The 68,920-nt window shown below is 40.6% G+C and overlaps 7 protein-coding genes and 1 non-coding gene across 10 annotated transcripts; 3 read left to right on the top strand and 5 right to left on the bottom strand.

The window, feature by feature from the left end:
• Positions 1-648: 648 nt before the first annotated feature.
• On the bottom strand, positions 649-6,913 carry pcyox1 (prenylcysteine oxidase 1). Its single transcript, XM_040000197.1, has 7 exons — positions 6,675-6,913; positions 6,320-6,464; positions 3,084-3,290; positions 2,835-3,009; positions 2,538-2,749; positions 2,295-2,447; positions 649-2,196 (listed from the first exon to the last, which is right to left on the bottom strand). The coding sequence occupies exons 2-7, from the start codon at positions 6,438-6,440 to the stop codon at positions 1,526-1,528; spliced, it is 1,539 nt and encodes a 512-aa protein (XP_039856131.1). The 5' UTR covers positions 6,441-6,464; positions 6,675-6,913; the 3' UTR covers positions 649-1,525.
• Positions 6,914-7,242: 329 nt separating this feature from the next.
• On the top strand, positions 7,243-9,219 carry fam136a (family with sequence similarity 136 member A). Its single transcript, XM_040000200.1, has 3 exons — positions 7,243-7,609; positions 7,687-7,827; positions 8,920-9,219. Exons 1-3 carry the CDS (start codon positions 7,523-7,525, stop codon positions 9,106-9,108), a joined length of 417 nt encoding a protein of 138 aa, XP_039856134.1. The 5' UTR covers positions 7,243-7,522; the 3' UTR covers positions 9,109-9,219.
• Positions 9,220-9,586: 367 nt separating this feature from the next.
• gmcl1 (germ cell-less, spermatogenesis associated) lies at positions 9,587-18,707 on the bottom strand. 2 transcript variants are annotated; one of them, XM_040000199.1, is made up of 15 exons: positions 18,345-18,707; positions 16,995-17,177; positions 16,765-16,888; positions 16,581-16,677; positions 16,400-16,497; positions 16,190-16,302; positions 16,018-16,083; positions 15,052-15,136; positions 14,874-14,964; positions 14,430-14,570; positions 14,252-14,321; positions 14,047-14,122; positions 13,821-13,966; positions 11,996-12,083; positions 9,587-11,914 (listed from the first exon to the last, which is right to left on the bottom strand). In XM_040000199.1, the coding sequence occupies exons 2-15, from the start codon at positions 17,168-17,170 to the stop codon at positions 11,774-11,776; spliced, it is 1,512 nt and encodes a 503-aa protein (XP_039856133.1). In that variant the 5' UTR covers positions 17,171-17,177; positions 18,345-18,707; the 3' UTR covers positions 9,587-11,773. The 2 variants fall into 2 exon arrangements, with proteins under 2 accessions (XP_039856133.1, XP_039856132.1); XM_040000198.1 differs by having other exon boundaries at positions 16,995-17,172.
• Positions 18,708-23,294: 4,587 nt separating this feature from the next.
• ggcx (gamma-glutamyl carboxylase) lies at positions 23,295-30,225 on the top strand. The gene is made up of 15 exons (XM_039999959.1): positions 23,295-23,495; positions 23,720-23,923; positions 24,009-24,167; positions 25,671-25,836; positions 25,912-25,990; positions 26,080-26,186; positions 26,264-26,427; positions 26,502-26,803; positions 27,055-27,186; positions 27,480-27,631; positions 27,713-27,882; positions 27,968-28,098; positions 28,180-28,327; positions 29,148-29,352; positions 29,447-30,225. The coding sequence occupies exons 1-15, from the start codon at positions 23,471-23,473 to the stop codon at positions 29,604-29,606; spliced, it is 2,304 nt and encodes a 767-aa protein (XP_039855893.1). The 5' UTR covers positions 23,295-23,470; the 3' UTR covers positions 29,607-30,225.
• A 768-nt stretch (positions 30,226-30,993) lies between these two features.
• Positions 30,994-39,159, bottom strand: snx24 (sorting nexin 24). Its single transcript, XM_039999962.1, has 7 exons — positions 38,937-39,159; positions 36,979-37,062; positions 32,828-32,932; positions 32,596-32,690; positions 32,453-32,482; positions 32,242-32,306; positions 30,994-32,136 (listed from the first exon to the last, which is right to left on the bottom strand). Exons 1-7 carry the CDS (start codon positions 39,003-39,005, stop codon positions 32,066-32,068), a joined length of 519 nt encoding a protein of 172 aa, XP_039855896.1. The 5' UTR covers positions 39,006-39,159; the 3' UTR covers positions 30,994-32,065.
• A 1,930-nt stretch (positions 39,160-41,089) lies between these two features.
• loxa (lysyl oxidase a) lies at positions 41,090-61,942 on the bottom strand. 2 transcript variants are annotated; one of them, XM_039999961.1, is made up of 8 exons: positions 61,395-61,942; positions 47,841-48,216; positions 47,428-47,536; positions 46,836-46,967; positions 45,220-45,376; positions 41,999-42,094; positions 41,779-41,894; positions 41,090-41,661 (listed from the first exon to the last, which is right to left on the bottom strand). In XM_039999961.1, the coding sequence occupies exons 1-8, from the start codon at positions 61,452-61,454 to the stop codon at positions 41,655-41,657; spliced, it is 1,053 nt and encodes a 350-aa protein (XP_039855895.1). In that variant the 5' UTR covers positions 61,455-61,942; the 3' UTR covers positions 41,090-41,654. The 2 variants fall into 2 exon arrangements, with proteins under 2 accessions (XP_039855895.1, XP_039855894.1); XM_039999960.1 differs by lacking the exon at positions 61,395-61,942 and having other exon boundaries at positions 47,841-48,727.
• On the top strand, positions 52,982-53,053 carry trnad-guc. Its single transcript has one exon. It is a non-coding gene; the product is annotated as a tRNA-Asp (tRNA).
• A 123-nt stretch (positions 61,943-62,065) lies between the features above and the next one.
• Positions 62,066-67,418, bottom strand: mpx (myeloid-specific peroxidase). Its single transcript, XM_039999958.1, has 16 exons — positions 67,290-67,418; positions 67,082-67,147; positions 66,895-66,982; positions 66,547-66,722; positions 66,239-66,371; positions 65,699-65,828; positions 65,394-65,600; positions 64,941-65,298; positions 64,607-64,767; positions 64,266-64,524; positions 64,006-64,176; positions 63,671-63,908; positions 63,244-63,455; positions 63,087-63,115; positions 62,502-62,624; positions 62,066-62,173 (listed from the first exon to the last, which is right to left on the bottom strand). Exons 2-16 carry the CDS (start codon positions 67,143-67,145, stop codon positions 62,165-62,167), a joined length of 2,358 nt encoding a protein of 785 aa, XP_039855892.1. The 5' UTR covers positions 67,146-67,147; positions 67,290-67,418; the 3' UTR covers positions 62,066-62,164.
• Positions 67,419-68,920: the final 1,502 nt, after the last annotated feature.

Below are 68,920 nucleotides of genomic sequence, written 5' to 3'. Positions count from 1 at the left end.
AAGTATACATAACATAATTGTAACAGTTTCCTGGATTTTGCATTTCAAGGGCCACGGGTCAAACTTGAACCTGGACCGCTGCTCTCCAGCCATGTTGCATGTAGTTTACCAGCCTGTGGTTGCCTGCTCACCCACTGAACTAAAGAGGCAAACCCCTAGATTTTGCTTTTTTGTCCTTCTACCTGCCCCACAGAGCTACCGTTCTTCCTTTTTTATAAACTAATTTGAAAACCAAATGAGAACTCTATGACCGCCTGTAAATAGAACATCTTTGTTATACCATACCAACCTACAATTATCTGAAGTAGTTACATCATCCATGTACAATAAGTGATTAAAATAATGATAGAATTGTGATGTAGGTAAACTGCTGGCTTGTTTAACTCCATGTTTATTGTCAGATTTTGTTAGACAATGTTACCTGCAACTAAAGATTATATTCAATATTTTAGAAAATTATTTCAAAATTACTTAAGAAATTGGTCTGTGGGTTCATAACAAGCATGTTAGACTGTAACACCACATTTGCAGAATTATCCAAATCATAAGCAGGAAAATGTTACTTTCTAGAGTCTGGAACCGCCAGTGTCCTTAGATGCATGTGGAAATTTAAACACATTAGTCCAGTACTGAAATAACTTTTTTCTTCAATAGATCATAATGCTTTCAGTGGTTTGGTCTCCCAGTACGTGTCTGACTTCTTCAGTGTGTATAACCCAGTCAGAACTCTCAGGTCACCAGTGGTGGATCTTTTAACTGAATTAGATCCAAGAGTGCTGGGGGTGCTTCCAACCTCAGCACAGCATTCACAGCTGCCTGCTGACCTGAGGTCAACTACAACTGTGTCTATACTCAAAAACTCAAAACCTTTTTACTCTCACAGACTTACACTTAATGACTGTGTGTCAACTTGTATTTTATTTCTTTGTAAAGTTTGTTTTGTTGGGGGTTTTTGCTTTAAGGCACTGTAGACTTGAACTGCTTTTTATTTTTTTTTTTTCATCTTAAAACGCATTGAATTGTGTAATAAAATGTCCTTTATGAATGAAATTGCCATTGCCAATATTAACCAATTGCTACTGGTATCTCGCTATAAATGAAGGACTCTCTGTATGTATGTGTGCTTCATCTATCTTGTCCACTGTTTATCCATTGGTAGGTGTATGTCTGGGGTTTGGAGCAACTGCAGTGCCAAACTTTACTGTGTCTGAATCTTTTTTGGGGATCCCATGCATAAAATATAGCCAAAATATAAACATTAATTAAAAAAAAAAAAGACTGGCATAATCAAATGCCCCATTTGTCCACACACACAGGTATAAAAGTTTTCAATAATGTAAGACAAATATTTCCCAAACTAGAAAAGCTGAAACCACTGATCAACTAAAGTTGCGGCTCTAGTGTCACCATGCTCCCACAGATCAGCATTTCCTGTGGCGACTACGATGTTATCAAACATATAAAAATGGGCTTGATTGATCTTATTTTATTGCTTCTGATTCTACTCTCAAGTAGTTCTCACTTTTCAGAGTTCTCCTCTCAGGCGCGTGTGCAGGTCTTCCTGGTCGATCTTGCTTTTTTGTTCGTGCCAGTGGTGGTGTGCCAGCAGGGCCACGTTCCTGGCAGCGATGGCGCTCATCTCCATGGCACTTGCTGCCCACTCCACAGCATTGAGGTAGTACAGCCGGTTGTGCAGGATAAAAGGAGGGGTCTTGCGGTGCGGCGGATGGTACGCGGGGTATGCCAGCCATTTGGTCTCAGACACCGAATCATAGGAGAGGAACATGTTCTCCAGCTGCTCCTGGGACAGCGGCTTTTTGGAGAACACCTTCCAGACATTAGCTTGGCTAGCAGGGGGGCGCTTGTAACCTTTGGGGATGTGCACAGGATCCAGAGAGCTCAGGCTGTTGATGATGGAACCGTTTGAGTCTGTGGTGAGGACATCAGACACGGTGAACTCTGAGGCAGCTTCTGTGGTCCCCAGGTAAGACACGTTGAGCAAGCCGTGGACAAGAGTGGCGACCGTCTGGTGGTAGTGCCCGGGATAGTGAGAAGGGATTGGAGGGGAAAAGCCTGAAAATGTGATGTCAGATTTCTCCCGGTGAAGAGGCGTTGCTACTATCACAATATCATAAAGGGAATGTGCAGCTCCTGATTGGTCAACATAGCTAATCTCGTATAAACTGACAGGGGTGCCTGAAAGTGGGACATGAAGGGATATCAGGATGAAATATGAAGAATCAAGAAAGAGAAAAAGGCCGGATCTATATGACAGGAAGGAATGTTAATAGTACCTCTCTTGGATGGTCGAACTTTCACTGAAATGGAAGTGACTCTAGCAGGGATGAGCTCACTTTTGCTGTTGTAAAGAAGTCCAGAGCAAACTTTCTTATTGCCTCCATCCACTGCCCACAGGCCTGAATCTGCCCCTGCTAATGACACCGCCCCTAAAAACAAGACATGCCCACTCCATTTCATCAACCAACAACCAAAAAAAACAGTGAGATCTGTGCGAAATCACACGTTTTGTAACATACCCACAAAACCATTGATGCGGACACTCTGCCCATAGTTGACACGAGTGATCGGTGCAACAATGTCATTGATGAAGACCTGAGAAAATCCTTCTCCCATCATGGCTTCCTCCAGGGTCTGATTCATCAGAGTGAGGAAACTATCACCTCCCATGGCATGCAACAGCCTCTCTACGGTGGAGAATGAGTAGCCAAACTGCTGGTACTGGTAGATTCTGTTCAGAAAAGGATTTAAAGATAATTAGGGCAACCTAACAGCAGTGAAATTTAGAAGCCACAAAAAGAAAACAGCATCCTTACCTCATAAATTTATCCAGAACAGTCTCCACCCACATCTGCATTCGAAGAAAGTTCAACCCATATCGCCAGAGCATGCGGAAGAAATTTACTATGAACCAGTCGCTCTCTTCGAACAGGATGTGCTTTCCATCAAAGATCGCCATTTTAGAGGGGACGTCTTTTCTCTGAGGAATACCTGTGAAAACATAAAGCTACAATTTACGCACTTCTTATCTTTAATCCAGGCGGTTTAGGGGATGTTAAATTTACCTAATTTATCAACAAAGTGCTTCATATGTAGGTTCAGAGGATGGATCACTGAGCCTCCCGTTTCGTATTCATAATCTCCGATCTTCACCGTCGCAAGTCGCCCGCCAACACTGCCGTCTTCGAACACGTCGATCTTGACCCCAGGTCCAAACTCTTGCCTCAGGTAATATGCTGTCGCTGCGCCGCCAATTCCTGCTCCAACCACAGCTTTAAAAGAGAAGTGACAGGAACGTGAGCTAACATGAATTAACCTGCACATCTTTCAGAATGAGGGCCCGAGCACAATCAGAAAGTTTATTCTTCCTCCCGTTCTACTAGCGATGGAAGAGATGAGAAGTACAACAGCTAAAAAGAGTGGAGATAATCCACGTTCTGACTGTCTGTAGTGGAAAAAGTGTCATAACAAATGTAGGCTGAGTATACAATGTAAGTAATAATAACAACTTTAAGTAAGTATAACAGCATAACTAAGTCATACTTCAGGGTCACCTGATTCAGGCCTAACTACAAGCTTTACCAAAAAAAAAAAAAAAAAAAAGAGAAGTTTGAAGCCTCGTCTCAAATGTAGACGAGGAGAGAGTGACAGATAAGGGTGCAATGTATTTAACAAGAAAGTGCACGTACACTAACACTAGTGCAGTGAATCATTATGCTGTCATCATTAAGAGTCACCTTTCAGTCTCACTCAGTTCTTCCCAAAACTGGAAGATAGAAAAAAAAAAAAAAAAAAAAAAGATCTTTGCAATATTTATTTTGTTCAATCAATGTATAGTAAAACATATAATGATTAGTCTTCTGTTGATTAGAATGCAATGTTAAAAAACAAAAACAAGTCAACAAGTTTAAAATACAGGGAGTGCAGAATTATTAGGCAAATGAGTATTTTGTCCACATCATCCTCTTCATGCATGTTGTCTTACTCCAAGCTGTATAGGCTTGAAAGCCTACTACCAATTAAGCATATTAGGTGATGTGCATCTCTGTAATGAGAAGGGGTGTGGTCTAATGACATCAACACCCTATATCAGGCTTGCATAATTATTAGGCAACGTCCTTTCCTTTGGCAAAATGGGTCAAAAGAAGGACTTGACAGGCTCAGAAAAGTCAAAAATAGTGAGATATCTTGCAGAGGGATGCAGCAGTCTCAAAATTGCAAAGCTTCTGAAGCGTGATCATCGAACAATCAAGCGTTTCATTCAAAATAGTCAACAGGGTCGCAAGAAGCGTGTGGAAAAACCAAGGCGCAAAATAACTGCCCATGAACTGAGAAAAGTCAAGCGTGCAGCTGCCAAGATGCCACTTGCCACCAGTTTGGCCATATTTCAGAGCTGCAACATCACTGGAGTGCCCAAAAGCACAAGGTGTGCAATACTCAGAGACATGGCCAAGGTAAGAAAGGCTGAAAGACGACCACCACTGAACAAGACACACAAGCTGAAACGTCAAGACTGGGCCAAGAAATATCTCAAGACTGGTTTTTCTAAGGTTTTATGGACTGATGAAATGAGAGTGAGTCTTGATGGGCCAGATGGATGGGCCCGTGGCTGGATTGGTAAAGGGCAGAGAGCTCCAGTCCGACTCAGACGCCAGCAAGGTGGAGGTGGAGTACTGGTTTGGGCTGGTATCATCAAAGATGAGCTTGTGGGGCCTTTTCGGGTTGAGGATGGAGTCAAGTTCAACTCCCAGTCCTACTGCCAGTTTCTGGAAGACACCTTCTTCAAGCAGTGGTGCAGGAAGAAGTCTGCATCCTTCAAGAAAAACATGATTTTCATGCAGGACAATGCTCCATCACACGCGTCCAAGTACTCCACAGCGTGGCTGGCAAGAAAGGGTATAAAAGAAGAAAAACTAATGACATGGCCACCTTGTTCACCTGATCTGAACCCCATTGAGAACCTGTGGTCCATCATCAAATGTGAGATTTACAAGGAGGGAAAACAGTACACCTCTCTGAACAGTTTCTGGGAGGCTGTGGTTGCTGCTGCACGCAATGTTGATGGTGAACAGATCAAAACACTGACAGAATCCATGGATGGCAGGCTTTTGAGTGTCCTTGCAAAGAAAGGTGGCTATATTGGTCGCTGATTTGTTTTTGTTTTGTTTTTGAATGTCAGAAATGTATATTTGTGAATGTGGAGATGTTATATTGGTGTCACTGGTAAAAATAAATAATTGAAATGGGTATATATTTGTTTTTTGTTAAGTTGCCTAATAATTATGCACAGTAATAGTCACCTGCACACACAGATATCCCGCTAAAATAGCTAAAACTAAAAACAAACTAAAAACTACTTCCAAAAACATTCAGCTTTGATATTAATGAGTTTTTTGGGTTCATTGAGAACATTGTTGTTGTTCAGTAATAAAATTATTCCTCAAAAATACAACTTGCCTAATAATTCTGCACTCCCTGTATGTGGAGGAGCCTTGCAGTTAAATCTAATCCTTGAATATTTGACTTATAAATAAATATAACCTCACTGTGGCATACAGTGTATTGTAGATCAATGCATTTTTTGATTAGTAATTACAGAGAAAAAGGCAGTTTTATTATAGCTTTTTATTAACACATTCACATCCTGCTATGAACTTCTGGGAACTCTCAAGTCGTTCTGATCCACCAATGACACGACTCTCCATTCAACAACTCTGAACAAAAGCACAAATACCTTTTATTTTCATGAAAAGGTCATTTTCAGCCTGAAAATATTAACAGATTTTGGCACATATCATCATCACTCATCAGGGAGTGAAACATGACCATGCCATGAAATTAAATTTACTTTAGATTTACTTTTTAAAATTTTATTCGAAAACAGAGTGCACTGGTTTTCTTTGGTGGTTTAGCCTGTTAAAAGCAATCCTTATTATTTAAAACCCAAGTTAGTTTGTCCAGTTTCTTTAGAGAAATTGGAAGTGGGGGACTATGCATTAAACTGGCTGTTGTTTGTGAACAACAGATGAAATGTTTGTTAAACCCCTTAAATTAAAGATCATATCCTGACTGTTTGATAAAAAACAAAAAAACAAAAACGAAACATTGTGCTGGTATACAGGGGCAAAATTATTGTTCAGTTAGTCGTGGAACTAACTGATGATGAAACAACCAACAAACCTGCCACAAAGATAAGTTTAAGAGGGCTGACAGAATGAAAGTACTTCTCTGTCCTCTAAAGAAGCTGAAGAGTGACAGACAGCACGAGTCCATGTTTTATTTTTATTTATTTTTGCCTTACCTATCTTCTTAGGCTGTTCCTGCAGCTCTGGGGCTGAGGCTAGACTTCTCCTTCCTGTGTGCCAAAGCCCCAGGAATAGCAGCGCTCTCAGTGACAGGGTTTGTAGTCTCATTTTGGGCATCTACAGCTCTGCACTAAGAAGCATCTGCAAAGGAGGGCGAAAACGTGAGATACTTAAAGTGCCTATCAGCCTTGGTCAAAGGTTGCATTCAGGGCCTCAAAAATAGAACAGCGAAGGAAATAATGGCACAGCTTTTTACACAAGTGAAACTAGCATTAACACACTCACCCGACTTAACGTTTTAAACCTAAAAGAGAAATTACTAAAGGGTACAGGGCGCTTTCGAGGACTTACAATTTCAAAAGTCAGAAGGGGAACTACTGTTGGTCCAAAAGTAGCCTTCAGGGTGTCAAGCTTCAAAGCAAGTGTAAAACCTCGTTTTAAAGCTCACTAAAACTTTTGTCAGACTGCTTAAATACAAGACTGAGCTATTCACAGAGGCCCCTGTAAAACCCACGACAAAACTAACTAAACTAGTTTAACAGTTGAATCACGTCTGCCCACCCTGAACCTCGCTAATTATTGAGACACACTTCCGGGCACGGTTGCTTTGAATGTCACAATAAAAGCATAGGAAATTCGTAAAAGCGATTAATGAGAAATGTGTGCGCAGAAATTTCGAAACATTTTAAAGCTGCCTATTGTAGGATTTATCTTGTCTGTAATAATGACTAATAGCTAACATAATTGTTATCTATATAGTTTTCTCTGTTTTTAGTGTCCTTGCGCTACACTTATTTTGTTTTATTTTGAAAGATATCTGAACAGGAAATGGGCTCAAATGTCCTTTTTAAGGAGCTCAGCGGAAGTAGTTATTTACTTAATCACGGCAAAATAAATATAGATAAAGACGAGTTAGTTAAAAAGAATTTTTTTGTTTATTTAAACGTGTTGACACTTTTCAACCCCGTTCCCTAATTCTGAAGTAACAAAACATATTTTTTCATGTACGGAAGAAAATCGGAAGTGACGCAATTACTTCTCCTCTTGAACCATGCTTGAATGGAGGTGACCTTACTTATTACCAAATTGTAAAGTAAAGAAAGTTGGGGACCCCGCGGGCAGGTGAGTCCGGTCTGGGTTTAATAAACTTGTGGTGAATATCTAAGCGGACCTTGAAGGTGTCTCCAGAGTGAGCAGAAATGGCAGAGGCTCATCAGGCACGCGTGCAGAATGTGATCGAAGACATGGTCCAAAGCCTGGAGAAGGACCACATCCGTAAAATGCAGGTAGGGTGTCTGCGGGTTCTCGGTGGTGTATGCAGGTTCGAGTCCGGGTGGTAACAGGTTGTTTGTTCTCGCTGCAGGGGCGCATGTTCAGGTGCAGCGCAGAGTGCTGCGATCGCTCCACAGACAACATGGCTCAGGTGCATCAGTGCATCGAGACGTGTCACACTCCCCTGGCCAAAGCTCAGGGCCTGGTCACTTCAGAGCTGGAGAAGTTTCAGGTAAATCACCGTGCAAACACCTGTCATCACTTTGTCTGTGCCAGATAACTAAGATTGAAAAAGTTAGAAAGGCAAGGCTGAGATGGCTTGGACATGTGCAAAGGCGGGATAGTGGGCTTACTGGACAAAGGATGTTAAAGATGGAGCTGGCAGGCGGGGAGGGACATGGATGTAATGAGGGAGGACATCCAGAGAGTTGTGAAAGGGAGGATGCAAGGGATAAGGAGAGATGGAAGCATGTGATCCAACATGTAACCTATATTCTGACATATGGTATAAACATAAAATTAATATAAGTGAATATTTAACTTAAAGAATAGATGTAGTAAATGATATCCTAGGCAAAAATAAGTGGGCATGTTTTTTTTATATTTTTGCAGTTTCCCCATTTATTCTCCAAGTGTTACAAATCAAATGCCTGTTACAGGGTACTTGGGTGTTAACTGAGCATAAATAATGTATAGACTTGTGGTTAGTGGGTTTTGGAGTCTAGGCAAAAAAAAATTACACCTTTACATTGGTGGTAAAGAAGATGGCTTACTATTTTGATATTCCTAACTGAAACTGTGGTGCCGTTTGTCTTTTCATTTGAGTCTTTTTGATATTGGTCTTTAGGTAATAGGAAATAAAGCAAGCCATGTTGGATCTCCAGTTTGGAACCCTTAATTGACCCCTTTGCTTAGACTTGAGCATCATTACAAGTAAATGTAACTGATTTTAAAATAAAGTACAGCAGTTTAAAATGTCAGTCTCTCAAGCTATACTTGCACACCCTTTCAAAGCACTAGTCAGATAAGCTGTTAAAGTCCGGTGGGTTTAGGGCTCGCCTGAATCCAATATTACTTTTTGCTCTCCTTTAAGTCTCTCAGTTGCCAACTCTTCATTTTTAGTGTGGCTGAAGTTCTTCATGACTCTGGTTGTTGTAATGTTTGGATCATGTGACCCATCACTAGTAATATTGAACTAGATAAGAATATACCTAATATTTAAAAAGTACATCTACAGCTGGTTAGATTTGCAGTAGACATCTGTAAAATAAATGAATAACATTTTGAAAAATCTAAAGTCCAATCCTTCCTGGCCCACCTTCAGGACCGTCTAACTAGATGTACGATGACCTGCAACGATAAAGCAAAGGATCTCTTTGACTCTGGCGCCAAGGAGCCAGCTGTTCGATCGCTGATGGACCGCTGCGTGGGCAGTTGTGTGGATGACCACGTTAACCTGATCCCCAGCATGACCCGACGACTAAAAGAGAACTTGGACTCTATACGGCAGTGAGGGGCGGGATAAATGACTGCAGTCCATCCTGGGGAAAGCTCGGGGGCATTGAGTTTATTCATCTAAGGAGTGAAGGGCTGGAGGTGCAGAGGGAGAGTTCAAAGACTGTGATTATTAATGCTGATGTGTAGAGATTTCAACTTTGAAATGAAAGTTTCTGGCCTGTTAGATCCAACTTTACCTGCAGCGAGAAAGAAATCCAGTAATGCACAAGGAGTCTTAAGGTGTGCATTTGTTAAACACTGTTAATGTATTTAATGCACATCTGTGTGTTGCATTTCAACATGTAAAGAAAACCAACGTGTGTAATCCACGTGAAGGATTTTTTGTATTCTCGATGAAACTCCTTAAATTCATGATCCCTCTTTTTTTTTTTTCTCGTTTCACATTTAATTGTGAATTTATATATCTGAATAAACAGAACCCAAACCTTCTTTGGATGCATTACCCCAGCAACACTGAAAAAAGTGATAGCAAATAACACTTTTGCATATATTTTAATGACAACGGTGGAGTATAATATACACACATGGTGGTACAACAAAGGCAACACTGTCAGCTTTTCAGCCTGAGTAAATGATATAAAAGGAGCAATACTGCAGACCTGATGTAAACCACACAGATAATTTTACTACTTGAAATCTAATATGTTTAAATTGCACACGTCTAATTATGCAGCCTATCTGGTAGAATGGAAATGAGCTCATTTTTGTACAAATGACCGGAAAATGCACAGCGAGTCAAACCCGAGAAGTAGTCAGCAGGTAGGAGACGACGAGTAACTGTGTGTTTGTGACTTCACAACTTACAAGACTCTTACTTTTGGTCCTTACGTCATATAAATGTACAGCTGGGAAACGAGTGTTCTCTAAACTCTTTCTTTCAGTGATGTGGTGCTGGCTCTACCTCGGTACCTCATGAGAACCCGCCCATATTTCTACAGGGCTGAGAACCGACCATTAGTTAGCAGAAGTTGGGGGTTATTTCTCCTTATGTGGCCTGCCTCTGAGAATTTCACTTTTTTCCCCCATTACAATGACTGTGTTCAGCACTAGATTAGGCACGCTGACAACAGAGAGATAAAAGAGAAGCCAGATTAGATAAAAATCTCTTTGGTGAGCCAGGCTCTTATTAGCCATTAAACTTCTGAGCCTTAAATTCATTTATTACTGCAGAGACCAGAACAGACTCTGAAGATGAGCCAACTAAAACAAAAGACATGCCAACAGCACACTGACCTTTGAACCTTTTGACTAAAGAGTGAAACAAACAGCAACTGAGCAGGCTTCAAGTTTCTTACGTTAATGAATTGGCCATATTAAACTGATAACATGCCTAACTATCTATCATCTGTAGTTAAAACATAACCTTGCAGCTGCAATAAAGACCTTCATTAGATACAGAGATTATGTGATAGCACCACAGCCCGTGTCAGAGGGCAATTTTATTGGCAGTGGAGAAATTGTTTTCAAAAGTACATCGATACGAATAAAAATGAAGTACAAAATAATAAATAATGGCCAAATAAAAGCTTTCACCTCCATTAGATATCAAAACCACATGAGGTAACAACAGATTAAGAAAACCGCCAAACAAATATTTCCCAAATTAATATGATAAGTATTCAAAAACAGAACTTAAATGGTACTTAGAGTATAGATGGTAGAGTGCCAAACAAGAAGCAGCTGCACTGTAAAAGAAGAGTGAGCAGGTGACTGTCTTAATACCAGCAAACACACAGTGGGGAGTGTAGCTGATAAATACTGTAGAAAGGAAATCTGGAATTTTTTTTATTTTGTGAGCCAAAAAAATAAGATTATGCTGAGAGCACCAGATAACACAAGTATTTACTGCAACCTCAGCTTTAACTGGGGAGGATTACTGAGTCTTAAACTTGTGATGCTGGTGGACATCGTGGATTATGAATTTTATACAAGGTGGTGGAAATGACCAACTCAGAGTGACCCATGGAAGCTACAGGCTGATAAAATCCTGCTTTTTTTGTGCCTCTGCATTTGTCGCTTCATCTTTTTGTCTACTGTTATGACCAGCAGCCGTACATTGCACTGAGCAGGTGTGTGGCTTCTTATGCAGCAGCAACGCAAAGGTGAGTTTACTCTTGTCCTTACTTAATGCACAATTTCTCCTTCTAAGAACAGATGTGTGTTTCCTCTTAGGAAATTGTAAGAAGCTCTGAAATGTGATGGAACTACTCAGTTTCACTGTGTTTGTTTGTGCTCCCGATGACGATGTCCTGTACACAGTGAAAAAACAAAGTGTAAAGTCAAGCCCTACAAAGTCTGCTTAATGACCACAAGCTTCTCCAAACACCTGGAGGTTTCCCATCTTTAAGAATGGTCCAGCATCCCAGTGCAGATGGTTAACAGCAGAGGTACAAGGTGGAGAGAAGCTTCTCTGAGAGCAAAAGGTGGTCCGATCCCTCTTGACCACTAGCATAGGGCTTCATTATACTGTAAACCCCATGTAGACATATATACAAAACGTTTTTTCCCCAAGAACATCTCGCTGAGTTTAGAGAGCATGCAGACGGTATGTCCAGTGTCAAAATGTGTTAAATGAGGCCATAGATTGTACACACAAGCTTGTGTCAAGTGTCTCTGCGGTAACAGAAGAATGGCAGCAGCTAATGGCTGGTGAGCAGGTATCAAGACACACTGTGAGCAGACCTGTCTTTGTCTGAGGAGTCTGGACGGTGATCTGACTGAGGTGATGTATACAGGAAGTTACAGCACACGTAGAGGGGGAATGATAACAACCGGCTGTCCAGATTCATCACCACATACTCCTGTAGGATTGAAGGAATTGAAGCATGTTACCAAGTTTACAATTTACTTTTAGAAATGGTGACTAGTGAGTATTCACTGACCTGGTCTTTCTCTAGAGTGAGCAACTGGTAACCTGTTGAGCGACTGCAGACCAGCTTTCCACGACTGTCAAAGGAGGCAAGACGTAACCTGGAGACAAAGATGTTTGAAGATAGGTAAAGCTTTCAAACATTTCAACAGCTTGTCACCAGGTTAGTTCAATTTGTTGCAAAGAGGTGACATGAAGTTTAACAGCATTCACATGCCTCTAATTTAAACATGAGGGCACCACTAGCACACAGCTAAGCCTAAACATTGATGGAAACAAAGGCAACCTGTAACTGTCGCAGGGTCAATACATTATCAGCTGAACACTATAAACTATACATCAGTTTCTATTGTAAATTTGTATACATACACAATTTAGGTATAATATATTAAAGTATATATAACAAAAACATGTATAGAAGTAGACATGAGACATTCATGTCAAAGAGTAGAGTATACACCCTATAATAAAAATGATCCAGTCATTACCAAGTTTAAAGTAGGTTAACACAACACAACAAATGCAGACAACGTCACGTGAAAAGCAAAGTAGTTGGTAGAAGCAACTTTAGCAGCAATAACCAAGTAATCCTGTGTGACTTTATTAGTGTCTCACATGGTTGTGGAGAAATTTTGACCCACTCGTCGTTGTAACTTTCCTTCAGTTCATTGAGGTTTGCAGGCATTTATTTCTACACAGCTTTCATTTCTTCAGGTTGAGGTCTGGACTTTGTCTGGACTATTGCGACACATTGATTCTGCTCCGTTGTAAATTTGCTGCTGTGCTCCGGATCGTCCTATGACTGAGCTCATGATTAAAGCTACTTCTGAACTATATCCTAAAATCAGCTGGGCTCTTCCTTATTTTTGTTCAACTTTTAAGTCCAGCATTTGAAATGTTGGTGTAATATTTGATTATTTTCTGGGCTTCGACCTGCAAGTAAAATCTTTGTCCCCGTTTCATTAATTTAAGGAACAATTCGATAAATTGCGACATACAGTCCCCTCAGCTAAGCTGGAAATGATCATTCATGCACTTGTGTCATCGTGTTTATTCATATTGTGATTACTGCAATGCCCCGTTTACCGGCATGGACAAATCATCTCTTTGTCCGTCTATAAACTTTAAAAAATGCTGAAGTCCAGACTATTAACAAATTCTAGAACGCAAACTCATGACACTCCCTTTAAAAACACACATACACTCATTCTTTTTATTTATTACGTTAAGTTACTTTGTTGTCTCGTTTGTATTGTGTTGTGCTGGGTGCCGACGTGGGACAGTTTCGTTGTACTATTGTACCAGGTATGACTGTGCAATGACAATAAAGAGTTATCTCTTGTCTCTCTTTACATCAGCTCTCAACAGATTTTAGGTTTACTTTCCTTTTTACATTACTGTATAAAATTAAACAGTCAAAAGGGTAAATGCCAGCCTATTGCCAAATATGATAACACCTACCAATTACAGTGATCAGTGTTGATCAGTCACATGTTCACAGTCAGTGCTGGCCCACAACTTCATCACTGTATCCTAATAAAATAACTATAGCCAACTGAGAAGTATAGCAACTAATCATTTTAAATGCTGAACTTCACTCTGTATATAAATCAACTTTAGCAAATGCTTCATGAGCAAATATTTCTTAGCTCAAGAATGTGTTTGCACATTTATCTCAATGTAATGATTTTAGTTTCTCTATTTAAAATGTTTCTATTCAATGAAATTTTATTTATATAGCACCAAATCACAACAACTGTCACCTTGAGGCATTTTTTTAAGGTAAAGATCCTACAATTAAAGCGGGATTATACAGTCTGGTTGCCCGCACCACTGACCTGTATGCCAAGTGTCTTCGTGCTTGTAGACTGACAGCGCCCCCACATGGCTGACTCAGAGTATTCCTCTTGAAGACGATGAAGCGATTTGTGTAGGTCACCAGCAGGTCAAAACCAAAGTTAAAGCCCGTCCACCTCCAGCAGTACTGAGAAAAGGGGAATATCACAGTGTTTTCCCTTTGGAGAAATGAATCCATAAACAATAATTGTATGGAAACAAACTCACATCTCCATCTTTAATGAGCTTCCTGCCACACCTCATGCTGCTCTGCTCAAACTCGTCTTTGTTGGGCTCCTGAGGACTAATAAACAGAAGTGTTTGTCATCACAACAGCATTAAAAGCAATGCATGTGATCCATGTGCAGCATAAAGCACCACTAAATCAGTCCAAATGCAATCTACTAACTCGTTTAAAGTTTCAGGTTCTTACCCGTTATCATTCTCAAACTCTGTCCGGAGCATGGCGAACCACTGGTTTTTATACACGGACGTCAACCAGTCTGGAACATAAAGTACATAAACACAAGAAACAGATGTTAAAATAACCACACACGAAAAAAAAGATGCACATTTATGACGAAATGGCATCAGCCGGAGCCATAAATTACCAAGAGGCAAAATGTTGTCCCTCTCCAAGATGCGTGCAGACGCGAGGTCATTGATGATGTACTGCAGGCGCACAAAGTTGAACACTGACCGAAAAGGAACGCCCTCATCTGTGTTCAAGAAGGGTTCCTTCTCACAAAGGTCTGTTGATAAAGGTTAATTAGAAAGACAGACTGTGATTAACACAGCTAATCTAACTAGCTTTAATGTCCATTCGTTTAACTGTTCATTTTAGCCTTTTATTATGATATAGGGTTTATTTATAGGAGCAAGATATAAAAAGCTAAAAATTAGCATTACTGTGAAAACACTTTGTGACAGTGGCCTCAACAAACAAGCCTCATCAAGTGGGCAAATACTTAAATAACTAAAATGTTTCTTTTGGTTTGTAATTAAATTTTAGCAATAATAACCTTGGTGATTTCACCCAATGTGCATTACAGTACCTGTCCTGCGCTTGCAAAGCCAGGCGTCGGCATCAGCCAGAAGCTGCTTGATGGGGCCGTCCCACAGCGGATTGAGCTGCAGAAACATCCACTGCAGAAAGAGGCGGGAACACTTAAAATACGCATCAGAGTGCAGTGACTGTGACAGGAAACATGTCTACGACTGTGCTTTTTCTACCTTTTTCAGAGCAGTGTAAACATCCATCTCCACCTGCATGACAAACAAGTCAGAGGACTGGATGAGTTGCTCCATGACCTCCACCCTGTAAACAGATAGCGACAAGTTTATGTATTGCAAATACTGACGCTTCAAGTTGATAATAGACTAAGATCAGCTTGGACAAAACTAGCTTTTGACTTTAGACTGTGACATTTAAATTGCTAGTATACCCTCTATACTGGTCACTTAACACACCACTGCAACATCATCACAAAGTCACTTTTCTTTATGCTCGCCATTAAGGTGCAGGTATTCATTGGAGCAGGCCAGTTCTCCTGAATGATAGGTGTCGTCACTCAGACAATACTGCCACATCAGCGCTGATGTAGGAAGAGAAGAAGTCGAAACCGGAAGCTAAGACATTGTCAAGTGGGTTCCCCCCCCCCATATAGTCTCATGTTTTCAAATTGTTGCAAATCTCCGTCTTTATAATCTCTTTTGTCTGTGACTTTAAAGTTCTGTACCGAAATATAATTAAAATGGCAGTAAAAACACGTCCAATTACAAAAATCAAGAGATGCCCGGCTGGCAAGCGCCAGCAGATGCAACATCATTTCAGGCATGCGCCACCTGTGACGAGGTGCACGGTGACCATAAAAGCGGCCTTAGAGCTGGTGTGAAATTGATGGGTTTCCAGTTTTCAAACAAAGCTTAAATGTGTTTTTCATGTGGATATCACCTGTTCTTGGTAATGAGGGCTAAAAAAATGCCAGAAAAAAAAGAATGTAAAATCTGGTACTTAGATTAAGTAATTTATATTTAAGTAATCAAAGAGTCTGAAACGGGTACAATTTGCATAGTATGAAGGTAAATTTACAAGTATTCATTAAATACTCTGAATATAGTTTCCATAAACAAATCTAACTCTAAAATCTAACTCTGTTATTTCATGAACAGAGAAGCTACTCTGACAGTCAAACACACCCAAGTTCTTTCATCAGGTCGACATTTTGGTGGGTCATCAGGTTGTTTAGAAGCCACTCGAGACATCTGCAGAAAGAGACACACAAATACACAGATATATATGTAAGCTTTTCCAAACATGTACATACTTTCTTATGTGGCATAAACAACCCAATCATGTCAACATTCTCACTTTTTAATGACTGAATCCAGGCCATAGATGCTAGCACACGCATAGTAGCCACACACAGTCTTTGCACTGATGTTTTCCTTCATGGTTTCGCCACACTGCTGGATCAAATCATCCTGTGAACACAGACCATAAAACTTATTAAGATTTAGTATCATCCAAAATACAGATATCTGTCTCACCTTTCAGTGACTTGTTTTTACACGTACTTACCAGCTGTAGCATACAAGCAGCAGCAAGAATACTGACGACTCTGCTGGGTTTGATCAGAACATCATCACGGTACAGGGACCCAAACACGACTTGTAGAGCTACACAGGGATGTACAAAGCCATCAGCCAATGAGTACAAGTACAAAGGAGGCCAGTTAGCATCCGTTTTCTGTGACTCTCACCTTCAGTATCAATGTTCTGATCTGGGATCTCCAGGTTGATTTCCATCATGCTGGACTCCTTCCAGGATCCGCTGAACATGCTGGAGAAATACCCCGACTGTAAAGTGCAGGAATATGATAACTCATACAAGAGAATGTAACACTGGCTGCTTTGAAGATGCCTCGGCGTGTGTGTTTGTTTTACCTGGCAGAGGTACACTTTGTGGAGGTTCCACTCCTGTCCCAGAGCGCAGATACGAATGTCACTGTTTTCCCCATTCAGAAACAAGGTCTGATAAATGTACTTTGATGTGCTTTTTAATTTCTTCCTGCTCGAGGAAAACATAAAAACAAAACCAGACAACAGAAAAAAACGAGAGTAAGACAAAACACAGACAACTTAAAGATATCTGATTCTGAACTGGCTGGACTTGCCTGCGAGGTGTATCGAGTATGCCATCATCCTCCTCTTGCTCACTGTCACAGTCACACTGAGCATTTCGTTTCCTCTTCTTACACTCGCAGTTATGTTTGCGGTTGGTACTTGTGCCCTCTGTGGCCTCTTCTGGTCCCTGAGAGGACAGCTGAAACCTGCTGCCCAGAATTCCCATTTCTGTGCTTTCAAAGACACATAAAGCAATCAAAAATATCAAGTCAGTTATGTATACTGTAGTTTCACAGTTCATCAGAATCAATACTTTTGGAGTGGTACTTTAGCTACTCTATTAAGTAAATGTTTAATTGCACATTAAATTTCGAGACACCACAGGTTGCATCCAGACAAACTGCCTGTTTTGCTCAACAGTCAAAGAAATCCACAGATATGGTACTGTGCAAAAGTCTTGAGCTGCCATCATTTCTTTATGCTTTGCTTTCAGTGAGCCAGACGACCTCGGCATTGTTAAAGTGGTCCTGAGCAATAGTTCTCCAGGCTTTACAAATGTCTTTCTAAGTTCTGTTTTTCTGAAAATTAAATGCCAGCACAGAAAAGTACCATCAGATTTTGATCCACCGTGCAATACCATCTCAAAAGCTTCTGACTGGTAACAGCTTCATTTTTCAGCATGACAATGAAACACACTGCCAATGCAGTAAAAGCATACCTGGGTAGAAAATCACACAGTCATGGATCAGCCCCCCCAGAGCCCAGACATCAACATCACTGAAGTAAGCAGCCAACATCCAAAGAAGAGCTTTGAATGTCCTTCAAGAAGCCTGGAGAACTATTCCTGAAGACTGGGAGCTCAATTAAATAGAAAAACGTGAATAAAATAAAGATTCCCAACAAATAAAATTATAAATAATAATATCACCATTTGAAAAGATGAGTGTAACTCAATAAGGAGCTTAAATAAAAGTAGAAACTAAAACAGGTTTTGTGGCAGATAAGGAAGAAACGCTTTCCTGCATAACTTGTATAACTTGATTTTGACTGTGAAGTGAAATGAATACACATGCTTGAACATCATTATTTATTATGATAGCAACAGACTGATACACCACACCACACTTGCCTTTGTAGCTTTCACCAACATTGCTCTCATGTAACTAGTTAGATATCCAGAAAAAAGCAAGTGGCACACTCCTTGGTTAACAGTAAGCCACTATCACATCTCGACTTAATTTTAAATAAGCCCAAAACGTGGCCTTGTTGTTTTATATTTTAAAATACAGGCACAAAATATTTTACAAAACGAAGCCTTGAATGAAGTTTGCTAAGAGTGTCCACAACAGAGTCTGATGCGAGTTATGTTTATCACCCAAACAACGACTCGGCTGACTCACCTGCTGATTATGACAGGGAGAAGGCTGAGAGGGAGACGTGTGGCGTGTTAATGTGGACGGTAAACACCGGCTGATTATCTCAGCTCAAACGTTGACGAGCTAGATAAGAGGCGATCCAGCCTCAGAGCTAGCTTAGCTGCCACATTCACAAACCAGAATCGTGTATAAAAACAGTAACAGCGCTTATTCTGACTGGCTGCTGCTCCGTACAGGTCTCCAGACAGCACATCTGCCTCTGCTTCAAGTTACATTTTTCTAAATTATAGCGAAAGTAAAGTCAAAGATAGCAGATGATGTGTAACTAAAAATTTCCGAGGCTGTTTTTTTTTGTTGTTCTTCTTCTTCGTCGTCGTCTTCTTCTTCTAAATTTTATTGGCGGTTTGCAAACAACTGAATGGTGCATTACCGCCACCAACTGGTGTGGAGTGTGACGGGAGCGTCGCTCAAAAAACAAATAAACAAAAAATTCAAATCCTCCCAAGCAATTTACTCTCTTTTAAAACTGGAATAAGGCCCGATAACTGTTACTTCTAGAGTCCTTTCGCAGTAAATCAATAAGATCTAGTTTCATTTTTCTCCTACTCCTTCCTGTGGTTCTCATTTCTCCTGCTCTCCTTTGAATTTTATACAACCACCATCCCCTCCTTTCCTCCTCCCACTGTTTTTGCCATCTTTTCTTCATTTCTTGCCTTACAATACTCTTTATCTCTGTCTGACTGAAGCTAATAGCCAGGTCAAATTCCCCATGTTTTGTGGCTTCCTTCGCAACTCTATCTGCCATTTCATTTGCTTATACTCCATAGTAAGATAAGTTAAGATAAAGGTAACCTTTATTAGTCCCACACGTGGGAAATTTGTAATGAGCTGGAATCCATAAAAACACAACTGTAAGCCCCATCATGTGTATTCTGTAAAGTGTTTGCTGAACCTCTGTTAGGATATCGCTCTATTTTCTGAGTGGCGACACTGTAAACTGACCAATGACCAGCTTGAGTCTGAACAAGTGCCTGCTTTTAATGGTCTCATGTCTTCTACCCATTGAACAGCCAACAGTATTGCTAGCATTGCTCCAGTGTATACTGACAGTCCATTAGTGAGCCTTTTCCCTACGTTGACCTTAAATATGGTTGACAAATGCTAAACCATATTTGCACATAATTATAATACTGATCAATGTAAGCCTGTGCTGTATGGGAGTTTAAATTAACTGCCCTATCCCCTTCTTCTTTTCTAATAATGTAAAATCTACTGTGGCATCAGGAAGCATCCATGGCGGTGTTGCTGGTAACGGCACTCTTTGACTGATGTTGAACTGATCCAGTTTAAGTTCTATTGCTCTTCTACCCACAATCCACTGATCCAGTTTAAGTTCTATTGCTCTTCTACCCACAATCCACCCAAAGCTCTTTGTTTCCTGCCTTTCTTTCTCCCAACAAGGTTTCAGTACCTCTTGTGTTAGGTGATCCTGTTCACAGCCCTGCAGATTTGCCCAATAATTAAGTGTTAACTGCTCTCTTCTCATTCCTAGTGGCATCTCACCCATCTCTACCTGTAAAGTTGCTGTTGGGCTTGTTTTAAACGCACCTGTGCTGAGTCTTAGTGCCTGATACTGAATGAAGTCTAACTTCAAAAGAGTTGTGTCTGCCACTGAATTATATGCTACACATCCATAATCTAACACTGATTTGACTAACCCAGTGTATATGGCCCTCAAAGACTTTCTATCCACTCCCCAATCCATCCCAACCCCCCCCCCCCCCTCATTATATTTAATACCTTTTTGCATTCATCCACCATTTTCTGAATGTGTACAGTCTATGTTACCCTTTCATCCAACCACAATCCAAGAAACTTAAATTTACTCTCTCTTTCTAACTCCTGACCGTATAACTTAAGCTTGACTTCCTCTCCAACTCTTTTCCTTGTAAAAAACATGGTCTTGGTCTTATCAACTGAAAATTTAAAACCCCACGTAAATGACCACTCTTCAACTTTTCCAGTTGCCCCCTGTAGTTTTTTTTTGTTTTGTTTTTTTACAATACAATACAATAAATAATACAATAAACTCTACATTATTTCCTCTCTTCATCTGCAAAAAGCGAAAACCCTATCCCACCCTGTATGTCATTAAACACATGATTTATCATTAAAGGAAATAACAAAGGCCTCACTCTGCTCCCTTGATGTGTACTGTTTTCTACAGGAAACCTCTCCAAGTGAATCTTCCCAATTCTCACTTACTTGTATTTCAAGTACAATATAACTGTGTTCCTATAGCTACAACTCTATTCACAAATGTTGCACATCCTCCTCCATTACCCTCCTTTCTATCTCTGCGGACACTATCATAACCTGAATACAGATTATTTCTGGTTTCTTTTTGCATTTTTTGATGAATCCTTTAAACTCTTGTCCATTTGTTGTCAAACTTCTGGTGTTCCCCTGTAAGATAATCATATTGTCCCCTCCCCTGGTCCTCCTGCTTTCCCCTCTCCTCCAAGTCTTTTATTGGATATGTTCCCAAGATATTCTTTAATACCAAAAAACCTCTCTGCTCCTTTCAGTTATTTTAATTTTCTCTGTTTTGTGTTTCACTTGATCTGTGCAATTTATAACATAGGCAATAAACAAAATAATCTTCTCCACTGTCAGTCCTGTATGAGTTCCATGTGTCTGCACTAAATCTGCTGTCGACATTGGTTAAACCGGTCCTGTTCCATCCTTTGCCTTCTGTACCCTCTTGACAGCCTCTGCGTAACTTATGTTGTGAGCTGCTTTGACTTGCTCGACCTCCATGGCCTTCTTTCTGACTTCACAGCCCCCATAACTTACCCTGTGCTGCCACCCACAATTACTGGATTTATCCTGTACATCATCCCCACATTCCTCAAACCTGTGTTCACCTCCACACCTGGGGCACCTGTGTTTCCCCTTGCAAACTGCAGTGATGTGCCCATATCTTTGACATTTATAGCACCCGAGGGGCAGGGGAACATTATGCTCTAACAGGAAAGCTCATGCATCCTATTTTAACTTTATCTGGCAGGACAACCTCCTGAAATTCCAGGGGTACATTTTGTTATTCTTCTTCGTCTATCGGTGGTATCTATTAACGGTTTTACGGTAACGGTTCAATGTAGCACATTGATGTAGCAGCTGAGCTCAACGGCGCCATCTACTGTAAGACGGCGGAATTACACACGTAAATGAAATAGTGACGCGTTGTGATTTAATCATTTCAAATGCAGTTATTATTATGTGTAGCAGAGTACAGTTTCCTTGAAGATGTGTAGTGTGTTATTACGTGTAATTTACATGTTCTAAATTACGTGTTAAATATACTGAGATAAATTTACATACACAGGTTTATCTTAACAGTACTTTTAAATAAAAACTTTGTCTAAGGTTTTATGGAATTGATTATGATGAACGGCCTTCCTAATTTAAATAGATGAACTTGAATTTAAAGCGATCCAGTGCACAAAATGCAAGCACAATTACAGGGGTGTCTTCCCTTGTCTTAGCTTTCCACTTTGATGAGATGCCTCTCCCTCCCCAAGCTTGGGTCTGCCAGAGATATCTTCCTTCTCCCCACCATCACCAGCTGCTTGCCTGTGGGCCCCTGTTTCTACTTAGCTCTACAATATAAAGCCACGGGCCTCTTCAGTCAATGGCTGGACCCCCTTTTGCTTTAACAACTGTCTTAATGCTTCACGGCACAGATTCAATAAGGTGCTGGAAACATTCCCAAGATAATTTAGTCTATATCGGTATGATAGCATCAAACAGTTGGTGCAGAAATGTTGACTGCACATCCATGATGAGAATTTCTTGTTCCACCACAACCCAAAGTCAGTCCTTCTGTCTGTCTGTCCATCACAGGGGACAGACATCTATTTACTCTGCCGAAGAGTAAATAGATGGTTTTGCTTTCATGTTCAGCTTTTGCTTTCACCACAATGCCCACATCGCTGGAGAAGTGACCCGAGTCCAGACTCTGGGATGTGGATTGGTGCCACATCCCAAAATGAAAATATCCACATGTACACATATTTTAGAGTAATCTGACCAAGCAATGTCTTCCCAATCCACTCTTGTTCATTTTTGACAAGCCCATTTGAATTTTAGCTTCAGCTAAGAATGAGCTTCAGCCTCATTCTTAGCTGACAGGAGTGGCACCTGGTGTGCTCTTTTGTTGCTGTAACCCATCTGCTTAAAGGTTTGACATATTGTGCATTCAGACATGCTTCTGCACCCCTTTGATGTAACAAATTGTTATTTCTCTTACTGTTGCTTTCCTAACAAAGCAGTCTGGCCATTCTCCTCTGACCTCTCTCATCAAGAGCATTTTTACCCAGTGAACTGCAGCTCGTGGAATATTTTCTCATTTTCAGACCATCCTCTGTAAACCGTAGAGTTGTGTGGGAAAAGCCCAGTAATTTAGCAGTCTCTGAAACTTGAATCACCTTTCGTCCCCATTCTTATGCTCAATTTTAACTTCAGCAGGTCTTGACCATGTCTGCCTGGATAAATACATTTAGTTGCTGCAATGTGATTGGATGATTACATTATATGGAGAAACCGGTGAGTAGACTCTTGTTTGACACTTTATAAAAATTATAACATACTATATAAATAACATTAGACCATATTGAACTGTCCCCCTCTTCCATTAACATTTAAAATTAAGTAACTAATTTGCAAAGATTAGAACATGAAAATGTTATAATTTGTAACTTCATTAACACACGTAACCGCCGAGTTTTCTCATTTTCAGGTATCTCGGCTCGGTCACGTACTACAGCAAGATTTGACCTAATTCAGGGGCGACGAAATTCTTGAGTCTCAACCAGGATGTGACGTCTAAGAAACGCCCTCTGGTGGGTGGGGCCAGAGTGGGAATCAGCCAATAGACGAAAAGCACCTCTTTCACAACATTCCAATCGCTCCTGTCCCATCCTCCTCCTCTCCTCCTGCTCCTCCTGCCCGCCTGACACACTACTGTGTGTGGATCTGTGACACGTAAACTTTGTCCGTGACCGCACAGAACTCCCGCATCTGGGTCAGGGAGAGCAGAGAGACCCTCCTCCCCCCTGTCCCGAACCAGAACCCGGCATTTTTCTAACATGGAGGCGAGAGACGCTACGGCAGGTGAGGTTATTGTGGCAGTGGCATATCGTGCGGGGTTGTTGTTTATGTAATAACGTAATAACCAGTTAGACCAACATGTAGCAAACAACGTCTAAGCCTGAGTCGTGTTCAGTGTTTAAATGAGAGCTGGAAGGTTTGTAACTCACGCAGGGACTCTGCGTGAGTGAGTTAATTCACTTTGTGTTTAGTACATAAAAACATAAAAACCAATTTGTGCCCTGCAGGCGCTTTTGTGCGCCGTGAGGGAGATGATCAAACTGCAAAGGACCAGCACAAAGCTCCCAAACGTGAACAAACGCCCACCAGAAGCAAGATGGAGCAAATATTTGGCTTCAAGAAGGAGGACCTGACTTCCTGGCACAGCTTTGTGGCTCTCCTGAACCGCCCCACGGATCCTGCATCTCTGGGCATCTTCCGCTGCTTGTTTGGTAAACTAATCACACCTGTACAATCTGCCTGCTGGGTATTCTGACTGTCTCAGACCTGCTGTGATGCTTTTGATACTTTGTGCAGGTTTGCTGATGGTCATAGACATCACACAGGAACGTGGCCTCAGTAACCTGGACTACAAGTACCTGGATGGGGCCCCCGTGTGTCGCTTTCCTCTCTTCAACTTCTTACAGCCCTTGCCGCTGGACTGGATGTACCTGGTGTACGTGGTGATGTTCCTCGGTGGGTCAGGCTCAGTGTTTCCAGGTTTATTCCCGACTTGAGAGAACACCTGTTTTTGAGTCTGAGTGGATGCAGTCTCTCTCTCTCTCTCTGTTTTTTAATAGGAAGTGCTCTCTGTGGGAAACACACGCCTGCATTTTTCCACTTACATGTTTACTCCCCAAGCCAGCCGACTCTTGCAAGTTTTAAATCAATGAAAAGGTAGAGCTCACTAAAGATTGAGCAAGAAAGCAAACAGACAGCAGATACAAAGCCAGGACACATCAGCCTTATTAAAGTTATACATGTTTTTCACTATAACCAACAAGTTTAAAAGTGTTTACTAGTTATTAGATTAAATGAGCGGAAGAGCAATTTTGCATAGATTTCTATAAAATTGGACCTCTTTCCCCCCCAGAGTAGTCGCTCAATGTTGGCCGTTTCTTTTGGACCCAGGAGTTTGGATACAAGCTGCAGAGAGAGAGAGAGAGAGACAGTAAAGGAATGAAACTAGAGGCCAGATTTGCACATACCTAGCATGCACCCTTACCACTCACTCAGAGTTGAGCATTTTTTGGGTTTTTGCTGTTATGAGATCCTGAAAATCAGAAAACATCAGCCATTGCTGCTTTTAACCATTTAATAACTTAGAAGTAAGTTTAAGTAACTAAGTTACTAAATACAACATAATATTTTCTTTTAGTGATGAGTGATCCCATTAGAGTCAAAGAAAGATAAAGCGGGGTATGCATGTGGTGTTGACAACTTTTTACTTTTATAAAATTACTTTTCATTAATTCACTTTTGTGCTTACGACTGTTTTATTAATGATTATTGTCTTGATAAAGTCACGACACTGTGACATTAACAAGTTGCCTCTTGCAGTGTCCTTCGGTTATTCAGTCCGATCCACTGTTTGCTTGCTTCTTAGTTAGCGTATTGTCTGTCTTGTCTTAATGTTGGTTTATAATGGAGCACTGTAACAAAAAATAATTTCCCCCAGGGATCAATAAAGTATTCTGATTCTGATTCTGATGTCACTGAGCAGTGGGTCTGGTAAAAAGCCAAAAGTTACCGTTTAAAAAAAAGAAGCTGGGCCCTACATTTCCCATAATGCAACACTAGCATCTTTATAGCCTTGATGCCTAGTTAAACTAATCATTTCCATTTAAAATGTCGCTTTACAACAAAGTTGCAATGGCAATGGCTTCACTGTGAATTCAAAAGTTCCCTTTTAAAAAAAAGTCTTCACAAGCTGAGTTGTTTTAAAGTTTGTTTCCACCACTGGAAAAATAAAGTGTTTTGCCATCCATGAGTCAACATTTTAGCTTATTATCTCAGAAATCTTGACTTACTGACTCAAACTTTGAGTAAATAACCTGATATGAAAAGCGTTTTTGTTTTCAGTGGTGGAAACAAGCTTCCATAGAGTCAGGATAGTTAGGAGATACTATTCATGTGTAAAAACAGACTCATTAACGATAAGAATCTATTTATTTTTGTGGTTGTTGTTTTTGACTTAAGGCGCTTCGGGCATCATGCTCGGCTGCTTCTACCGCCTCTCCTGCCTCATGTTCCTCTCCACGTACTGGTACATCTTCTTCCTGGACAAAACCGCCTGGAACAATCACTCCTACCTCTACGGCCTCATTGGATTTCAGCTCACACTCATGGATGGCAACAGATACTGGTACGGTGATGTTTAGTAATCTACTTGAGTGTATGTTTGTTTCTTTCATTGATGTCCGTGTGTGTGTTTTTGTAGGTCCATCGATGGACTGCGGAGACCCTCTATAAGAAATGCTCATGTGCCTCTGTGGAATTACACACTGCTGCGAGCTCAGGTTTGTTTATTTAGCTCATTCATATGATACGTGTTTTTCAGCTTATGGATTCATCAGTCACCTAATGACGTCTCTGCTGTTCCTCAAAGATATTTATAGTATACTTCATTGCCGGAGTGAAGAAGTTGGATGCTGATTGGGTGGAGGGCTACTCAATGTCATACCTGGCTCACCATTGGCTGTTTGACCCCTTCAAGTAGGTATTTTTTGAAGCCTTTAACTGTGATTATCCCAGTAATTTGCTTCTGATCATGCCTTCCCCTCCTTTATCAGACTGATTCTTCCTGTGGAGTTAGTAAGCCTGTTGGTGGTGCACGGAGGCGGTCTCATTTTGGATCTGACCGCTGGCTATCTGCTGTTTTTTGACGTTACTCGGCCTTACGCATTTTTCTTTGTCAGCTACTTCCACTGTATGAACTCGCAGCTGTTCAGCATTGGTGAGTTATTCTTTTTTTAAAGGAATACTTTTAATTCTGTGCTGTCATTTTACCTTCGTCTTAATCCTCCACAGGGATGTTTCCCTACGCAATGCTGGCCACCAGTCCTCTCTTCTGCTACCCTGACTGGCCAAGAAATTTTTTTGCCCATTTCCCATCATTCCTCAGGCCAGTCCTGCCCCTCACTTCACCGGGGTCCCAGCCCAGCCCTTCCTGTGTTTACGAAGAAATCCAAGGCAGTGGCACTCAGCAAAGACAGACCCCAGCTGCTGCCAAATCATCCAAATTGAGACTAAAACACAAGCTGGGAGCCATTTTTACTGTTCTTTACTTAATGGAACAGTTCTTCTTGCCCTACTCTCACTTCATCACACAGGTACTAAGATCTTTGTTTTGAAATGCTTGTACAGATAACACATTCATCCATGAAGCCCTCGTTGAGTTATCTGCTGAGACCAATGGTTGCTCAATCAGAGTCAACAGCAAAGAGCAGCTCTGACGTCTGTTGTCAACAGAGAGCTGAAAGCTTACTCATCAACAAGTCCTCACTACACTCAGTGGTGAATTGAAAGTGTGAAAATGGTGATGTGATTTATGACTTTACTTAAACTTCTTTTTTTTGTCAAGGGTTATAACAACTGGACTAATGGCCTGTACGGATATTCATGGGACATGATGGTTCACTCTCGCAGCCATCAGCACGTTAAAATCACCTACAAAGACAGGAAAACGGGTGAAACTGGATATCTGAACCCAGGGGTGAGTTACAGGGGAAACACTGTCAGACTCGATAACTATCTGCGCTAAAAAACCCCAAAACAAAACAAAAATTAGTGCTTACAGAAGTGCTTTGACTATATTGTTATTATTAATATTATGCATTAGTTATAACTGTAATCTGTGATGTTTGGAATTCCTTTAATTTCACCCAACAGTGTCTCCATCTGTATATGGATGTTTCTTTAATAAACAAAACTGCTTTTCCTTGACCTTTTTAGATTGTAGTCTTTCCTAAAGTCTTGCTCTTCCAATTCACAATCTGCCTGCTGTAGGTGTTCACACAGAGTCGTCGCTGGAAGGACCACGGAGACATGCTGAAGCAGTATGCTACATGCCTCCATCAGTACCTGCCTCGTTATAACATCTCCGATCCTGAAATCTACTTTGACATCTGGGTGTCCATCAATGAACGCTTCCAGCAAAGGTACGAGAGCTTTTTGTTTTTAGCCTTCTGTCAGAATTGTAAAAGGGTGAGGTTTAAATCTGCTCTGGATGCTTTTCTAAGGATCTTTGATCCTCGTGTGGACATTGTGAGTGCTGAATGGTCACCTTTCAAACCAAACAAATGGCTCATGCCTCTGCTGGTGGACCTCTCGCCTTGGAGGCCCAAGTTCCAGGAGATCGAGGGAAGTTTGGACAATCAGACCGAAATCGTCTTTATTGCGGATTTCCCAGGTTACAAACCTCACTTTTACAATTTTTCTTTTGGATGAAAAAGCCATGTATGGTGTGTTGTTTTATTGTTATCTTCCCTTTTTAGGTCTCCACTTGGAAAACTTTGTGAGTGAAGATTTGGGCAACACCAGCATCCAGGTGTTGCAGGGCCAGGTGAATGTAGAGGTAGTGGAGGAGAAGAAGAACTACACTCTGCAGCCCGGTGAGCAGATAAAGGTACAGCTGCTCACCATTGTCACTGTTCATGCTTTGCTCTTTATCTTGTTTTAGTACTTAACTTACTGTGGCTTTGTGTAGGTAGCTGCCGGGGCTTATCATAAGGTGTACACAGTGTCCGAGGGCCCCTCTTGCTACATGTACGTCTATGTAAACACCACAGAGGCGGCACTACAGAAGAACTTCACCAAGCTGTATGAAATCCAGGAGCGTGTTCGCAATGGAACAGGTGAAGATGCTTTCAAAAATAACACATTGCATAGCTTTTAGTGGATTATTTTAAGGGGTTACAGAATAGTGGTAAGGTTCCTGAAAAAGATCTGAAAACCTACGTGCTCAGTGCTGTGCAGGTTACCCATGTACCCACAAAACAGGGCAGAGGATTCTTCAGGTTGTGGCTTGCTTTTGTTCTCCCCTTTCTTTCCATGGATGCTCAATTGGGTTTGGATCTTTGGAATTTGGAGGCACAAGTTAAAGTTGTTCCCTTAGCTCCCTGAGCCGTTTCAGAGTAGTTTTTGCATTGTGGCGAGGCACAACTTCCTGCTGGAATACTTTCAAAAGTTGTTACTCCAGTTACAACCGCAGATGTCTGTACGTGCTGCAGGCCTTCTTTTTTTCTTTCAGCTGCTCCCTGTAGAGGTCGCTATAGCAGATCATCTGCCTCCTCCTCTGCATGTCCTCCTTCACTTCACATTCCTCTGTTCCTCGTGCCTGACAGCTTTTCGTGTCCAAACTATCTCAAACTGGCCTCTCTAGCTCATTAAGGATGTAGCAATACATAAACAAAAAAAATGCAGTAAAAAAATCAGTAAAGAAGGCCAACACTGTAAACAATACAGTAGATATATAAAAGTTTATGATGCTACTCGTGGGGTGGGGGTGCGTGCTTAGCCCGGTGGTGTATAACAAAGTCGAAGTGACTTTACATTTTAATGAAACAATCAATCTATTTCCATTCAGCTGTCGATGGCTGATCTGCATGTCACTAAAAATCCCATTCAGCTCTCTCCTGGTGTGCCTGCTTTACTTGAGTCCGTCTCACCCCACAGAAACTGAGCCACTTCCTCCCGAGCTGCAGCCTCTCATGGCTGCAGATGATGACGAGGGTTCGGAGGTCAACGCCACTGACCCGATTGTGCGGCTGTTCCTGAAGAGGCAGCGACGGATGAAGGAAGTTAAGAAACGCAGGGAGGCCGGCATGCTGGAGCGACTGCAGCGCTTTGCCGTGAAGAAGTATTACACAATACGCAGAGGGTGAGTGCTGAGCTCTCTGAGAACGCACAGATGCAGACAAAGTGTAGAAAAACCAGCTAAACAAACACGCGAACTCTGCACATTTGTCTTCCAGAATCTTGATGACAGCCATTGCAATGAGAAACCTGGCGGTGGGTCTGCCTCCGCTCGAGCAGCTGACGAGGGAAGTTGCCTACGCCAACATGAAGGAACCTCAAGCAGAAGCCAGTCAAGACGAACGGCTCAAAGATGAAGTCGGTCATGCAGAACTTTAATGCCACTGAGGCCAAAAAAAAATACTCGGTGAATTGCCTGTAGGTGCTGAATCACACATTCCCATCAATGTGAGTGTGTGTGTCCGCGCTATTACTACTGGACTGTTACTAAACTGTGACATCACTGCCCGGAGATCACAGCGCTTTTTTTTTCTTTCCGTTTTCACTTCTGAAACATTTCAGATTATGTCCAAATGTAAAGTCACTACATGGTTAGAGCTTTTGTTAATGACCGTTTAAAAAAAAAGGGTTGTTCTTAAAAATAAGTGCGCTTAAACAGACAGCAGGCATTATTTGCTAGAGGAGCATATGTGTGTGTGCAAAAATGCTAATGCTGTTTTGAATGACAGAAGTGAAGCAGGTGGAAGCATGTGACTGAAGGAGGAAGGGTTTTATGTTTCAAAGGGACAGATCTCAGTGACCAGGATCCTTTTCTGTTCATCTGCCAGCTCCAACGAGATTAGAACAATTTGAGATAAATTACGTTTACAAATATTCATGATACTTCAGTCAGTTTAACGTTCTAACCAGTTATGGTACGATGCAAGGGAAAAAAGTATTTTCTGTCTTTTTTCTTATGGAGATCTATTGATGAAAATAAATTTTGATATTGAAATGAGTCTGACGACAAGCTTGCGGAGAATAGAGAATTCTTTTTCCTTTTATTGGTGTCAGTATTGTACACATTACCCTTCATAAAGTGCTACAGCAGACGTCCAGTGTTCACTGTAGGCTAGCATTATGGCACAGAATGACACACGGCACACAATATAAATACATATAAATCTACAACATGGATTTCCAGGCAATGATTTGCTAAGACACACAATCACAATCTCTTCATTATTCATTGTTTGGCTATAAATGTGTAGTGGAGGTCCAGTCACGTTAAAAAACCCCAAAAAATTATTAGGTTATTAATTGCTGTCCGAAGAGTGTCCAGTGACAAAGTTTCATCAAAAGCTACCAGTCATCGAAGGGTGTTAGATTTTAAAGTTTTACATGAAATAAATTCCAGGCAGCAAGATAAAGACAAAGTTTTGTGTTTCATATCATATTGCACTGTTATTTTACTGGCTGTAAGTCTGCTAAATCACCATCTGTCTGTAAAATGAAACACTCTGCATCCCTTTTACACGGCGGCGCCAACTATGCTTCCAGTTACCACAACTTAACTGACCCTCGATTATATTTGTGATTTAAACATTAATACGAGTGCGTTAGTGTTAGAGACGGGTCACAAATTGTTCCCATAAAACAAATGAACACGATCTGCAAAGTCATGCACAAACAGTAAGCGAGAAATCTACGTGTACCTACAGCTTTTACACACATTTCTTATTTTTCTCTCTGCTGGGTTGAGAACTGGAGGCTCTCTTATCATCTAGTCGGTGGTGTGCGTTTAAGATGACGACAGAACAAACCCTTAATTTCAGAAGGCTGAGATTCCCTGTTTTTTGTTTGGTTTTTTTTAATGTGGGAAAATCTGCTGAGGGAACGGAAAACGCAAGTGAAGCCAAAGTAATTGCACCGTTCCCATCTGCATCTACTAGTCAGCTGTGGCACATATTTCAGTCTTTGTCACTTCATCATAGCGAGCTCACTAGCACGAATATCAACACTACAGTACTTCTCACAGACTTCATGAAAGACGTCAATATCACAGCCAGAGTGTGTTTAAAAAGTCAATCATTTCCACCCTAACGTCTCGCTGTCGGCTCCACCAAAACGCAAAAACACCCTCTTCAGTCCCTAAAAAAAAGAATTCACCCACAGCACTCCCACAGCAGGCTCCTTTTGGCAGCTCGAAATAAACAGAAACACCACATCACTGGAGATAAAATAGAGAAGGGCACCTCCCTGTTTGCAGGCCATGATCCATCAATCTCCTCAGTCTAACCCTGTGCTTTAGATGCCAGAAATGCTCCTGTGCGTCTGGCACACTAACCCTTTTTCAGTTCATGAGAGTGCAAGAGTCATTCAGAATACACTGTAGGGTGACTAAAACAAACCAAAAAAAAGAATACAATCAGGTCCGTTGCTCTTATGAGCCTCACATTTCTAATTCCAGTTGATCCCCCCTGTGAATTTTGCTGGTTATGTTTTTTACAAAATAAAGTTAAGTTACAATGTATCGAGCTCTATTTTTCTGAAAATACGCCTCTGTGCTTGAACACATCCTAGTAACCAGTCAAACAGTTTCACTTCATTTTTACAGTGGAGAGTTTGTTAGTGGAAAACGGATAATATAGTGTTTATGCTTTAAAATGTGCTGAGTCCTGGCGTCCTTTCTTACAAAAATAAAAGAATGGATTCTTGTTATTTGCTTTGGAAGATGTGAAGGGCTCAGTGTGTCCTAACGTGTTATGTTCTTCATGAAGCACACCTAAAATGGTGCAGAAAAAAAAAAAGAAGCATCCCGTTTGTAGTGACGTCCCCTCAGATTCGGCTTGGAGGCTCTACCTTGGCTGAAGATCTGGGTAGTAAACTCCGTGCACCACGCCTTCGATCACAACGTTAGAAAATTCATCTGAAAAGGTGAAGAAGAAAGAAAAATAGGTCAAATAAAGAATGAGTACATTTTGTTTTAAATGGAGAAGAAAGGAAAGCCTTTTAAGATGTTATGTGCACACACCGTGTCCAGCCGGCAGCAGGTAGGGGTCTCTCAGAAACAGCATGACCGGCTGATGTGAAAGTTTACTAAAAGAGAGGAAGAAGGAGAAATCAGGAGGTCTGTGCCAATCAATCTGAGTGAAGTTCAAGTGTACAGCAAATAGTTACTTATGTTTTAACTGGTTAAAGTGCAGATTAAGAAACGTGACCTATGGGAGGGAAAAACGACTCACCTCGACTCCAGTGATTCTGTATCAAACGACCTTAAAGAAGAAAAATAAAAGTTATGCCACATAACCCTCCACGACCCTGGGAACAAGCGCAAATGCCACAAACTGGTCTTTTATTCTAAAGTAAACCAGCAGTTTACACTCACCCACAACTTTCTGTTTTTGGCACTGAAGGAAAATGGCGGATGTTCAGGAAATCCAGGAATATCTTTGGAAGGACCTCGTTTTCCATAATTATAGTCTAACAGAACAAAAGCAAATTTCAGTGTGTACGAAGCACCAAAACGAAGCATCCTAGAGGCAAGTTTGAATCCATTTAACTTCTTTATATCTGAGACAAACAGCCCTGACAGGTGGAGGGAATGTGAGTCCAAATACCTGCAGGTAGAGCTCCAAGCCATGTCTCCTCTGCTCCAGGACCTTGGGAACCCAGTTTCTCACATGCTTCGAGGGGATCTCGGGTGGCTTTATGGTCTTCTTCAGCTGGAGGGATTTAAAAGTGTTACACAAATGTGTACAGTTGCTTCAAAGTTATGTGCACAGTTAAACTATTTTGCCCAGAAGAAAACCAACCGGACATGTCCGACCTCATTCTCACAGAGTTCCTGTCTGACACAGTGTCAACTCTCTCATTCAATGAAATAAAAATAAGAAGACCTTCTACATACCCTCTCTCACCTAACAAATTTACCTTTGCAGAGGATTTTGCTCAACAAAAGTGCTAGTATAACATTTCTTTATGCAAAATCACTTAAGCTGGATGTTTAGACATTTATTTAATTGATTTCACATATTTTAAATTACTCAAAATGCCAAAATATTTTTGGGGTCACCGAACAAACCACACCGAAAACAGAAGAACAAACGTTTAGCTCTGAGAAGCTGTTCATAGTTAATTGATTTGGAACATTTCAGCTAATAAACTTTTGTATGTTATGCCCTCTCTGCAACTCCTTACTCTCCTTGCAGCTGCAAATGCAACCGTTTTTGGGTGTTTCCTGGGCTTATTGCGGTTTATCAGCCTCTGATCGTTTGTAGATAAAGGCAGAGCTGAAGTCAACTTGTTAAGGGAAAACTTGTGGCTAGACTTTTTCATGTTATTTTAAAACTGAAAATATTTAGTAATTTAAAATAAAATCCTTAAAAATGTCTTTTTTAGATTACTGATATTATAGAACAATCACCAACAAAACAATGGGACCATAGTGTGGTTATTACTATGATAAAGTAATTATTAGTCATTTAAAAATAGCCTATGTCTATCTGAATTGTGTATTTTAGCAAAGATTCTTTAAATGTTTATAAATTAATAAGTAAAAAACAATTTGAAAAAGTGTCTGTTCTTTCCAAACATCAGTCAGGTTTGGAAAACAACACAGCACAATAACTGTTGCTATTAATGTAGGGAATGACATTGCTGAGACAATGGACTGTGTGTTTGTGCCACCTTAGTCAGTAAACAGATTACACAATGTGAACTTTTCTGTGAATGCTCTAAGCTGCTTTTCAAGTTATCAGCTAGAACACAGTCTGTCCATTTTGCTTGATCTTCCTAATATATATATATATATATATATATATATGTATGTATGTATGTGTATATATATATATTAGAGATGGCACGATACCACTTTTTTTATGTCCGATACCGATATCATAAATTTGGATATCTGCCGATACTGATATGAATCCGATATAGTGTGTTTTTTAATCAATAAAACTGTTTTTTAATATATTGCTGCATTTTGTATAAGTTCATACTCAAGTTTAAATAAACAACAACACTAAAGCCATTTTGTTATACCTGTATGTAAAAAATACACTGCACCGAAAATATTTCATAGTTCAGCAACACTGATCAATCTAATAAACTTAAACCTACACCATCCTCCCTATTCTGGTATTTTAAAGAGTACTTAGCAGAAATATTAAGCAACCTAACTAATAGGGTTGCAAACTCCCAGCAAAAAAAAAAAAAAAAATAGGGAACCACCCCCCAACCTCCACCTCATGATGCTTAATCGACGTAATCAACTTTAATTTGATGCAGTGTGGAAAAAAATGCACAGAAATAAATTATTTTTCAAGAATAATTAAATAGATTCAACATCTTTCTTCAACAGAACTGCAGACTGCACAGATGTTATCTTCCCAAAGGAAAAAGTACTATAGCTTACTAGGGTATATTAGACTTAACAGTTACTATACACAGTAATGGACTTCTATACATTTTACATAAGATTAAAACTTTGGGTGTAAGATTCAGATAATTATTTATTAAAAGCTAGACATTTTAAATGAGAATAAGAAAGAAAAGTATTTCTCTGTGCCCCCCCTTTCCCTGTTAATGCCCCACCTGGCCCCCTGGCAAACCTTTGCTACACCGGCCCCTGCACAGTTACCAGCTGTCAGCTACGTAAAAAGCTGCGTAAAAAAGGATCCTGGTGTAGAAAGTAATATTAAATAAATTCTAACAACAGCTTATCAAGCTTAAACGTGCTGCTGTTGTTCAGCCGCTGGTTTCCTCTTTCTGGCGCGAAGTGGGCGATAAACAAAGAAGAGAGACGGACTCGCGACAGAAAAGCCGATCAGCTGATCATTAAGCAGTTTCACGATTGAAGTAGCAGCAGGAGAGAGAGAGAGGCAGACGCTCCATATATCGGTTGTTAAGCTTAACATGGGAATGCTTTACAAACATTCAGAGATGAACTTACACACTTGCTTTACTTCTCTCTGGGATAACTTCCTTGGAGATGAAATGCTGGTTTGGTAGCGAGGCTACAAATACACACAGCCGCTCTATCACGTGAGCACACTGCTCCGACGTGCTGCGGTTATGAGCTGAGTTACACCGTGTCACAAGTTTTGTGAGGTGCTTTTTTGATATTTAATGGATCATTACATTTTTTATTTCTCTCCGATATCCGATCCAGTAATTTACGTCAGTATCAGACCGATACCGATACGTAATATCAGATCTGTTCATCTCTAATATATATATATGGATTTTTTAGTCGCTGTTTTTGTAACGTTATAAAAAAAATGAAAGGTGGTAGATTGGCCAGATGCTGGCACATGTGTACAAATAACTCTGGTGTTTGGTGGTGGCTATGGCGGAGCTTCCACAGAGGCCAGCACGTGGATGAGAGAAAGGGGAGGCAGGAGGAGGAGAGACCCGTTTCTGACACAAGTCCTGTCTCTCTTGTTTGTTTATCGCCCACTTTGCGCCAGAAAGAGGAAATCAGTGAATGTTGCTCTAAACAACAGCAGCATGTTTAAGCTTGATCAGCTGTTGTTAGAATTTATTTAATATTAATTTCAAGTATCAGCTGATGTTTGCTGGAGCCACAGCTGTAAAGCTGCTGGTCATGATGTCGGTTTGGTTATCTGGTGAGAGGGAAACATGAAGATGAAACCAGGAGATGTCCTGATGTTACTGAATCATCAGAGCTGAACAGGTGATGGAAAAACAGGTTTACCTTTTAGGTGACATGAATGAGTTGAAGGGAAGTTATGAACTGTTTCTGAGAGACAAATAACACCAGGATCCTTTTTTTTTACGTAGCTGACAGCTGGTAACTGTGCAGGGGCGGGTCTAGCAAAGCTTTGCCAGGGGGCCAGGCAGGGCATTAACAGGGAAAGGGGGGCACAGAGAAATACTTTTCTTTCTTATTCTCATTTAAAATGTTTAGCTTTGAATAAATAATTATCTGAATCTTACAACCAAAGTTTTAATCTTATGTAAAATGTATAGAAGTCCATTACTGTATATAGTAACTGTTAAGTCTAATATACCCTGCAGTCCTATGAATAATCTTTGTGTGTTTTCCTCCCTTAAGCATGGCTTCTTGTCAGCTGCCATTCCACTGAGACCATTCCTGATGAGGCTTCAGTGAACAGTAGATGGATCAGCTGAAGGCCCAGATGCACCTCTCACCTCCTGTGTCAGTTCTTTGCTGTATTTTTTCATTATTTCTTAAGGACAACTTCGTCTGTGCAAGATAGTTTTTTTTTAAGGCCTGACACTTATTAGTGTGTCCTTATCTGTCCAGTTTCCTCAATCTCTTAAGGACACACTGCACCAGCACTCTCTGGTAATATATATGGCACGTTTTCAGCTAATAGCTCTTTGGGAATCACCAAGTTGGTGCAAAAATCTATCACATACCTGTCAAACTGTGGTATCATTGGCATTTTTTGTAGATTCAACTAAACAATGTGCTTTTGGAGAATGTGTTTTTGCAACAGGCTCCCAAAGAGCGCCTAAAGATTTAAAACTGGTTGCTTTGCTAAGTTGTTATGTGTAAACACAACACTAGTTCAGGCAGGTGTGTTCTTATGTTTGAGTGATTCATAAACCAGTGTTAAGTTAAATTAGAATATCATGGTTGATGTGTAAAATCTGTAGGTTTTTCACACATTAATGGCAGAAGTTAAACACTTGAACGCTTTAGTAAATTTTTAGCTCACAGGAAAGAATGATTGTGCGGAAAAAAAAAAAAGAATCAGAACCGAAAGCTGAATCTCACCATTTTATGCAAAGCGTGGAATTCGCTGTAGCGTTTCTCAACAGCATGCTGTCTGCCGTTCATCAACACGTCAATTTTAAAGACCTGAAAGAAAAAAGATAAGTCAGCTTAGTGACTCATTCAACTGAAAATTTCTCCGCTCTACCCATACACTCAGCAGTGACAGTAACATCGATGTCAGCATTAATTCCACAACAAGAGGAAACATCTGGCTGTTGTGACAGAAAAAACAAATTGATCTGTCAGAGTTACTGTTAACATCCCTAAACAGGCTGCCTTCCACTTCCCTTCCTTCAGTAAGAGATTCACAGCACGCACGCTGCCGTTCTGGACAGCATTTTGCAAAGGAGGAAATTCACAATAAATGACGGCAGCGCTGTGAACACACACACCGCATCATCCAAGACGGAAAAGCCAACAAGTAATCATTATTAACAAATGCTGGAAGAATCCAAACAGGTGTTGGATCTTATTTAAAAATCTATTTTAAATAAAATATATAATCATCTCATAAACCTGAACACAGTGTCCATACGTGAATACTGAGAAATAAATTCAGAAAACTTTCTTTTTATGGGTATTACACAATATCTTGGAAGTCAGGAAGTCAAACTCAAAAGCACTGCTCTAAGGTCCTCATGACTTCCAGCAATAAAACATGATGCCATTAAAACAGGAAAAAAAGCCTTCCTCAAAATGATGCCACAAAACTGGGAACTGTTGCCTAATTGAACAGTGGTTCCCAATAGAGGGGATAGGACTCCTTAGAGCAGGGGTGTCAAACACAAGGCCCGTGTTTGACACGGCCCACAAAGACCCGCACAGCTGTGGAAAATGTAAAGGAGGGCATAGATTTTGTACTTTTAACTGTATTTTCATCGATTTTACAGCGTTTCCTGCTGATGAAGTCCACCACTGCCATTCATTCTACACCAAAGTAATAAATAAACAATAACAATTAAACCACAGAAAAGTTTTTTCTTACCATCTACTATAAAAATTTATATATATTTATATTTTCTTTTACAGTGGGTCCACAGCAGGGGGAAAAAGTTAATTTTTTGGGCCACCAGAACACATTTATTTATCTGCGCTGACAGATTTCTTACATTTTTTTTACAGCAGCATTTCTTTATTGTCTAGAAAAACTGAGATATATTGTTGAAACTGGTCTTCTTTTAGTATTAATTGGTATTAAATGCACAGTCCAACTTCTTTACACTGACAGTGGTTTGGCCCACTTATGGTCAAGGTGGGCTGTAACAGTGGCAAAATGAGTTTGACGTGCTTAGATAAAATGTTGTAGTCACAAGATGAGTAAAAGATAAATATATATCTTACTGATTCTGACGTTAGAAGACTGCAGTACAATTAGTTTGATCTCTAAATGAGTAAATGACTGATTTTAAAAAGCTGAAACCACCCTTATGTGTTTGCAGTGACAGCAGCCTTTACTGGAAGTGATTTTAAACAATATTTTACAAAAGAAAACATTTAAGGGTGAAGCAGTGGTGCCTGGATTAAATCCTTACCTGTGTTTATTCCCAATCAAGGACTCCCTACACTATATATCTTTAAACTGAGCATATCTCAGCTACTTATAACCTCATTAAAGTATTTATCTTTATCTTATTTATTCCTTACTCTAGATTATTATTGTTATTATTATTTATTTATTTATTTATTTACAGATGTCAAGATGTCAGCTGGGTGTGGAGGGCTGGTTTAAAACTCTGGAGCCTCTCTGATTAGACACAGATTCTAAAGTCAGAGTAACTTTTGCCTCTTTTCGTGCCTCATTTGCGCCATAAAGTGCGAATTCGGTGCTGATTTGAAGCGAGCAGAGTGCAGTTTATGATCTAACAGAGAGAGACAGCGGCACAGTTGACATTAAATCTGATGACAGCGGCAGGACAGGCGACACACAGACACACAGGGTTTATTAGGGAGCAGCTCACCGTGTATCCTTTCTCCACCGAACTGTTTTCTGAGCGAAAAGACGGGATCGACACTCGCACCGGATGCATCTTCACTCGAACTGAGGCGTGATTTTCAGGTAGGTGATGTTTGATCTTGATCCTCTGGCGCACACAAACACATTGACACACACACACACACTCACTCACTCAGTGCTGGTGGATTACTCCAGTTTGACTGATAAAAATCACAGAATTCAAATGTGACGAAAGACATCTCAGTGGTGCCCCCTGCTGGACCGGAGGGCACACCGTTGTAAGGATTATCTTGAAGAAAGCGCCACAGAGGACAGTTTAACCTTCAGGTGGCCCAGTGGGGTCATTTTTAATCGTGAATATCTTTCCTTTTAGTTATAAAAGAATTAATTAATTAATTAACTTCGACAGGCAGTGGCATTGTGTCAAATTGTGTATTTTTTAATGTCATGGGCTTCGGTTTTATTGTTTTTTCGATAATTTATCATCTGTGGTGGCTGTGGAGACAGAGAAGGCTGTCTGCTAGTTGGATGGTGGTTTGAGCCCTGGCTTCTTTAATCTACACGAGAAAGGATCCTTGGGCAAGATACTGAATTCTGAGTTGCCTCCGATCCATATATGTAAGTGTGTGAATGTTGGGTTAGAATATTTTCTTCTTCTTCTTTCAACTGCTCAGTTTATGGGTTGCCACAGCCCGTCATCTGCATTCATTTCACCCTATCTCTACCATCCTCTGCTGACACCCCAGTAATCTGCATGTCCTCCTTCACTACATGTGCGAATCCTTTCTGTGGTCTTCCTCTTTTCCAGCTCCAACCTCATCCTTTTCGAGACTTTGAAATGCTTGGAAGAACAGCAAAAACACAACTCTACTTTACAAGCCTCAGTTAGGATGTTAAGTGTTAAAGCTCACAATATTACAATTAGAAAAAGATTGAACAAGTATGGCTTGTTTGAAGGGTTGGCATCATGGCTAAACCTTGCAAAGTTGCACCTGAACCTTGGGACTTCGGGAACAATGTCCTTTGGACAGATGACACCAAAGTGTAGATGTTTGGCAATAATGCACAATGCCATGCAGGAGGAAAAAAAACACAGCATATCAGCACATAATACCTCATACAAACTGAAGCGTGGTAGAGGGGTGATGATTTTAGCTTGTTTTACAGCCGCAGGACCTGGGAACCTTGCAGACATTGAGTCGACCATGAACTCCGCTCTATACCAAAGGTTCAATGTGAAGCAATTTCTCTGACAGTTAAAGTATGGCTGAAATTGGATCATGCAGCATGACAACGATCACAAGCACAGCAGCAAATCTACAACAGAATTGCTGAAAAAGAAAAGAATCAATGTGTCGTTTGAATGAGTGAATCAGTGCTGTGGTGGGACCTTAAGAGAGCTGAGTATAAAGGAATGCCTGCAAACCTCAATGAACTAGTAATAAATAATACTGAGTGATATTATCAGTGAAACACACAATACTTTTAACCAGTTCAAACATCTATGAAGACGTATTTCATTGTGTGTTATTGAATATGTACTTTTAAACCAGCCTTTAGTTATGGTGTTGACAACAGAGTCACCCAGGAAACGTTACAGCAAGTGCATGAAACTCATGAAAACATATATGCTCGTAGAAATGTATATACCATTGTGTAAAGAGTGACTTCACTGACATCAGGCACTGATACCAGTTATACGTGATGTGTAGCATGTGGAAAGTTTCCCTCGCACTGAAGGAAATTTGCCAACTCAGGAAACAACTTTGATGACATCACGGGGTTTTCAGTAGTGATATTGCAGATTGACATTACAAATTTATTATGCAAAGCCTGTGTTACAAACAGTCAAGAGTGTATTTGATGGGTGCTCACCACTCTAGGAAGGTAATAGAAATCTATCTTTCCAGTAATTTTCAATAAGAGGGACTAAATGTGAGGAAATGAGAGTCTCTGTTTTGCTGCAGTGGTTCTGTGCTGCTTTTCTCTGCTTTATATTAGCGTGACACATTAAAACAATCAGCTTTTTCTTTGCTATTTTCAGAAATTTTATCCAGTTTTAAAAAAAGAATCAGTGGCTTAATCAAAGACAATAACATATACATACATGTTGGAAACAAAGTCACCACGATCACAATAATCAGCCTAAAACTTCGATACAATATTACAGTTTTATTCAAGTAAGTTTCAACAAAAGCTCTTGCGTAAAGACAGTTTCATCTGTTGCATATAAATATATTTTCCTTTAAACAACTGGGTTCAATATAACATTGTGATATACATGATTTATGCTGCGATTTTTCTCTTTTAGGCTCATGTTTTTCTGGATTTTATTTCTTCTAACAAGTGGCAGTAAAAGGCAAGCATACAGTACAATCCAACAGAAATGAGCTATGAAAAATACCCCCCCTCCAAAAAAAAAAAGCAAAAAAACAAAGCTGAGGTTATATGATTTTCATTAAGGAGAAAAAACAAAGATTTCTTTTCCCACACAAGCAAAGAAAAATCCAACTTTATCTGCTGCTATAATAATCAGATGATTCCTACTTGTTCTTTCCTAAACTGGGAGTGATTACATTTTAAAGTGAATGCATGTCTTAAGAAAACAAAAAACCCTGTTTTTTTCTTTTATCTATGTTGCTTTATATGCCTTCATGTGCAGTCCTCTTCTTTGTCATTTACACAGTGTGTCCGCTGAGCCGCTGTGGATGACTGTCGTTCTTTAATATCTAAAAAAGTGAACACGTAAATAGTTTCTGTGTGAAAATCTGAATAAAAACAAATTTACCGATGGAGACAGTGAGAAATATTAGGACTAAAAGTGTCACTTCAGACATCGTACTTACGTTGACATGTGACAACCTGACACGTAGGCATAGTTGCCCGTGTAGCGAACATCACAGCGCACAATATTGTTGCTGTAGTCCGATTCTGGAACCTGGTAGTAAGGATTTACACTGATCTGTGGACAATATGGTTAAAGATCTGTTAGTAAAAGAAGAAATATTGATAAATGAAACTCTTTTAAAGGTGCTTTGGGAGGAAGTCGTGGTATTTCTAACAAACCTTCAGGACATAGTTGCCAGGTTTCACATCTGTGATGTCAATCCACTGGCAGTCGATGTCTGCGTTGTAGGTATCATAACATCCCGGGCTCAGGCCCTGCGCGTTGGACAGCATCCATATAAAACAAAGTATAAGCAAACTTTTACATGCAAAAAAACAAAACAGTATTTGATTTCAACCTGTTTTTCCCCGTCATTATATAAAAAGAATGTTTTTGGTTTAATCCTGGAGGTGATTTTGGATCCAATGTCAACAAGAAGAGAGACCAAAATACAAGTTAAAATTACGAAAAAAAAACCTGATGGAAAATTAGTCAACGTGCTGAAAAACTGACCACAGACGGTCATGCAGGTGAATCATCAGGAGAGACAGGAAATCATTAAATCACCATAAGAACTGGCTCATGCAGAAAGGAAATTCTAAAGCTGTTCTCTCAAACGCAGGAGCCCCGGGAAAACAGCAGAGCTTGTTTATGAAGCCCAACTCTCCTTTTTAGACACTTAAGAAACCAAATCATACGTCAGATTCTTCAGAATCTAAATGAATCAGAGGTACTGAAGTCTGGGAGCTCACATACAGGGAGTGCAGAATTATTAGGCAAGTTGTATTTTTGAGGAATAATTTTATTATTGAACAACAACCATGTTCTCAATGAACCCAAAAAACTCATTAATATCAAAGCTGAATGTTTTTGGAAGTAGTTTTTAGTTTGTTTTTAGTTTTAGCTATTTTAGGGGGATATCTGTGTGTGCAGGTGACTATTACTGTGCATAATTATTAGGCAACTTAACAAAAAACAAATATATACCCATTTCAATTATTTATTTTTACCAGTAACACCAATATAACATCTCCACATTCACAAATATACATTTCTGACATTCAAAAACAAAACAAAAACAAATCAGCGACCAATATAGCCACCTTTCTTTGCAAGGACACTCAAAAGCCTGCCATCCATGGATCCTGTCAGTGTTTTGATCTGTTCACCATCAACATTGCGTGCAGCAGCAACCACAGCCTCCCAGACACTGTTCAGAGAGGTGTACTGTTTTCCCTCCTTGTAAATCTCACATTTGATGATGGACCACAGGTTCTCAATGGGGTTCAGATCAGGTGAACAAGGTGGCCATGTCATTAGTTCTTCTTCTTTTATACCCTTTCTTGCCAGCCACGCTGTGGAGTACTTGGACGCGTGTGATGGAGCATTGTCCTGCATGAAAATCATGTTTTTCTTGAAGGATGCAGACTTCTTCCTGTACCACTGCTTGAAGAAGGTGTCTTCCAGAAACTGGCAGTAGGACTGGGAGTTGAGCTTGACTCCATCCTCAACCCGAAAAGGCCCCACAAGCTCATCTTTGATGATACCAGCCCAAACCAGTACTCCACCTCCACCTTGCTGGCGTCTGAGTCGGACTGGAGCTCTCTGCCCTTTACCAATCCAGCCACGGGCCCATCCATCTGGCCCATCAAGACTCACTCTCATTTCATCAGTCCATAAAACCTTAGAAAAACCAGTCTTGAGATATTTCTTGGCCCAGTCTTGACGTTTCAACTTGTGTGTCTTGTTCAGTGGTGGTCGTCTTTCAGCCTTTCTTACCTTGGCCATGTCTCTGAGTATTGCACAGCTTGTGCTTTTGGGCACTCCAGTGATGTTGCAGCTCTGAAATATGGCCAAACTGGTGGCAAGTGGCATCTTGGCAGCTGCACGCTTGACTTTTCTCAGTTCATGGGCAGTTATTTTGCGCCTTGGTTTTTCCACACGCTTCTTGCGACCCTGTTGACTATTTTGAATGAAACGCTTGATTGTTCGATGATCACGCTTCAGAAGCTTCGCAATTTTGAGACTGCTGCATCCCTCTGCAAGATATCTCACTTTTTTTGACTTTTCTGAGCCTGTCAAGTCCTTCTTTTGACCCATTTTGCCAAAGGAAAGGATGTTGCCTAATAATTATGCACACCTGATATAGGGTGTTGATGTCATTAGACCACACCCCTTCTCATTACAGAGATGCACATCACCTAATATGCTTAATTGGTAGTAGGCTTTCGAGCCTATACAGCTTGGAGTAAGACAACATGCATGAAGAGGATGAAGTGGACAAAATACTCATTTGCCTAATAATTCTGCACTCCCTGTATATGTCTCTTATAAATGCAATCTGCCAAGGACTTACAAAAAAACCTTTTCAAACTGAATTGTGCTGTACTGGGATACTTGAGTATAACAGATCTATTGTTAGTGTGATTTCCTATAAAAATGAAGCTCCCACCAAAAAAGTAATCCATGAAATTCAAGTCAAAAATAAAAACTATGGTTTCTACAGAGATATATAGTAAGTGAGCTTGTAAAGCAGCAGCTAGTTGCAAAATTCAAACTTTTTCCAACTTTGTTCTAACAGGAGCTAACTGGATAAATTTAGTACACTGTGGCAAAAAGAAGCAGCCAAAACAAGTTGTTTACACAGTGAACTTGTTAGGAAACAGCTGTACATCTGGCAGATAAAGCATGAACGTTTGAGCTGTGTTTCTACTAAATGCTAACCAACGCTTTCTGAGCAGCTTAACCTGGATTCATCTTTAAAAGGCGGCAGCCGACGACTTCTCTGTCTACAGAACGATCTCTTTACAGAAGACAGCTAAACAGCTGATATGTGCGTTTGTATCCTGAGTGAACTCAGTGAGGAGTTTACAGACTCAGCCGCTAGTTTCAGATACACACACACAGTTACACACTTCTCTAAAAGATGTTGCCACAGCAGATGGCAGCGCATCAGCGATCTGGCAAATTTTTACATCAGATGCACTTTCTCATGCAACCCCTAAGCGATTTGTGTCTATTAATGGTCTCAAATAGGGGATTTTTTACATGTTAGGCGAACATGTAAACCACTGCACATGAAAGTAGCTTCCCCTCACTCATCACACAGTTTTCAGAAAACTAAGAAGGCAACACCCAATACGCTCAAACTAAGGCTTCAGAATGAGGCTTCTTAAATCGTAATGTTGGTTGTCATGGTAGCTAGTACATATTTTACATGTAGTTTATGAACCTGAAAGACTCTGAAGTGCTTAAATGTGCTGATGGTCACCTTTCTCCTTCCTCTGTGGATGTATCACCACGTATAACACCTTTCACGTATGCGCAATCTTGTCATGTGACCCTTTTCAAAGTAAGGTACAACCTTTACAGTTACATTTACAGCACTTATCTCTGAGACCTGAGTATGTGAGGTGCAGGCATATCGCCTGTAGTATCCATAGTCACAGGAAGTGTCCTCCAAGCAGAAGCTGGCCTTGTGGCCCTCTGCCACTGACCGCTGAGTGGTGGTATCCAGCAGATCGTAGTGGCTGAACTCATCCATGCTGTGGTAGTGCCTGTGGATCAGCAGCACAGTGACAGCAACTGAAGAAACAAGTCATTAAACTCAGTGAACTTCGCATCAGTGTGAAGTTTTCAAAGGTTTTCATTCATGAGCCAATAAACACAGACTAATATGTCAAATACATTTGGATCAAAAGGCTTCAAGTCACAGTGACTAAAACTATATTTTATTCGTCATGTAGACGGTTATAGGAATAAGCATCTGGTTCACCTCCAGTATCAGGAAGAAAGAGTTCGTTCAATGAAACAAAAGCAATCTGGTTTTTAACATCAGCTGACTTTCAAAACACGGAAAAATATCTATAGAGTCTACATAAATGGTTTCCTGGCTCTCTGTCAAAAGTGCTCCATCTTGGGGAGTCGCTCAGAGGACCGCTTGCTTCACAGCATAACTATGGACTGAGGTAGTTTTTCTGGAAACACCAGTCACATTTCTGTAAGTTCAAACATGGGACAAAAATACTAGCAGGTTTTCTTTTGGGCATAATATCCTCGTCATACAGCTTTAATGACTTTGCAGATGTAAATGAATGAAATGTTTAATTAGGCTACTTTAGATTTAGATTGAAAAGACAGGCTCTTTGTGTCTTAATGTTGAGCTTGAAAAAACAGAAGATTTCCTCTTCAAATGCCTAAAGATACAGCTAAAACTTGTGTTGAGACGTTGTTCCAGATATCAAATCTCTGCAAAAATATAAAAACAGCCAAAAGTAACACAGCTGTGGTTCAACAGGGGGTGCCATACCACAACTGCAGACTGCAACAGACAACCAGTAATTCTGGTAGCATCTCCTGAAAAACACTTTTAATGTCCAAACACCGCCCCTGTTCTTTAAATCATAGTCTTGATAAACATCAGCCTGGAAGTAGAAGAAGAAGTGTCGATGGAATGATGGATGGACTGAGACGTGACTTTCCAAAGCTTCTCACTTCACACTCAGGGCAGAATTCCCAGACTGAGTTTAGAGCTGGTTTTTGTTCATTTAAATGTCTTTTTAAAAGTCCCTCCTAAGTTCATGTATTTATATATTAATACACTCAGTATGTTCGATATTTCAGCTGCAGAGATATTTTAGCATGCAGAGTCAAGCTGAGATGTACTGTAAATGCATCCGAACACCCATTTTTTTCTGAGAATTTCATTAATATTTGAATATTTTCTGGATCAAACCACTTTTCATCCCCCCCGCAGTATCTGGAGAAACAATCATCTCAAGCTCTCAAGCTTTTCTATACATGTGTGTCTTTTTCTTTTTTTTGGTTCTTTGGGTTTATGGAAACCTCATATACCTGGAAAAACTGCAGTGCAGACACCTTAACAATTGTCTCATGGAGACAAAAAGGAGCACATAAAGTCAGTTTGGGGTGTCAGTTTAATGCAACGACATGTCACAGAGACTCTTTGTCTGAATGATGATGAGGTGGACAGCACTGGCATGACATTATACTCACTGGTGACAGCTGTGCCACTCCCAGGAGTAACGTGGCCTGTTGGGGAGGAAGTCTGCGGTGCCCTGGTTCTTGACTTTCTGAGGAAACCTCAGCAGCATGCGGCTATCGTAGTCTCGTGCTCTATAGGCGGAACTGTAGACAGGATACAAAGATAAAAAGATTTTAACCCCCCCCAAAAACACTATTATAGGTGGACACAGTGATGTCACTAAGATTTGTTTTCCCTGCTACATACCCTCTTCTGAGTTGAGCCAGTTCATGTGTAAATGGTGGGTGGAAATTTTTTTTTAAAAGGCAAAGTGGTTGTTTGGGTTAGTTTTCAATAATGTGTTTACCATTCAGGCTTTCTCTCCCAGAGGAGGCTATGATTAAACTTTTACAGAAATCCTCCACACCACCCCCTCTGCACCATCAGCGGCAGGATTTGGTTAATTTTACCTCATCTCATGCTCCCACTGGGCAGCTTTCACCCGCAAACACTTTAAAGTGGTTGTTATGGCTGAGAACTCTCTGAATCACACTCAAAAGCGGGTGCGCTTTTTTCTTTCACTTTTTTTTTTCTCCTCGTGGACCAGTCCTGACAGCAGTCTACCTTGACAAACAATTTTCTTCAGCCGCACATCTCAGGTTGTACATCGGGACTCTCTGGACGTAGGCCGAGGCTTGGATGTAGTATGGGTCAGGAACCAGATCAGGGAGACCTACAATACACCACATAATGATGACACATAATCTCCATTATAATGCAATAAAAACAGATCAACAAGTAGGAAATTTTTCACACATAAAAAGCAAAAAATGCTGAAATTTAGAGGCAAAAGAGGCACTAATTGACAAACTGGTTACTTGAATGACTGTTTTTGATATGAAACATGCTTCCATCTTATGTTTTAATGTTAATATTTTGATATAGTAGCTATTCATATAGTTCCCTGCTCCACTCTGTGTTTAACAACTATCTTTCTGCTAATTTAAATGTCTTAAGGGCACTTTTCACATTCTTACCGTACTGATGATACCTTGTGCCATATCCGGGTCTCGCTCTCTCCCTCGGTCTCTCGTAAACGTCATAGTAATTGTAATATGGATTATCGGTGTCAATGGACTTGTAGGGATCGTATGGATCGTCTCCCACCATCATGTCTTCTCTCCTGACATCGACCTGCTCTTGGGTATCATTTACTCCCCGGCTCCTCTGCGTCCCTGTGCGCTCACCGGGACGCGCTTGGTGATGCTGGCGGTGTTCCTGGCCTCTCACGAGCCTCTGGATCGGCAGCGGGAGGCTGCGCTGGCCCTGCGGGTTGGAGGCCGGCCGGGGAGGCTGCTGCTGGGCCACCGGTTGTCTCTGGGTGTCCGCATCCCGGATGATTGTGACAGGTCGCTCCTGCACTTGCTCCTGCGTTGCGCCCCTGCGTCTGGCCGGCTGATACTCAGACCCTTGGCTTAGAATGCTAAATATCTTGCCGTTGTGTGACCACTGTAGCGTCTGCCGGAGGGCCCCTCTTTGGTCATTCCCTTGCTGTGTTCCCGGATTCCTTTGAGACTGAGCAGCCTGCAGGGTGAAAACAAATAAATAGACCCAGAAGTATGCGTAAAGCGGTGTGCCAAACACGCGCAATCCCATTGTGCACACGGTTAAAGGAAACCGACGGTGACAAAGCGACTGTTATAACGAGGTTGTCTTTGACTCAGTTATCCTTCATTTATGTCTGAAGGATACTCCGTGAGCAGTGAGGAAAAGCTAAGTTTCAGTGTATCCGTGTAAACTCATAACGCTCTGCAGCAGATGCGCTCTGTGAGACGACGGCGATGATGATGACGAGGAGGAGGAGTTCAGCATTTAGAGTTGCTGGTTCTGTTGCACAATCTAGTGCTGCTGCTCATATAACAACTGGAAGTGCTATCGTGCCCAGCCAAGAGTGTTTGATAACTGCTCAGTCTGGCAAATTTAACAGCAGTAAAACCTTTTTTCTTCAGCACAAAGAGGAAACACGTACGTCTGTGCATCACACAGACACAGCAGCAGACGAAAGCTTTTTTTGTGAATCCATTTCGTTTTAGTCATGATGAATAATATGTCCCATTTCTTTGAAATGTCTCTATACTGTCTCCATTCCTTTCTTTTTCCAGCCAGATTTATAAAAAGTCATGATAAACTTTTGTCCTGACTGTTTGATGAACTCCCAAACATACACCCTGCAACACCCTGTGCCAAACTTTATTCACTCATCCATTATTTTTCTTTCATAGGAGAATTTCAAACCTAAACATGACTCTTTGATGGCCATGCAACACTTTCTGGGAAACCATCTGCCACATATCCACCCTCCAACCTCAACCCTAGCTGCACTGGAGCTTTGCTGAAAACGTGAAACACACATCACATGCAAATTTTTTTTTGCAAAACTCACAATTAGTCTGTCCCGAGGAACCTCTAGTGATACTTGATATCTGCTTGACTGTGTCTGGCGGCTGACTGCTAAACTCTGTTCTTCTGCTGATAAATCCAAGTCATTTGCTGCAGTCTAGTCAAATCACTGCCCTGGTGGTGACACCAGATGTATAATGCATATGTTGAGAAACTTAATCCACGGTTCTTTCTTTTTCTCTCTCGCAAACTAGGAAGTTTTTTCTAGCATCTACACAATTGACCGCAGGAAGCCTGCTGCTAAACCACAGTAAACGGTCACAAGGATTTTACAGCTTCTCAAATCGCAAAGTTTTATGAGAACAACCGACTTAAAGGGAAAGAATCTGGATTGTATTCGATTATATATGCTTCCAACATGTACGAATGCAATATATCTTTAAAAACACAAAGTTCACAAGCAAGCAAAGTAGTTGCACAACACATCTTGATTCATTTTAGTCAAGTTGTGAGGAAAAAGGGAAAAAAAGAGCATTAAAAAAAGAATTAGACCTCATGTGACACACGGCTGTTTAATGAATACGGGAAAAAATAAAAACAAATTTTCTGTATCACAGATCATTTGGTGTCTTATTGCTAGCAGATGACTCCAAACAATACTGCATTTTATTTTTCTAAACAGTACCTGAAAAAGTTACCTGACAGGAAAATTCTACACCTGTACTTATTTTCTTTGATTTAGTTCTAGTTCTTGATGGGTTTTAAATCTGTGTCTGAAAATTAGGCAAAAAAAAAAAAATGTTGCTGAAACTGAAATCTGTGCCTGGGAGTTACCTTCAGCTGTGGAGTTAAGTGCCGGTCATTAGTGTCACAAAAAATGGTAATAACACTATTTAGAACATTTAACCTTTATTTCAGTTCACACACAGTTTGAAAGTGAGCACCAACACTGGAGCAGCTTATGGTTGTTATTTTGGGGGTTCTGGGTTTCCCTCAAGGTTGTGTCATTGATGATGATGATGATGATGATGATGATGATGATGATGATGGGGGTAATTTAAATTTCTTGTTTTCTCTTTCTTTTTTCATCCCCAAATGACTTGTGTTACTTGTTGGAGGAGTTAAGCACTATGAAAATCTTCAACCTTTACAGGGTGTTTTACATATTCACCATAAAAGTAACAAAAAAAGCCCTTATACACACTTTTCCTCTGCCCAATTTAAGGCTGTGAAATTTCCAATTTTCCAATCACTTTTTGGATGACAACATCAGGTTGTTTTTAAACGTCACAACCCATCTCATTAGGACCTTTTGAGCAGTGACACATTTTCTTCTTCTTCTTTCAGCTGCTCCCTTTAAGAGACCCGGAGAGGGTCATCAGCCTCCATCTCTCCATGTTACTACCATGCTCCTCTGTCACACCAACTCTCTGCATTGTCCTCCCTCACTACATCAATGAATCTTTGCTGTGGTCTCCCTCTTTTCCTTCTTCTTGGCACCTCCATATTCACCGTTAAGGGGCGATCGTGGCTCAAGAGTTGGGAGTTCGCCTTGTAATCGGAAGGTTGCTGGTTTGAGCCCCGGCTCCGACAGTCTCGGTCGTTGTGTCCTTGGGCAAGACACTTCACCGTTTGCCTACTGGTGGTGGTCAGAGGGCCCGGTAGCGCCAGTGTCCGGCAGCCTCGCCTCTGTCACTGCGCTCCAGGGTGGCTGTGGCTACAATGTAGCTTACCATCACCAGTGTGTGAATGGGTGGATGACTGGATGTGTAAAGTGCTTTAGGGTCCTTAGGGACTAGTAAAGCGCTATACAAATACAGGCCATTTACCATTTCCAATATCTCCACTATCCTCTGCACATGTACAGGCCATCTCTCTGACTTTGTCTGCTCGAACCGAGCTGGGCATCTGATCTTGTCCATTCTGAATGGAAATGTTCACACCTTCAGCTCGGCCTCCTGTTTTTATGTCACTGCCACCATCTCCAAACCATACATCACAGCAGGTCTCACTGCCACCTTGTAAACCTTCCCTTTCACTCACCCTTTTCAACACTTGTCTCCACCCTGCCTGCACTCTCTTATTTACCTCTCTTGTACTTTGTCTGTTGCTTTGGATTACCACTGGTATTTGAACTCGCCTGCCTTCACTACATCTACTCCTTGCAGCTTCACTTTTCCATCTGCTTCCCTCTCATTCACACACATGTATTCTGTCTTGTTGTACTGACTTTTATTCCTCTTCTCTCCTGAGAACACCCCAACTTCTCCAGGCTCGTTACCACCTGGTCCCTATTTTCACTAAAGATCACGATATCGTCTGTGAACATCATAGTCCACGGAGCCTCCTGCCTGACCTCAGCTGTTACCCTGTCCATCACACTAACTCAAAAGGAAACTCTAGCAGTTTTCTGTACCAAGGTTTGTAACCAGATTTGGTTATAACACTTTACAAAGTAACACATTACTGTAATTACATTACATTTTTCAATAACTCAGTCAGGGACTGTACTAAATTCAGCAATCACATTATAGCTACAATTATGTCATTACTTGGGTTACAAAGGTTCTTCAGTTGTCTGCATCCCAGGTGGACAGAACGATATAAACATCTAACATATATCTTCCTGTTCACTTGCTACAATTAACTGATGTTAGTGCGTGCGCAGGAGGAGGGCAAATGGTGGCGGTCTTCAAGAGTGGAGACATGCACTTTACTTTTATTTTTATTGCACAAAAGACAAGAGGACGTTAATAAACTGAAAACTGCGTCCAGGAGAGAAACTACTGCATTAAACTGCTAACACAGCGTCAACTCTTTGCAACCATCTGCGCAGACAGCATGTCAGCTAACGCTAAGCTAGCAGAGAACCCAGAGTGATGATGAAGCAGAGTGTGGACCCCAGCCCTGCAGCCAGGCCCTGAACTTAAAAAGGTAACAAAGGCAGTGATGAACAGTTAAGCTTACAGCCGCCGTTTCTACCTTTTCAGGTGAAACACTGTAGTAATAACGGTAAAGCTTATTTGTGCTGGTTTCCATCTTTGCTTGTTTACATACCTAAATTCTAAAAGAAATATTGCATATGTGTCCTCATTAGGATTAGAGGGTTGTGTTGGGTTGTGGGACTGTAGACTACTGTTTGCATTTTTAGTAATATTAACGAGTATTTACAGGACGTTATTTAACTTATCTAGTCGTTATAATGTATTGCACTGCACCAAGGTGTCACTATATCACAAAGCTGCTTTTTAAATCAAATTAACACATTTAAAAAGATGAAAAAATACTATGTAGGTACTCTTTTAAGCATTGCACTCGAATTAATACAAATAAATGCGTATGTGATTTACAACAATAATATTGCGGTTTCGGTGCATCCATGTTGCACACTGTTTGGATTTATTAAAAACATTGATGTCAAGCTACACACTTTTTTACATTTTTATGCTGGTTATAAATCATCTAGCTCACATAAAAAACATTTTAGTAGGACTCGTTCTTCTGGAGAAGTTGCAGCTTTCCAGTTTCTTGATAGCAGTTTGCACATGTGCCTCCGATGGCTTGGTGAATTTAGTCAGCCATAGTTAGCAACGTAATAACCAGAATCATAATACAGTGGTAATGATTCGAACTCAGATTCTTTATGAAAATGAAGACACGTAGAAAGGATTCGAACCGTGGTCACATTCTTTTCACAGCAAAAAGCGCCGCTTGGGAAGGAAACAACTCCTCGTTGACACACATAGCATTGCAATGCAGCTGCTAGCTTAACAGCTAATCCTCGTTAGTATAGTGGTTAGTATCCCCGCCTGTCACGCGGGAGACCGGGGTTCGATTCCCCGACGGGGAGGCTCTTTTTTTTTTTTTCCCTTCTTTTTTTAAACGATATATATGAGAAGTTAACTTAGCACCATCAGTTTTATTTTAAAAACCAAATCAAAACAGGCTTTAGAGAAGATTAAATAAACACAAGTAAATTAAAAAAAAACACAGTAAATGAAGATTAGACGTGTGACTAAATACGAAATAAAGCCAAATTATAACCAAACTATATAACGGTCCATGGCTGATCTAAACTACCATTAACCAGCCCCGTTGCTAGCCATCTTGTTCTTCCCTATATTAAGTTATGAATATTTGACCTAACATTTCAAGAGTGTTAGCCCTTGGATGCACAACCTACCAATACCTACACTCTTCCATGAGTGGGGTCAAAAATGACCCCAAATAGAAACAATACATTTTGCTATCAACTTGGTTGTTATTCTTCAAAATATTTAAAACAAAGAGTTGTAACATTCTCATATTTGAGGTATTCCTCATAAAACATGTTTGTGACATGAGGCCCTTTGCATTTTTATTTATTTTTTCATTAATTTTAAGAAATTGCAGTTTTTGTATCACTTGCATCACTTTTGTATGCTTGCTCTGCATATAGTGCAGAAGCTGGGTCTTCCCTCTGATAGGCACAAGTTGTTCATCCACTGTAACACAATCACTGAGCATGAATTTCTGCCTGCAGTTGACCAGGAACAGGCCCCATATGTAGCGGAAAGCTGCCATGTGGTTTGTTTTCAGTCGGTAGGCTCTGGTCCTCTTGTCATCAAAGTGCAAGAAACTGTGAATATCTTTAAATCTTTGAATTGACATAGTGGCCTTGTACAATGGGTTATGCAGAGGACTCCCAAAAAACACACCAACTGGTACATCCCAGTTCTTCTCACTTCCTGCAAGAATGGTCAATCAAATGAAGGCCAGGAGCTTATGTTTGATTACATTTTTCCACTCTTTTCCCCTGTCTGTGGCGACTCTTCACGCCTCCATGTTTGTGCATGTGAGCACCTCTTCTATTATATTATCAGACATGAACATCTTCCATGCATCTATTGGGGAGACAGTACTAAACTCAGGTGCAAGCCCTGGCCGACTAATTCAGAATATTGTGGCTAGAGTAGTAAGAAGGGCTCATTCTGTTAGACTCAATATCCATTTCCTCTTCAGAGGACTCATCAGAGGACTCCTCTGTATCTGACTGGCCTTGTTCAGTGGGGGGAGGGGACAATAGTCTGGGTCCTCTATATCTGAGATGTCAGATTCTGAGTCAATGCCTCCGATGGGCTCTTCATCCCATCCGTCCTGGATCATTTGTAGGTCCACAGGGATCCTAGCTGGCCTCATAGCAGCCATGTTAAATATTTAAAAAAAGAAAGAACAATGTTTGAAATGCACAGAAAACTATAAACAGGGCTACACATAAATGGTCTGCAGGTGCGCATTTGCTGTCAAAATAAAAGACACATACCAGATAAGAATTTGGAACGCTCGTTTGCGTACATTAGATGTTCTGGAGGAGGACAGACATTTGTTCAGAACTCTTAAATATGTCGAATAAGCAAGCTCCGTAAGCAATTACTTAGGTGTTCCTCCACCGCAAAAGAAGCGCGTATTCTCTGAATTTCCAGGAATACTTTTATTTTGACAGCGAATGCACACCTGCGGACCACTTATGTGCAGCCCTGACTATAAATTATGTATGTTACTGTGTAAAAATTAATTCTTGATCCATCAGAAGTGTAAGTGGGTCAGTCAGAGTTACTAAGAATGAAAGTTTCATAGAAGATTCCATAGGAACTGCTTGGGGTCATTTTTGACCCCACTTGTGGAAGAGTGGGGTAGTGATACAAAAACAGCATTTTTTTAAAATTACTGAAAAAATAAATAAAAATGCAAATGGCCTCATGTTACAAACATATTTTATGAGGAATACCTGGAATATGAATATATTACAACTTTGCATTTTAAAGATTTTGAAGAAAAACAACCCGTGGGGTCATTTTTGACAAAAACAAATTTGACAAAAATTTCTGAATTAAATGTCAAATAAAATAAGTAAAGAGAAAAATGGATGCTAAAAATACTTTATAGGCTAAAAATGGGCTCGATTTAATGGTAGAGTAAATTGATTGAATCATACTGTAAATTACAGTTAAGCCAGCTGTATTGTTCTTGGATAATGACAGACACACATCATCTCGCTGTTGGAGGGAGGTTTAAGCTTGTGCAAACTGTGAGTCAGAGCCAGTTACAAGAGCTTGAAAAAGTATATTGACCTTGTAGTGAATCTGTTGATCTAAAGGTACACGTGGATACAGAAGAAGGTCCCAAAGTCTAATTTATCCAGTTGATACATGGAACCTGGCTTCACAATAATCAGGATAAAAAACGATGGCCTTAAATGATAGAAAAGCAAACTCTTATGAAAAAGCTGCAACAGCAATATAATCCACTGCTGTTGCTCAACTGTTTTCTGTCTTCAGTTTGTCTTCTAGATGCCGTCTAACCATTTGAATTTGAACTATTTGGGATCTTTTCCAGAATAAATCTGTTATTAAAGCCCGCCTTTTAGCCAAGACATGATTGTGCTGTTGCTTTTAGGATGACTAACATACATTCTGCATAACAACAGTTATTCCAAAGAGTGAAAACTTTGTACACGTGTTCCCGGGTTGCCTCCTCCTCCCTTCCTTGGAACACCGGAGAGACAGCCAGAACCAGCTGTACTAGGTCACTGATGTATTTCGTTCATATTTCATTGAAATTTCTTCTCTCTCCCTCCTTCGAGGGCAGCGCAGCGTTCGCTCACACAGCTTGGAGACACATCTGCAAGGAATTAACCCAGTTCTTTTGTCCACGTCGCTGGAATTCACCCCGGTTCCTGACTTTTTGGGCACTCATTTGAGCTAAAAGAATTTGACAAAAAATCCACGTCTGGGATGCAGAATATGGAGGAGGGGACAGACTCCTGCATAATAACACCACTGTGTAAAACACAAAAAAGACACTTTCATAATGCTAAATTTATCAAAAATCAGCACCAGTTTTCAGTGCCATCATTGACTCAACATCTGTACTTATGTCTGATTCTTTTTTATAAGAAGCTACTAGTATGATGTAATCCCCACAGAGGTACTTTGGGACTTAAATAAGTCCTTAAAACATGTTTAAAATCCAGGTTCAGCTTTATAATGAATATAACTTTCTTAAATGTCTCCTGGATTCAGTTTCATGACATCCTGATGATCTCATCGCAGTGAAAGAGGACCACACACACACACACACACACACACACACACACACACACACACACACACACACACACACACACACACACACACACACACACACACACACACATTAAATTAAAGCCTACTTCCTCTCTTCTGCTTCCAGGATTCCAACCTTCAGTCCCACAACAGTTTGCTTCTCCTGATCACAGATTTGTACACTCTCAGATTTACACTCAGGCTTCCCCTCCTCCCTCATCGAATAAAGCTCAGCTCAGACCTCTATGACAGAAACAGACAATTCAAATATTTTCTCCTCTCTCATAAATGGTGGGTTTCCATTACTGTTGGAGCACCCAAGCTGGGGCTTGCACTACACACACACAAACACACACAGTCTGGTGGACTACGTGGCAATCTGCACATACACTTTTGTAACCGGGAGGAGGAGGAGGAGGAGTGCTTTATCAAGACAGAACCAAGCAAACTTTACATTATGCAGTGACTCGTGCTGATTTATATTTCTCACTCCCAGTATCTGCTTTTATTTTATTTCTGAAGGGATCTGTTTGTTCAATCACACAACAAGAAACAGCTGTTTTCTATAATCCTGCAAGTTATCGTTTGGCGAATACACTGAAACTGCACTTTTATCAACATCCCTGATCTGACTTTAACTGGGACTTGGGCAAAGGTGGAGACTTTGCTATTGAAATAATGTGATTTAGCTATTTTTTTGTAAATTTTGCTTTGCCTTTTTTTTGTCAACTAACACCCAAAGAAAACAACTCTCTCATTAGCTGCTAATAGTTCACTATTTCCGGAAGGTAATTGCTAACCACACTGTTTGGTACTGAGCAGATGGGATATGGTTGGTTTTTAGACCCTTTAACTGAAAACTATGGGAGCAGTGAAAGTGAACCAGAACAGTAAAGTTGGGTTGTGAGGAGGATGCCAAGGCATCAGATGAAAAGCAGTAAAGTAAAGCTGGGTGCAGCCACAGTGGGGGTGAGATAACTGTCTGTGGAGAAAGCTTCCACTTTGTAATCATAGTCTAGTAAACCACTATTCATCCACCTTCGTACTGTTTACATGTCATTTATCAAGAAAGAGAAGGCTAAGTTCATTTAATGGACGTCTTTGCTTAATTTGGCTGAAGTTTGAGGGTTTCCTGAGCAATAAAGTATCAGAAAATCAGGAATAAATGCACTGCTGAACTTTGAACATGGTGCCACAAGTCAGAAAGTTGTGAGTGTAAATCTTGGTCCCTCGTCCCTGTACAGGTTTGCATGTTTCTTCCCACGTTCACCCCTCTTTCCTCTGTATACTCCATTTTCCTCCCGCAGTGAGAACACATGCCGCCCAGGTGGGCTGGAAAACATGCAGTAAGCTAAACACAGGTGTAAGTCTTACCAAGTAAGTGTTAGCCCGTCTGTCATTTCCATCACATCCAGCTCATGATGACAGGTTAGACTTCTGTGATACCTTTACAATGACAAAACCAAATCAATAAATCAGCAAATAAACAAACACGTTATTTTTCTCATTCATACTTAAGTTTAAGCTTTTCACCTGGCAACATAAGCAACCAGCAGGAGATCACTTGCTATGCCGCGGATTTGCTTTGACTTTCATAAAGGGGTTTGGTTTGCACAAACTAGTGCAAACCACCTAAAAGAGTGGTTTTTGAGAATTAAGTTAAAAACCCAAACAGAATCTGTACAATTCTAGTGAGTTTGAAGGTCAGTATTTGGTGTGACCACCTCTATTCTTCAGCACAGTCTGAACTCTCTTAGGTAGCTTTCTTAAAATTTCTTAAAGTAGTCTTTCAGGAATAGTTCGCCAGGCTTCTTAAAGGAAAATCAAAGTTCTTCTTTGTATGTTGGCTGCCTTTCGTTCTGTTCTCTGTCAAATATGATCCCACTCTGCTACAATATTGTTGAGGTCTGGACTCTGGGGAGGCCAGTCCATGACTCATAGCATAGTTCCACTGTGTGTGTTTCTATCCAGGCATGCTTTTATTGCATCCATAGTGTGTTTGGGATTCTTGTCAGGCTGAAAATGAAGCTGTTAACAATCAGATGCCCAAACACCCCTTGCTGAAATGTTGCTCCAAACCATTACAGAGCCTCCACTCACACTCACTGTTGTACCTCTCTCCCAACTGCCTCCATACATACTGACAACAATATTGGAAAGAAATTGTAAGTTTGGATTCATCCCTCTATAAGACTGTTTCCACTGACTTTCAGTCCAGTTCTTGTGTAATGTGGGATACCTCAGCCTTTTCTCCCCTCCTTAACCATGGCTTCTTGACAGACATCTTTCCACCGAGACCTTTTGTGATGAAGCATAAGTGAACAGTAGATGGATCAATTGACGAGCCAGATACATTTCTCAGGTCCTGTGTCAGATTTTTCTGTGGATTTCTTATGGACATTAGTTTTAGATACTATTCACCTGTTGTAGACAATGTTTTTAGGACTGCTACTTCTTTTTTTGTCCTCCACTTGTCTGCTTTCCTTAAATTTTTAAGGACACACTCTACACCGGCGGTCCCCAACCCCCGGGCCTCGGACCAGTACCGGTCCGTGAGTCGTTTGGTACCGGGCCACGAGAGTTGAGGCTCAGGTGTGAAATGTGTGGTTTTCAGGGTTTTTATCGGTTTTCAGCGTTATTTTGTTATTGTTTTTATTGTTAACTCGGTTTTCCTGGGTCTTTTCACGTGTGTTATGAATAAATCTTCTTTTTTTCGGTACCGGTACTAGTTTTATTTTGTTGTATTTATCCGTGACACCTTAAAGGCCGGTCCGTGAAAATATTGTCGGACATAAACCGGTCCATGGCGCAAAAAAGGTTGGAGACCGCTGCTCTACACCATATCGAGATATGTCAAGTTTTCAGCTAATTGCTCTTTGGGAATCAAAACTGTGTTATTAGATTCAGCTATAGAAATGGGAACAAATGATCTGTGTCTAAAGAAAATTTTCTAAAGATACAAATTAAAATTAGTTCTTTGCTATGTGTAGACAAAATATTGATTTATCCCTCGAGTTAGTGGCCTTTTTATGTTTAAACGATTCATAGGTCAGTATTAATTGACATAACAAACAAAAAGCATATTCCTCTGAAAAAGACCAAGTATGTGGACTGGACTGAAAATGAGTAAAAAAGCAGTAAAAAAGAAGCAAAACAATAAAAAAAACTTTGGAAGAACTTCAAAAAGTCTGAACAACTATTGCTCAAGACCACTTTCCAATACAATCTGGCTCCTATGAAACAACAACAAAAATAAATGAGAGGTGTCTTATCAATTTGGCCATTTCTATAAATCGGCAGGTACAGATACATATAGATTCGTGCTTTGAAAGTCTGAATGTCACTTAAGGTGATGATTTTGTTTAGAAAGAAGGATGGCTCCACCTACAGGTCACAAACAGTAAAAGCACAATCACATCAATTAGATTGCTGAAATTAAACTTGACTACACTTTTTTTATTACAATCTGCAGAGGTGAGAAGTAACGAAGTACAAATATTTTGTGACCGTACTTAAGTAGAAAACCTGGGTATTTATTTTTCTGACAACTTTTTACTTTTACTCTCTGCATTTTTAAACAACTCTGTACTTTCTGCTCCTTACATTTTCAAAACAGGCTCATTACTTTAACACATTTGAGGGGAGGGGAGTTGTTATTCCTCGCCATTGCTGGCCTTCAAGCATCATAACGATTTGAGCCTAAACAGTAACACAGGAAAGGCAGTCCTGTTCGTTTATTCCTCACCAGGGGATGTTGCATAAAAATAATAAAAGAGGCAAAACTGTCTGCCATAGTCAGACGTTAAAGTGGGCTGTTTTTTGTTTGTTTTTTTAGCACACTTTTAGCACAGTGTGTTGCTAGCTAAAGCAGTGTTTCCCAACCACTGTGCCACGGCACATAGGTGTGCTGTGAGAAGTGGAAGACTGCTTTCACCTCGGTGGCTGTAGCTCAGGAGATAGAGCTGATCAGCTATTGATCGGAAGGTTGGAGGTTCGATCCCTGGCTCCTCCAGTCTGCATGCCAAGTATGCTTGGGCAAGATCCTAACATCAAGTTGCTCTCTGATGCATCCATTGAAGTATGAACGTGTGTAAATGTGGTTAGACAGCACTCAGAGTCAGGGATTGGGTGAATGTGGCATGTTGTATACAGCGCTTTGAGTAATCTGGAGAGTAGAAAAGCGCTATATAAGAATCAGTCCGTTTACCTGATTAGTACTCTAAATCAGGAGTCCCCACGAGGGCCGTGTCCCTGCAGGTTTTAGATCTCACCCTGGGTCAACACACCTGAATCACATGATTAGTTCATTACCAAGCCTCTGGAGAACTTCAAGACGGTTATTTATCCATTTAAATCAGCTGTGATGGCTCAAGGACACATCTAAAACCTGCAAGGACACCGGCTCTCGTGGACTGGGATTGGGGACCCCCGCTCTAAATGACCGGCCTGAGTAACGGACAGAACAATTGCATCTCTTCCACTAGAGGGCAGTGCAACTACCTGCTCTAATTAAATGGGTTGCCAACCGCCAGTAAAACAAGAAAACGAAGAAGAAATTACATAATATTCATGCTGTGAGACAACGCAGCAATAGATAAATATTTGAAAAAAAAAGTAGTCAATCTGACATGGGTCCTGAGCATGAGTAATGGTCAGTAGTGGTCAGAAAACAATAAAGGTATACTGGGGACAAACCGAGCCAACTCCGCTATGCCAGGTGGAGGGAAAAAATTATCAATATGCTTTTTGTGACATTTTTGTTTAGTGGTGTGATTTTTCTAATGTGAAATATATGCCGAATTGCTGAATTAAGTTGTGTATATCCACAAAGAACCAGCTCCAGTAGGCAGGTATCCTGGCTTGACTTTATTTATTTGGCTCCGGTTTAATAGTTTGCGTTAAGATTTTCTGTTACTGTAATACTTCATCTTTACTTGTGAGCAGTAAACATGCTGAGTTGATTTAAAACATTGAGGAAAAAACATCGTGTGAAACCCGGAGGAATAATAATTAAGTAAACTGTCTCGAGAATTTATACTTCACACAATAAATAATTAAGCTGTTGCTGGAGCCAACAGTTGGAGAAACAAAGAGCACACTGTTTATTGCAGCTCTTTTTTTTTTTTTATTGAATGCAAAATGCAACATAAGGTAGACAAGTCCATGAAAAGCAGATAAAGCAAAATATATAACATTTTCAAGGTATGCTTACATCTCATCTGTGCATAAAATCTTCGTAATAGCACTAGTAAATCCCATCATCAAATCTGATAAAATATTAATTTTGGTACGATAAACTGCATACTGTAACAGAGTTGAACATATCTGCTGAAATCACATTTCACACTCTTACAGCTGATTGCTAAAATTCAAATAATATGTTAATCTCTCACAATAATATAAAATGTAGTTGTACAATGTGCCCTAACCTAGCCATACAGAAAAAAAGCAGTATGTCCTCCACAATAATGCTCAATATTTATGACCTGATTAACGTAAAGCAAAGTGCAGAGTAATGATAACAAATCCAAAGACAGACAGACAGTGTGAAGTTCAGTGTGTCAGACAGTGAAGAGCAGACTTTTTAGTTAAGTGCCATGTCTCTCAATGACCAACGCTGAACACCCTGATAGACCTTCAAAATGTACAGCAGCAGCTTGGCCTACACTTTCTGCACTGATGAAGCTAAACCCATAGACACCAGGGATAATGCATGTAGAAAGGGCTGTCTATGCACTCCAGTGGGTTTGTTTGTTGTACATGAGCTAATGGGAACAAATGATTCTCTCTGGATATAGATGTACTCATTCAGGCAAGAATGATGGAGGTCAAGGTGGGTCTCTGGGGCCATTGTAGCTCTACTGGAACTAAAGAAAAACAAAAATGTAAATCACTTCAGAATATTGTAAACACATTAAATATTGCAGACTTTTAATTTTTCACAATTCCACCTCTCACATTATTTGGGAGACATTTTCACCCTCAAGGTCAAAACTAAGCACTTAGGTTAGAAATGGGAACAAATTTCTAACTTCATGTCTGCTAAAATAAACAGCTGTTTTGTCTTGGGTCTGTAGGATATTAGATTTTATATTATTTCAATATTTTGAGCTATTTAGAAAACATTTAGTATTGTTAATTGGATGGAAAATGATGATCTGACAGCAGCACAGTAAGATAAAGGGAGATATATACCTCATTGCCTTGCACGTCGTCTGTGACCCCATTGAGTCGCAGGTCGTCTGTGACCTCATTGGCCTCCAGGTCTTCGATGACCTCATTGCCCTGCAGGTCCTGACTTTGCACCCCGTTCAGAACCTATATAAAAAGAAATTTCCAAATTTTAATTAAAAAATTCACAAATTAGTAAACAATAAATGGTTTTTAAGTTTTTGTGTACCAGCTTTAGCAAGATGTGAAGCAAATAGATACTTTCATTACACTTTCTACTCAATTTGAGCACTAAAAATGCTTTCTCAAGCCTCATTCATTCAATCATACAAGGGCTTTTTTCTTTACCTAAGGACCTTTAACCTCACTGACACAGTATGGACACTGCATGGACGGATCGGGGTGTGAGTGTGTGGAGATAAAGCCAAAAGTGTGCTTAGGTGCACACTCAGTGTGAATGTGGACTTCAGTATCTTGCCTAAGCACACTTTGACATGCAGTTCAGTGGAAGAAGGGATTAAATGACCTTCCCATCTGAGCCACAAGATATGTAAATAGGTGTTGTGCTTTTATATTGTGACTAGCAATTAGTTAGTGATGAATACTCACGGCTGCTTCATTGAGTGGAAAACAGTTGCCTGAAAGATCAAACACCACATTTGTTATTTAAAATTTGACAGAAGATGTAAAATAGTTGCATTAAACTACCGTGGGTGAAAAATCAGTGTGATTTTGGTGCTGAGTGTTTGTTCTAGTGCTGTCTCACCTAAGCCGCAGCGTCTCTCCCGCCAAGCGTCCAGATTCAGATGAGGCACCGCTGTGCATGCCGTGAGCCGGTTGCGTGCTGACGTGACACTGAAGACATCACGGGTGACAGATTGAATCCCAGTGTTTTGACAGATAATAGAGGACAGTGTCACACGAGACAGAGCTGTTCTCTGCTGTGGGGTGAAGACACCTGGGTTCTCGTACCACAGCCTGAGAATTTTTCACCAAGTGGAGGAAGGAAGAGATTAGTGTCAACAGAATCTATATCTTAAATAATATACTGATGTCAATAAAATAATATAAATAAACATGCATTAGCAAAGTTTCAGATTTTCTGTTTTCAGACATGATGTATAAATTATAAACGCCATAACTCTAAACTCCACATCCAACACTGTTTTGCAAGCATCCATACCCATACAGACCTGTCACCCTGGCGAATCCTTTGAAACTGGGTTGCGATGAGGCAAGCAAACAGAGGCCCGACACGACCACCCTCGGCAAATGGCTCTGCAACGCCTCCGAGCCAAACATCAATGTTGTCGGGGGTTCCATAGAGCTCCAGCAGCTTGCGGGCCAGGTTGTTGTTGTTCAGCACCCTACCCAGCTCTTCTTGATTCTTGGGCTGAGACAGACCACAGAACCCCCGCCAGGCGTTGTAGCCTTAAGGAGAAAAATACATAAAGTTAGCACAGATGAGAACAATTCTGAGATGATGAAATGCTAGAAAGAAAAACCTAAAAGTGAATAAGGGTTGTACCAGGGATGCCGTGGTCACGTGCCCGCTGCATGTTGAGAGAACCGAGGTCCAAGGATATATGCTGTACAAACTGGAACAGCTTGTCTCTCAGAGCGGTCACCATCATGTGATCCTGGGTGTTTAGTTTAGCGGGACTGCCAAACAAACCACGCAGCAGAGGGTCAATTCCACCTGGAAATAAAAGAGAAAAAGATTAGGCTGACAGTTTAAGACAGAGGATAAAAAGAAAATTCAACACAAGTTTTCTTCATGCAACTCACCCTCGAAAGCGATTCTCCAGGGTGTGAAGAAGGCTTTAAACAAGGGTACACTAGGGAACTGAGGGTGATCCCGGAAGTTTGTATCCAGGCGGAACATAATTGGCTGAACAGCTAAGTGGGCGAAGCGGTAAGCTGCGGTTGCAAAGACGTTGGAGATGCTGGGGTCAACGGCGGGATTATAGCCGGGGTAGCGGCCAAGCTGTCTGCGCATTGCATTGGTGCCAACGATGTGTGGCAGATAGTCTCTGAACACAAACAACTGAGAGAGACGGAGAGCTTTAATTTGAGTAAATATGAGCAAATGTTGGCGAATATAAAAGCTGATTCTGAAGTTTAGCTACCTGTGTGTAAGCACCCATGATCTTGCGGGCCTCTTGGTAGAGCGTCTCGCTGTCCCAGTGGGGGTTTATCCTCTTCAGTGCACGAGCAAGGCGGTTATGCTCACGCAAAAACAACGTGTGAAGGGAGGTCAGACCGATGTTTTCATCCACACGGGCATCACCTTATGAACAGAAAGAAAACAAACATCAATACTGTTCATCTCCTGCTTAGACTGTACATTTAGAGCAGTTTAATGGATTAGTAATAACTGAGCAGCCACTTCTGGCATTAAAAAATAAAACCAAAGTGCCACTAAGTGCAGTTCCTTTAATGATTGCTTGAGAAATTACTAACCTGCAATGAAACAAGGAATCTCCCTGGCGTTTGTATCGTTGGTGACTCTTTTGCGAGTAGCGCACATTTGCACCTGGAGACTGTGGAAGGGCAGCAGCTCACGCCCGTTGTCTCTGAACTCTGTGTTTACTCGCAACAGGCCGCCATCGTCAGTGAGATTGCGAAGAGTTAGAGCGAGCTTATCTTCAGAGCCATACACCTGGCTGAGATCGAGGAAGGCTGTCAGCGCGTTGACCTGCTCTCTCCTGTTCGTCTCACCACCAAAATTTAAGGCACTGTATCCTGTGCCGCAAGCCGGGGCGGATCTGAACGCAGGGATGCACTGAGAGAAGGATAAGCGAGAGTCGCCGGGAGGAAGCTGTTCATAGACAAGAAAACATGGGTGAAAAAACTGCTGGTCATGGATACCGAAAACAACATGCTACTGTTTGGTTTCGTGCGTCAGACACTAACCGGGATGGGAATACATGGCTCGGTGTGCTCACAGCTCTCGTCACAGTTCACCCCGTTGCTAAAGGAACGGATGCTGGGTGAGAAGGGTGTGAAGGTAAGGTCATGGTCGTTCCACTGGCCAAACAAGGTCACCATGTGAGAGTACACGGAATCATTGCTTATGCCTGCGTCTCCTGTGCTTAGGATGTTGTTGGACACCTGTCGCACCTGAGAGTAAAGAAAATAAGAATGCACAATTCTGGTATAAAAACTAGTAAATACATCCATTAAATTTAAAATTAAAGTCTGATATGTGTGCGTCCTACCAGTGGGAGCAAGAAGTTGTTGAATTTCCGGGTCCTGTTCCATCCTTTGGGTTCGGAGATGCCGTCGTCATACTCAGCAGGCAGCCAACGGGTGAAGGGGGTGTTGGAAGCACCGAGGCGTGGGTTCTTTCTAAAAGTAAACAAGAAACACCCATGTTTGGAAACACCACTTGAGAAACTCCAAGGGAAGTGTACACATCTTTTGCTATAGAAGGTCTCAAATTTTTAGGTGTATTGCGTAAGGATTTCCTTTGAATTTAGACTCTAGTTGGTCTCAAAACCAACTAATTCCACACAAGATCTTTTCATTTTTTCTAGGAATTATGACATAAATTACCCACCCACCCCCTATCCCCAGCAACACATTATTATCCATGAAATCAAAAAAATTAAAATAGGCTACATGATGAATAATGCAGTATTTTTCTCGTCGAAAATGAGAATGGTTTTATATTTTATGTTTGAAATGCACAATGGTGTGCGTTGTTGCATATGCATAAAAGAAGTGCTACAGAGGTTAAAGTAGAAAGTTGCTCTTACAGGTTGTTGCACACGCTGGTGATTGTGCGGTACTTGATGAGGTTCGGTGTTGTGACGCACTGCGGAGCTTTGACTCGAGCGGCACATCCAGTTATTTCAGCAAGTTTTTGCAGATCTTCGGGTTTGAGCAAATCTGGAAAATGTGACAGAAACAGTTAAGTGAGTGCAACTTTGTCACCTTCACAAGTCTAATAGTTAATTATATTAAGAGAGAATTGAGTCTTGCATCATGAAACACTAAAGATTCTCAACTCCAGCCAGTAAAAGTTGCCGCAAAGATTGTGTGTGTTGCCTGTTGCATGTCTAACCTGTTGCATTGAGTGAGCGCTTGTGCACATGATGCACTTTCTCCTGCACAAGACGGATGGTTTGCGCCATGTAGTCTGCAGATCTCACCGCAGAGCGTGTGTCACCTCGGGGTTGCTTCAGGAGACGAAGAGCATCGTGAGGACTCACCACATCCCTGCGGACTCGTCTCAGACTCCTGTAGGGAAAAAAGTCACACAGTTGGAGTAAAAGGTGCATTTCTTCTTCTTCTTTTTTTCCCCCGAACTGATAAATTATGGCATTACTACTGGCTTAAAAACCAGTTGAAAAGCATTTTACTGCGTAGGTATGTGGGTTACTTTAAAAGAAAGCCTATGAGATTAACTCACTCTTCTCTGGAGTACTTGTATGCATCATCCACAATTTTCCTTGCTTCTTCAAAAGATCGCTGAAGAAAAGGACTGCCAAGATATTCATCTGCAGACAAAGAAAATTAACAATTTTATGACATGACTGGGGGAAAAAATATCAGGTGAGGATGAATATTAGTGACAAAACAGCAGCGTGAAGACTTACTTGCTGGTTTAAGCTCAGCGGGCACCAGGCAGATGCCCAGCATAAGCAGGACAGAAAAATGCATTTCTGAAACAAACATTTAATCAGAATCCAGTTAAAAACACAATAACAAACAAACAAAGTAACAAAAAACTTTTTGTTTTTATTATTATTTTTTAAATTTGGTGTCACATAAAAATATCTAAGGAAAAAAAAAACATTTTGTTACCTGTGAAGGTTTCAGATGCTGTCTCAGGGCTTCAGATGCTCTTTGAAAGCTGGTGGTAGTGATGCTGTCTCTCACATTTTCACCCTTTTTATACTCTGTGGGAGGCCAGAGGCCTCGCCCCCATAGATAGAGCAGGTACAGATACTGTCAGTAAAGAGCTCTTCCTTGTTCCTTCTATATGTGTTGAAGGAAATGCTTTGTTTTTATCTCATCAGTTACTGCTTCTGGTCAACTGATAGGACTGACAATACTTTTTGGGAAACAATATAAATATTTTGGCATGCGTACCACTTCGGGTGGTTGTCATCATGGCAACAGCAGAGAAAAAAAAAATTAATATTTGTAATTTCATTTAGGGATTTAAATAAAATTATTTATCTTCTTTTTCAGTTTTATTTAAATGCTTTCTGTCATCAAACATAATGATGTTTTTTATTCACATTAATCTCCTGAGCTGACTTTGCAGTCTTATCTGAGCACGTTGCATTTGGCTTTTCTGCAATTTATATTTCATTCTGCTCAACACAGACCTGCTGCATCCCAAACAATGGAAATAATTTAAATAAATTAAAGGATATAGGAGATGGAATGCTATGCAAAAAATGGCCTGTTATGTAGATATGAACCTTGCACGTTTTGGTTTTCATTTATCACTTTCAGCTTTGGCCATCAGAGACAAGCACACTAACTTTCTTTTTTCTTCTTATTTCTTTTCATAAATAAAAGTCAGACTGTGCTGGGTTGGGAGCAATTTCAGTGTTGCCTCATTCAGGCAGTTCTTATAAAAGGCTTTAAAGCATTTACGGGGTCTGTCTTTTTGTTTCATTTATTGATGTAGTTAGTGACGCGCAGCATTACAATACAAACTTCCTGCGAAACTTGGGGCAGATTTTTTTTTTATTGATAAAAAATGAAAATCTTCATTGAAAACTAAGCATAAAAATCAGTAATTGTGTTTTTTACCATTCTTTCTTTCTGGGCAGTTCTCATCAATGCTTTATTAACTGAAGGCGTTAGCCACAGACGAACAAGTAAATAAGTAATAGGTTGTATTTGTTAGACATGCTTGAGCAATGAGGAAATGCATTGAACCATAATTTTACCTTATACCAGTTTATCTGTGTTTGGGTGGAGATTCCTGTAGCTTTTGTATATACACTGGCTTTGTGTTATTTGTCAAGGCAACCTGTGACCCAGGGGATAATAACACAAGGAACAAGTCTGAGAGAAGACCATCAACCTGGATAACGATAACTATGTGCACGTAGTCACAAGAAAACCATACTTGTTCTCGTTAAGCTCAAAGATTAGCTGAAAACACAAGTCGTGACTGTCAATGATGAAAAACACCTTTCATTTATTAATAGACTTCATATTTCTGCTGATAGACTGCAGGATTACATTAGAAGCTGGCCTAGCTGGAACTAATCGCACATGTTTTTATACTTCATGTCTTCACAACATAGGCCGTCCTAAAAATGTCTGATTGAACAAGGAAATAAATCATTTGGTTTTTATTTTAGGTCAGCTACAAATATTCTCTTGTTGAGACTGGATTCATTATGCGTGTGAAGAAAACCATCTTTTTTCCTTTCATTGTGTTTCAGGTCATCCTTTGCATGTTTACTGTG

Source organism: Simochromis diagramma, unplaced genomic scaffold, assembly GCF_900408965.1.
Source record: "Simochromis diagramma unplaced genomic scaffold, fSimDia1.1 OVJJ01000596.1, whole genome shotgun sequence".
In the NCBI taxonomy this organism is placed as follows: Eukaryota; Metazoa; Chordata; class Actinopteri; order Cichliformes; family Cichlidae; genus Simochromis; species Simochromis diagramma.
This window is presented reverse-complemented; position numbering and strand designations above follow the sequence as displayed.

Excerpts from the sequence above, each read along its gene's own strand:
- gmcl1 (XM_040000199.1), bottom strand. The coding sequence starts at position 17,170 with ATGGGAATTCTGGGCAGCAGGTTTCAGCTGTCCTCTCAGGGACCAGAA. Across the intron at positions 16,889-16,994 it reads ATACTCGATACACCTCGCAG|GAAGAAATTAAAAAGCACAT; the intron begins GCAAGTCCAGCC and ends TTCCTCGAGCAG. Across the intron at positions 16,084-16,189 it reads CTGGATTCAGTCATTAAAAA|ATGTCTCGAGTGGCTTCTAA; the intron begins GTGAGAATGTTG and ends CTCTTTCTGCAG.
- loxa (XM_039999960.1), bottom strand. The coding sequence starts at position 48,459 with ATGGGATTGCGCGTGTTTGGCACACCGCTTTACGCATACTTCTGGGTC. Across the intron at positions 47,537-47,840 it reads CACAAGGTATCATCAGTACG|GTCTCCCTGATCTGGTTCCT; the intron begins GTAAGAATGTGA and ends GGTGTATTGTAG. Across the intron at positions 42,095-45,219 it reads CCTGCACCTCACATACTCAG|GGCCTGAGCCCGGGATGTTA; the intron begins GTCTCAGAGATA and ends TCCAACGCGCAG.
- mpx (XM_039999958.1), bottom strand. The coding sequence starts at position 67,145 with ATGCATTTTTCTGTCCTGCTTATGCTGGGCATCTGCCTGGTGCCCGCT. Across the intron at positions 66,983-67,081 it reads CGCTGAGCTTAAACCAGCAA|ATGAATATCTTGGCAGTCCT; the intron begins GTAAGTCTTCAC and ends CTTTGTCTGCAG. Across the intron at positions 63,116-63,243 it reads GGAGAGACGCTGCGGCTTAG|GCAACTGTTTTCCACTCAAT; the intron begins GTGAGACAGCAC and ends TTGATCTTTCAG.
- pcyox1 (XM_040000197.1), bottom strand. The coding sequence starts at position 6,440 with ATGCCCAAAATGAGACTACAAACCCTGTCACTGAGAGCGCTGCTATTC. Across the intron at positions 3,010-3,083 it reads GCACTTTGTTGATAAATTAG|GTATTCCTCAGAGAAAAGAC; the intron begins GTAAATTTAACA and ends ATGTTTTCACAG. Across the intron at positions 2,448-2,537 it reads CCGCATCAATGGTTTTGTGG|GGGCGGTGTCATTAGCAGGG; the intron begins GTATGTTACAAA and ends TCTTGTTTTTAG.
- fam136a (XM_040000200.1), top strand. The coding sequence starts at position 7,523 with ATGGCAGAGGCTCATCAGGCACGCGTGCAGAATGTGATCGAAGACATG. Across the intron at positions 7,610-7,686 it reads ACCACATCCGTAAAATGCAG|GGGCGCATGTTCAGGTGCAG; the intron begins GTAGGGTGTCTG and ends TTCTCGCTGCAG. Across the intron at positions 7,828-8,919 it reads CAGAGCTGGAGAAGTTTCAG|GACCGTCTAACTAGATGTAC; the intron begins GTAAATCACCGT and ends GCCCACCTTCAG.
- ggcx (XM_039999959.1), top strand. The coding sequence starts at position 23,471 with ATGGAGGCGAGAGACGCTACGGCAG. Across the intron at positions 28,328-29,147 it reads GCGTGTTCGCAATGGAACAG|AAACTGAGCCACTTCCTCCC; the intron begins GTGAAGATGCTT and ends CTCACCCCACAG. Across the intron at positions 29,353-29,446 it reads TATTACACAATACGCAGAGG|AATCTTGATGACAGCCATTG; the intron begins GTGAGTGCTGAG and ends TTTGTCTTCCAG.
- snx24 (XM_039999962.1), bottom strand. The coding sequence starts at position 39,005 with ATGCATCCGGTGCGAGTGTCGATCCCGTCTTTTCGCTCAGAAAACAGT. Across the intron at positions 37,063-38,936 it reads CGGTGGAGAAAGGATACACG|GTCTTTAAAATTGACGTGTT; the intron begins GTGAGCTGCTCC and ends TTTTTCTTTCAG. Across the intron at positions 32,691-32,827 it reads GCTTGGAGCTCTACCTGCAG|ACTATAATTATGGAAAACGA; the intron begins GTATTTGGACTC and ends TTGTTCTGTTAG.